The sequence below is a fragment of the Talpa occidentalis genome, unplaced genomic scaffold, assembly GCF_014898055.3.
Source record: "Talpa occidentalis isolate TD23 unplaced genomic scaffold, MPIMG_talOcc4v2.1 talOcc4.6, whole genome shotgun sequence".
NCBI classification, from domain to species: domain Eukaryota; kingdom Metazoa; phylum Chordata; class Mammalia; order Eulipotyphla; family Talpidae; genus Talpa; species Talpa occidentalis.
The window spans coordinates 63,138,980-63,211,068 of record NW_023604972.1 but is presented as its reverse complement, the minus strand read 5'-3'; the positions used below and the strand labels follow the sequence as shown (position 1 = coordinate 63,211,068).

Genomic DNA, 72,089 nt, shown 5'->3' with positions numbered 1-72,089 from the left:
TTAAATGCTATTTCTGGAGAGGGGGCAGCAAATCAGTAAAAACTGATATTTCTGTCAAGTTACTGAGTGTTTCATTTGATTGCTAGAGTCACAGGAAAATAGCTGGAGGATAGATAGGTATATTGTTCTTTGAAAAACAGATGGTGACACTCGCAAGATATTTAAGATGAAGGGAAAACAGAAACCTGAACAGTGTAACATATTTCTATAACATAGTCTACCACATTAGAAGATACAAAATAGCTATGTAACATTTGACCTTTTTAATGTATTTTCTAATAGTTATTTATCTTTATTAATAAAATGCTCACTGTATGCTCTTACTGAAATTGTTTATTTTAATATAAAATTCTGAAAGTAAATGTTATACAGCTCTTTTATTTTTATATTCACACTGAAAAATGACAGCATATAACTATTAGTACGCAGATATTTGATTTGATATCTGAATTTATGAGGATACTGATTACTTGGGAAACACAATTATATTTATTAAACAACTGCTTTTACGTAAATTTCACATTTAGTTTCATAGTAAAATACATCATTAGGAAAGCAAAGTTGAAGTCTCAACACAAATATTTTTCTTGTTTTTTTTAAAGATTTATTTATTTATGCATACAAGAGCTGGGGTAAAGGACACAGGTAGGGGGCAGCATGAGAAGATTCACCAGAGACAGAGTGGGGAACAGAACAGGCCCATTGACCAAAGTACACTGCTGAGGGGTGTTAGTAACCTACCGCCTTGGCAATGCTGCTTTCTGGCCGACAGAGGGACCTGAGGTAGTGTTCGCTTCCATCCACCGAAAGAACTACAAATCTGATGCAATCTTAACAGGAAGTTGCAAGGTCCATGGAAATGCATGCACAAGGCAAACGCTACGAAAAGTGAAAAGCGCATGTGCAAGCCACGTAAAGCGCATGCGCAGACCAAAGCGCATGTGCAAGCCAAGAAAAGTGCATGCGCAGACTTTCATATATATGTGTATATATATATGTATATATATGTATATATATATATATACATATATATATATCCCTGCCCCCTAGGTAATAAAGTGTGTGTTCCTGCCTCCAGCCAAGTGAGTAGACACATTTTTCATCCCCAGACCCTCCGCTGTGTTCCTGAGCCCCTTTGGCCTGTGGGACGGACCCACAGAGGGGAGCAGCGGTTGAGTCAGGAGAGGTCTGCTGCACCATGTGGGTTCCTCCCTGGAAGACTGGGGATCAAACTTGTGCTGCAGAAGCTGCAGACAGCTTCATAGGTTGCATCTTAACCCCTTGCACCACCAGGGAGTCCCCAACACAAACAATTTTCTAGGAAGATTTTATATTGCTATTGTAACTGGTGGCTGACCCCCGGAAGAGGTTGCTGGAGAACATCAATAGCCCCAGAGAAAATGCTAAAAAGTATCCCATTTGGGGGTAGAGCAACCCATAAGAAATATAAGGGACTGCAGAAGCAATTTGGTATTATTCAGCATTTGAGATTCAGTGTTTGAGGATTTGGTGTTTGGGATTCAGCGTTTTTGGTTCCTCAGTTATTCTGGGATCAGTGATTTCGGCTCCCACCATGCTGATCTTCCAGAAGGCTGGTGCAGCCTCTGAAGATGGAGGCCTCCAGCAGTCAACCTCAGAGAGGAAAAGTTTGGAGTCTTTGCAAGTAGCTGAGCGACTGAAACTATTCCTGGTTTTGCTTCTGTTATAGCCTAGCAGAGAAGGCAAAGAGCTGGGAGCCTTGCTGAGCTGCATGAATGTCACCATTTGTCATTTAGCTGCTACAGCTGCATGTTTGATGTCACTTGTTCAGTGATTCACTGGGACATCTCAGCAGCTCTGGGAGCATCTCCTGTTGTATCTTCTGTTGACTTCATGGGTTGGAACCTGGACAATAGTCTGGCTGCTGTGTGCTCCTGGTTTGCAGGGGCAGGAAGATGCCATCTTGGGCACATGGACTATTTTTGGGAGAGGAGCTCTATGTCCTCAGTGGTGAGAAGATGCCATCTTAATTGCCTTTTGTTTAGGACTTGAAAACACTGGACGCTGTTTCGGGTGTGGTAATCTGAGTAGTCTTGCAATTGTGTGTGTGGGTGAAGAACTCAGGCAGTGACCAGTAAACTACTTGGGTAGTATCCTTGGCCAGTTTTAGTGTCTGTTGCTGCCCTGTATCAGTTGGCTTATGAATTGGGACTACTCGGGTTCAGAGAACAAGAACAAGGGGATTTCTTTAACAAACTAGGGGAAAACAAAGTGTCATCCAGGCCAAAAGTAGCTGTTTACCTTTTATAAGTACTTATAAAATAAAATAGAAGAAGACTCAGAGAAATGGGATGATATCCCCTGCTCATGTATAAGAAGAATTAGCTTTATTAAAATCACCATTTTACAAAAGAAATACACAAGGAAAGAAATTGAAACAGTATCAATACACTCTTAAGAAAGAAAAGCCCATGACCTGATGACTTCACAAATGAAATTTACCAAATCTTCAAAGATGATCTATTTTCTACGATACTAAAAGGTTTTTAAAAAAATTGAGAGTTCAAGAATACTTCCAAACACATTCTATGAGGTCATCATGATTCTAATACCAAGGCCAAACAAAGGTAAAACAACAACAACAAAAAAATACACTATTATCCTAATGAACACAAAGGGAAATATTTTAAATAAAACCTTGGAAAAATGAATCTGAGAATGCATTAAATAATTATAAACCATGACTAATTGGGACTAATTCCAGGGAAACAAGAATGGATCATCATATATAAATTCATCAATACGATGCACCACACCAATAAAATAAATATATAAAACACATGATCATATCACAAGATCCCAGAAAGCATTTAATAAAATACAACACCCATTCGTGATAAAAACTCTTGAAAAACCAAGGATAAAGGGAACATATATCATAATAATAAATAATAGACATATCATTATATATATATATATATATATATATTATACAGACACATGCAGTAAAATCTTTTATGAGAAACCCACAGTTAATATAATTCTCAATGATGAAAAACTAAAAGATTTTCCACTAAGCTCTGGTACAAGACAAGGATGTCTTGCATTCTCACCACTACTATTCAGTATAGTACTGTTAGTCTTAGCAATTAGACAACCAAATAAATAAAATGAATCATAATTGGTAAAGAAGCAAAACTCATCATTCACAGGCAATATGCTAATGTGCATAGAAAAACCTAGAGATTCCACTGAAAAACTAATTGACAAGACAAAAAATTAATACACAAAAATCAGTCACTTTCATTTATGAAAAAATGAAACAGAACAGGAAGAAATTTTGTTTTTAAAAAAGACTCTATGAGTCAACTGTTGGGGGTGAAGGACCTTTATGAAGAAACTATAGGATACTGTTAAAGAGAAAAGAATTGACACTGTGAAATAATCACCCTATCCAAAGCAATATACAGATTCAGTGTAATCCCTTTCAAAATTTCAATGACATTCTTCAAATAAATATAACAAAAATTAGTAAAATTCATATGGAACCACAGAAGACCCAAAATAGAAAAAAACAATTCTCACTAAAAAAGGGGAAGGCTGGGGCATCCCCTGGTGGTGCAGTGGTTGAGTGCTGGGCTGTGAAGCTGCCTGCAGCCTCTGCAGCACTGGTTCAATCCCCGGCCGCGGTGAGGGTCCCACATGGCATGAAAGACCTATCCTGCCGTGCCCGCTGCTCCCCTCATCAGTGTGTTTTGTAGGTCTGCCTGTTCTGTTCACCGCTCTGCCTCTGGTGAATTCTCTCACCCCCCTGTGCTTCTGACTATACCCAGTGCTTGTATAAATATTTTTTTTTAAAAAAAGATGAATAATGAGGAAATTAAAAAAAGGGGAAGGCTGGTAGTATTACATTTCCAGATTTCAAAATATATTACAAAGCCATAATACTCAAAACAGTATAATCAAAACACACACAGATCAAAATACAATATATAGATTCAATGAAATCTTTATCAACTGCAGTGAAATGCTTTAAAGAAATAGAAATAACATTACTTAAATTTATATGGAATCACAAAATACTCTGTAACTTAAGCAATCCTGACAAAAAATGAAGGGAGATATCATAAACCAGATATCAAACTATACTGCAAAGCTATTTTTTTAAGATTTATTTATTTATGTATGCAAGAACTGGGGTATAGGTCAGAGGTGTGGGGGGTTGAGAGGATTCCCCACAGAGTGGGGAACAGAACAGTCAGATTGACTGAAATACACTGCTGAGAAGAGCAGTGGGTGAGTCAGGAAAGGTCTGATGCACCATATGGGTAGCTCCGTGGCCAGGGATCAAACTCATGCTGTGGTTGCTGTGGATTGCTTCATAGGTTCCGTCATAACTACTTGTGCCACCAGGAAGGCCCCTATAAACTATTTTAATCTAAACAAAACACTATTGTTTAAAAACAAAAAACAGAGACGAAAGTAAAAAAGTGCAGAAATAAATGTATACTTTTGTGCACAGTTAAAATCTGACAGGGAAACCAAGCAAAAAAGAATGGAAAAAAGTATTTCTTTTCAACAATTAGTGTTAGGGAATCTGGAAGGCCACATGCAAAAGGACCAAACCAGACCACCATCTTATATCATGCACAAAAATTAACTCAGAATATGTTGCAGATTTTTATATAAGCCTGAAATCCATGAGTTTTATCCCCAGCCAGGGAGCTAACACACATGCTGCAGCAGACCAATCATGTCTCACCTGCTACTCCTCTCTGCAGTGTATTTCAGTAGATCAACCTGTTCCTGACTCTGTCTCTGGTGAACCTCCTTCCCTCACCACACACACGCACACTCACACACACACACACACACACACCCCTCCTCTGGCCTATACTCAAGTTCTTGTATGTATAAATAAAATAAAATAAAATAAAATAAAATAAAATAAAATAAAATAAAATAAAATAAAATAAAAAAACGAAATTGAAGTTTTAAATAAGAAAGCAACAGAGGGGCCTCCCAGGGGGCGCAGCAGGTCGAACACTGTGCTGTAAAGCTGTCCACAGCCTCTGCAGCACCGGTTAAATTCCCAATTGGTCAGGGAGATTCCCACATGGCAAGGCAGACCTCTCCCATCTCAACCATTGCTCCCCCCAGCAGTGCTTTCAGTACTTCGGCCCGTTCTGCTCCCTGCTCTGTCTCTGGTGAATTCTCTCACCCTCCCAAATCTCTGGCCTTTATCCCAGTGCTTGAATAGATAAATAAATCTTAAAAAATAAATAATTAATTAAAAAAGGGAAAGCAACAGATTTTTTTAATTTTTTTTTTAAGATTTATTTATTTATACAAGAACCGTGGTAGAGGCCAGATGCACAGGAGGGTGAGGGGATTCACCAGAGACAGAATGGGGATCAGAACAAGCAGACTGACTGAAATACACTGCTGAGAAGAGCAGCGGGCAAGGCAGGAGAGATCTGCTGTATCATATGGGATTCTTGCTGGTCTGCTGGGATCGAAACCACGCTGCAGAGGCTGCGGACAGCCTCACAGTGCAGTGCTCAGTAGGCCCGCAACAGATAAAATTTAGGATGTTGTAGGGGCAGGATGGGCCACTGAACAGGTTATCTATGATCTAAGCAGACAGAGTAAAAGAGGAGTCCTGGACCCCTCAGTGGCTTTCTCAGGCTTTTACTGAGCTGTTACATGTAGAGCAGCAGCCAGGTTCACGGCAGGCAGGGGTGCCTGGGGGCCAGGAGGCCATTAGGCCTACAAGCCTCTGGCAAGTCTTCACTCTGGGCTTCTTTCTCTCTTCTCACTCCTGCCTCTCTCCTGCTTCTCTCCTGCCTCTGCTTCTCTCCTTTTCTAACTCAATACTCCTCCCATGGCCCACAGAAGTAAACAATACAACAATGTAACAACTGCAGGTGCCCCATCAGGCAGGTCAATCCTAATGGTGGGAGGGCAGTAAAGCCTGAAAAACTATTTACCCTACAGATGTCAAATTTTTAATAAATAAAAACAAGAACATTTTAGAAAACTATGGGGAAAGAATAAACCAAATGTAGGCATGAATTAGTGAGCTTACAAATTGGAATATGCAAATAATTCAGGTTGAATAATAGGAAAAAAATAAGGTTAAACCATGAAGAAACACTATTGAAATACATGACTTCATTGGGAAAAAACAAATGAGGACAATGGGTATGCCAGAAGAGGAAGAGAGCATAAAAGGTAACAGAGAACTTATTCAAAGAACTAATAGTGGGACATTTCCCAAGCCTGAGGAAAGAACTAGATATAAAAGTAAATATTTCTCACAGAACATCAGATTCTTATGTGCAAGGAGACCTACACCAAGACATATAATAGTAAAACTATTAAGTGTACAAGAAAAGGAAATAACATTGTTAGTGAATATGGAAAAGAACAGGTAATTGGTAAATACACTCCCATCAGGCTTTCTTCAGACAACTTGGCAGAAACATATTTCATGTACTCATCCTAGGCTGGGTAGGTATATTCCCATTTCTCACAGATGAAAAGACAATTTGGAGACTTTGGTAGATTTTGCCGTCCTCTAATACTGAGACAGGGGACCATACACACAGGCAGGCAGATAGAACAAGAGAGACTGCAACTCTGAGAAAGGCAGAACAGCTACTCCACTGCCTAGCCCCCTTTACACTGTTGAGTCCCCATAACCACACAAGTGATACATTATTGCAAATGCAAGACCTATCTGGTGTTTGCTAGATGTTCAATGGTGGAAAATACTGGATTTCAAGGTATGGGCTGCCTGTTGTGTGGAAGGTGAAAAATGGTCTTATTTTAAAACATTTTCCTAACATCTTACGAACAAGGAAAAACTTACATTGAAATACTTGAAGATAAAAACTGCCAACCAATAATGCTATAAAATGCAGGGTATTTCTAAGTATATACGAGAGAGAAATGAAGGACTTCCAAGGGGGAAAAAATAAGAAAAGAGCTGAGGTACTTTGCCAACACTAAGCCAGGCTTACAAGAAAGGAGATCTCTTATTTAAGTTAAACGAAAAACATTCCAGAAAAAATAGAACAAGAAAAAAATAAAGACAAAATGGCAGTAGTAAGACCCCATATTAAAAAAAAAAAAAAAAAATCATCCCTATATGAATGGATTATACTTTCTAATCAATAGGCCCCAAATGACTGGGTATATGGAAAAGCAAAAACACAACTATATGCAAGTTTAAAAAGACTCATTTAAGTTATGCAGAGAAATACAGACTTAAATCAGGGCTGAATACTAGTATGCCAAGAAAATAGGACATTTTAAAAAGCCAGATTTTCTATACTTATATCAGATAAACTAGAATTCCAATCAATAAAGATAGCAAGAGACAAAAAATGGCCATTATACTTATTAGTGTGTGTGCACAAATTAGTACTGAAAAATGTAAAACAAATTTTAACATGGAGACATTAAAAGCAATACAATCATGAAAACTGCTTTTATTTACGGCAATAAGCACATCATCCAGACAGAAAATAAACAAGAAAACAATGGCATTAAATGACAGATTAAGAAAGATCTCTTTAATAAATATTTATAGAGCACTGTACTCCTAAATTCCATAATACACATTTTGTTTTCAAGCAGTTTCAGAATGTCCTCAAAGAGCATCTGTATTTTGGGACACAAGACATCTCTCACTAATTTGTGAAGACTGAAATCATATCAAGCATCATTTTGGATTATAATGTTATGAAACTAGAAAACAAGATAAGAAAAGTGGAAAACCACAAGTTTGTGAATAATTATATTCAACTGGACAATTATTGGGTCAAAGAGAAAATGAAAGTTGTTATTAACAAAAACTAGGTAAATGAATATAAAGACATAGCGCACCAGAAACTATGAAAGACAGCAAAGTCAGTGCTACAGTGGAAGTTTACAGCAATAGAGTACTTCCTCGAGTAACAATAATAATCACACATAAGAAATCTAAGCACAGACCTAAAGAAAAAGGAGAAAAAACAAAACCAATGTCAGTACACAGATATAAAAAATAAAAATATAGAACAGAAATTAATGTAATTACAACAAAATTATAACCCGTAAGATCAAGAAAATCAACACTTGATTCTTTGAAATAATCACCAAAATAGACAAACTTTTCTTTTGATGCACAAAAAAATGAAGAGAAGGGCCTCCCCTGGTGGCGCAGCAGTTGAGCGCTGGGCTGTGCAGCTGCCCACAGCCTCTGCAGCGCTGGTTTGATCCCCGGCCACAGGCGAGGGTCCCACATGGCATGCAGACCTCTCCTGCCGCGCCCGCTGCTCCCTTCAGCAGTGTTTTTCTTTGTCAGTCCTTCTGTTCTGTTCCCCGCTCTGACTCTGGTGAATTCTGTTACCCTCCCACTCTTCTGACTGTACCCAGTGCTTGTATAAATAAACAAACAAACAAATAAATAAATAAACCTTTAAAAAAAAAAAAAAGAGAAAACACAAATAAGAACAGACACAGGGCCTCCCCTGGTGGCGCAGTGGTTGAGTGCTGGCCTGCGAAGCTGCCCGCAGCCTCTGCAGCTCTGGTTCGATCCCCAGCCACCAGTGAGGGTCCCACATGGCGCGCAGACATCTCCTGTTGTGCCCACTGCTCCCCTCAGCAGTGTATTTCATCACTCTGCCTGTTCTGTTCCCAGCTCTGGCTCTGGTGAATCCTCGCACCCTCCTGCGCTTCTGACTGTACCCAGTGCTTGAATTAATGAATGAATGGATGAATAAATAAACAAACAAATAAATAAATAAATCTTTAAAAAAAAAAAAGAAAAGAAAAAAAGAGCCGACACAGGGCCTCCCTGGTGGCTCAGCGGTTGAGCGCTGGCTTGCGAAACTGCCCGCAGCCTCTGCAACGCTGGTTCGATCCCCAGCTGCTCCCCGGCCACCAGAGGAGGGTCCCACATGGTGCGCAGACCTCTCCTGCCACCCGCTGCTCCCCTCAGCAGTGTACTTTGGTCCTTCTGCCTGCTCTGCTCCCTTCTCTGGCTCTGGTGAATTCTCTCACCCTCCCGCGCTTCTGACTGTACCCAGTGCTTGTATAAATAAATAAATAAATCTTAAAAAAAAAAAAAAAGGCAGACACAAAAGAACTCATTGTACATATGCAACAGAAATACAAGGGATCATGATAGAATTTGAATGGTTATATAAGATCAATTAGGACAGACTAGGAGAAATGGACTAATTCTTCAAATCACGCAACATTCTAAGATTGGATCAGAAAGAAATAAGAAATCTGAACCGTTCCATCACAGGAAAGGAAATTGAAACAGTAATTCAAAAGACTCCAAGAAACAAAAGTCCAAGATAAGATGCATTCACTAGTGAATTCTACCAACTTTTAAATAAGAAATAACTACCTTTCTGAAAATTTTCTGTAAAATTGAAAAGGAGGGGAAACCTTCAAACACATTCTGTGAAGTCAACATTACCCTGATTCTGAAACCAGGAAAAAACAATAGAATGAAAGAACACAATAAAAAAATACCTGATGAACATAGGTCCAAAAACCTCAACAAAATACTAGCAATCTTACATCAACAATGCATTAAAAGGATCATGCACCATGATTAATTGGTATTAATGCAATGGGATTTAGGGATTGATCAATGTATACAAATCATTGAAAATGATTTACAACATCAACATTGGAAAGTATGAATATCATATGGTCATTTCAAAAGAAGCAGAAAGGCCATTTGGCAAGATTCAATTTTTTTTAAAGATTTATTTATTTATGCTTACAAGAACTGGGATACAGGCCAAAGATTTGGGGGGTGAGAGACAGAGTGGAGAACAGGACAGGCAGATTGACTGAAATACACTACTGAGGGGAGAAGCAGGTGAGGCAAGAGAGGTCTTCTCTGCCATCTGGGTAGCTCCCTGACTGGCCAGGGATCAAACTCATGTTGCAGAGGCTGAAGATAGCTTCATAGTGCTGTGCTTACCCCCTTGCACCACCAGGGAGGCCCAAGATTCAATATATTTTTTAGGATAAAAATCCTCTACCAAATATGTATACCATAAGCATACCTCAGAATAACAAAGACCACATATATTGAAAACACAACCTATGCATCCTGTGTAAAAAACTGAAAGCATTGCCTCTAAGACTAGGAACAAGATAAGACATTGACTCTCAACACTACTATTCAATATAGTTTTTGAATTTTTAGACAGAGTACCTGAATAAGTAAAGGATATAAAAGTTATCCAATCAGAAAGAATGAAATTGTTTTCAGTATTAGCAGATAACATGATTATATATGTAGAAAAATCCAAATATTCCAGAAAAAAAAAAACTATTAATAATACACAAATACTAGGCCTCCCTGGTGGTGCAAGGGGTTATGAAGCAACTTATGAAGCTGTTTGTAGCCTCTGCAGTACAATTTTGATCCCCAGGACAGCCAGGGAGCAACGCATATGATGTAGCAGACCTCTCCAACTTGCCTGCTGCTCCCCTCAGCAATGTATTTCAATTAGCCTGTCTGTTCCATTCCCCACTCTGTCTCTGGTGAATCCTCTTACCACCCTCAGCTCTGGCCTGTACCCTAGCTCTTGTATGCATAAATAAATAAATATTTAAAAAATACACAAATACTGTAAAGCAGCAGGCTAGAAAATCAATATGCAGTAAAATATTTCATATATGTAGCAAATTCACAGAAACAGTTGTATCACTCAAATATGAATGAATAGAAATACAGTTGTATTTAAAATAGCATTAAACAGATTTAAATCCCTGGGAATAAATTTAACCAAAGGAATGAAAGAACTACACACTGAAAACTGTGAGGCATTGTTGAAAGAAATAGAAGAGACAAAGATGTGGAAAGGTATTCCATGCTCATGTGTTGGGAAGTTTTGCATTGTTAAAATGGCTATACACAGATTCAATGCAATCCCTATCAAAATCCCAATGGCATTATTTACAGAAAAATAGTAAAAAAATTATGAAATAAATTTCAAACTGCAAAGATTCTGAATAGTAAAAATATCTTGAGCAAAAAGGACCAAGATGTAGATATCACACTCAGATTTCACACTACAGTACAAAGCCACAGAAATTAAAACAGTTTAGGATTGGTATAAAAACAGACCCATATCAATGGATCAGAATTAAGAGCCCAGGAATAAAACCACACACATATGGAGAATTAATTTACAGCAATGGAATCATGAGCTAATAATGGAGTAAATCTCTTGAAAAAATAGCATTAGGAAAATTCGATAGCCACATGAAAAAGATGAAATTAGACACCTAGAATGAAACTAGACAAATATTTTGACACCATATCCCAAAATTAATTTAAAATGTATTAAAGACTTGCAGTTAGACCTAAACCAATAAAATACATGAAGAATATAGGTAATATGTAACTTAGCGTTTGTCTTAGATAATGTGTTTGGGTAATTACTCAAAAGGCCAGGGAAACAAAAGCAAAAATTGACAAATGACGTTATACGTAGCTATAAATTTTCTGCACAGTAAAAAAAAAAAGAAAAGAAAAAGTTACAGGGCCCCTCTGGTGGGGGGTTAAGCACCTCACTATGAAGCAATCCACCACCTCTGCAGCAGGAGTTTGATCCCTGGCCAGCCAGGGAAAAACCCACACGGTGAGGCAGACCTCTCCTGTCTCCCTCATTGTTCCCATCAACAGTGTATTTCAGCCAGTCTGCCTGTTCTGTTCCCCACTCTGGTGAATCCTCTCATCCCCTGCATCTCTAGCCTGTGCCCCAGCTCTTCTATACATAAATAAATAATTCTTTAAAAGAAAATGTTACAGAATAGGAGAAAATATTTACACAGCATTCATTGGATAAGGGTAAATATTCAAAATATATTAAGTCACATAATATTCAACAATGAAAAGTCAATTTAAAAAATAGGCAGAAAATCTGAATAGACTCTTCTGAAAAAGACATAGAGATGGCAATAACCACATAAAAATATGTTTGTCAACTCTTATTATAGGATAATATCAGTCAAAACAATATTGAGATAAGAACTCATATGTTTGAAAATTGTTATTATCCTAAAGAAATGAAATGGCAAGTATTGGAGAGAAGAAAATCAGTGTGTTTTGTTAGTAGGAATGTAAATTGTTACCACCATTAAGGAAACGAGTCTAAAGATTTCTCAAAATAATTAGAAACAGAAATTCCATAGGATCCATTTATCCTACATCAGGACATTTAAACAAAAGAAAATAAAACACTAATTTGAAGAGATATGCATACCTCATGTTTATTGCAACATTATTTATGATAGTGAAGAACTGGAAATAACTTAAGTTCCTATCAACTGATAAATGGATAAAGATGTTATATATATGCAAAGTGGAGTGCTATTTAGTAATATAAAAAAGCCGGATGGGGAAATAGCTAATACTATAAGATTTCAATCATATGTATATGAAGAAAAAACAAATTAACACATGACCTAAATAAAATAAAATAAACTGTTAAATTTTAAGACCAATTAGGGATACCAGAATGGGAGGGGGAAGCTGGGTAAATCAGGACAAAAAGGACAATTATATGGTGAAGATTAGAATTGGACTTAAAGTGGTGAACTTAATGTAACATGTCATTTAACACATTGATTTTTAATGATGCACAACTGCAACTTATGTAATGTTATAATGCAATGGTGATTTAGTGTAAGAAAAAAGAATATAGCAAAGGGAGGATGGAATCTGTGGATAATTCTTACCATATTTAAAGAAAGAACCAAACCTAGAAAAATAGGGATTTTATTTAAGGTAAGAAACTCTGAGGGAGCACTAGAACAGATCAACATGATAGAAATGCCATTCCTGACCTTAACAATTTAAAATTACACTAAATTAGTGACAGACTAAGGATTTAGATTAGTATTTTTTATACCACTAAAAGATTAATTAATAAAAACACGCAAAATCTGGAGTGGTTTTCCATAAAGTTAAATAATCAACACCCAATTCTCAGGGGATGGACTAAAGGAAAATATTTCCTTCTCTCCTTTTGTTTTCTTAAAATTAATAGCATGTGAATATGTAAAGTCAAATGAAAATGTTAATCAAAGTACATACTGTTAAAAATACTCACTGTCATAACTGGTCTACTCTCACAAAAGATGTTATTTGTGGAAAAAATTGCAAAATATATTTTTGTGCAAACTTTAATATTTTTGCAATTTGAAGATATACAGAAACTTATTATTTTATGTTTTTTTGCACTGTGTATGAAAGTACATCAAATCCTTTGCATGTATGCATTCACTCAATACACATGCATATACATCCATCCATATCTGTAAAAAACACAAATGTTATTTACAGATATAAATGTAAAATATACCAGAGTATAAAATGCAAACATTTTTAAATATTATCCTCAGTCTTCCCCAGTTTTACATCTTCACAAAGAGACTTAATCATCATTGTTAATTTAGTAGCAATCACTTAATGTATTTTTCTCTTCTAATACAGTTATATATAAATATGTATTATTGTTTTATTACTATTTAGCAATACACTAAACATAATATTCTTTTTTTAAGGTTCATTTATTTATGCATACAAGAGCTGGGGTACAGGCCAGAGATGTGGGGGTAGGGGAGTGAGAGGACCCACTAAAGACAGAGCAGGGAACAGAACAGGCAGACTGAATGAAATAGTGCTGAGGGGAGCAGCAGGCGACAGAGGAGAGGTCTGCTGCGCCATGTGGGTTGCTCCCTGGCTGGCTGGGGATCGAACTCATGCTGTACAGCCTGTGGATTTCTTCATAGTGAGGTGCTTAACCCCTTGCGCTACCAGGGAGGCCCTAAACATAATATTCTATGGCATTTTTTTAAACTGGGAACTGTAGCTAAAGACCATTGCAGGTGGTGTCCCTGGAGGGAGATGATGTGAATGAATAATCCCAGGTGAAAAATAGAAAAAGTATTGGTGGGCGTGGAAACTCTGATAGGAAATATAAGGGACTGAAGAATTAGCCCCCAGGATTCAGTGTTTTCAGGTATTCAGCATTTTCCAGGATCTTCAGCCATTCTGGGGTCAGACATTCCTGCTCCCACCACTTTGATCTTCCAGAAGGCTGTTGCAGAACTCCAAACAACCAACCTCAGAGGAGAAAAGTTCAGAGGTTTTGCAGGTAGCCAAGTAACTGAAACTCTTCCCAGCTTTGTTGTTGTTACAGCCTGGAAGGAAGGTAAAGACCTGGAGCTGGGTGCTTCACTGAGCTATGTGAGTGTGTGTGGACGTTTTGTTTGGTCATTTGGCTGCTACAGTTGCTATTTCCAATGCTGCTTGTCTGGCGCTGTACTGGCACATCTTGGCAGTTCTGTTAGCACTCCTGTTGTGTCTTCTGTTGTCTTTGAGTTGGATCCTGCTCTATTATCTGGCTCCCATGTACTCCAGGCCCTCAGTGGTGGGAAGACATCATCTTGGGAGTGTGGCCTTTTGTCTAGGATAGGAGGTCCATGTTGTCAGTGGCAGGAAGACGCCATCTCAGGTGCCTTTTGTTTAGGACCTGGAAACACTGGACACTGCTTTAGGTGTTTGTTAAATAAACATCATTATTGTTGTTCTCAGAACCTGAGGGGTCTTTCAATTGGGTGTGCGGGTGAACAACTCAGATAGTGACTGGTCAACTATTTGAGGACTGTCCTTGGCCATTTTTTGTGCCCCTTATTACCCATATCATTTTCACTTGATTATTGTAGTGATATAAATACCATTTCATTTTGTTTTATTCTCAGTATTTCAGTTTATTTTTTTTTTAAATTGTGTTGCTTTTTATAGAGGTATGTTGGTTTACAACACTTCAATTGATTTAGGGATATAGAGACACCTAATCAGATGTTTGTTGCCATACCACATCCATCATGAATTGCACCAGGGATCTTTAACCATAGTTCATTTGGTTTAGTTTTGTCAATATTTTTGTATTCTTTCTTTGCATTACACATTTGAGTACAATCATCCAGTATCTGTGTTTCTCCTTCTGATTTATTTCACTTAACATGCTCCCTTCCTGTTAGATCCATGTTATTGGAAATGGCAGCATTTTTGTCTTTTTTATTAATGACAGGGTATGCATATATTTTTTATTTTTTCTCTTTGTATTTTTCTTTTAATTTATTTTTCTTTATTTTCATAGATATATTTTCTCCCTTCAGTTATAGTTCCTGTAGTTCTCCTACTACCAGAATATCCATGACCCATCACCATAGTCCCTTGTACTCTCCGCTTCCCTGTTTTGACCTCTCTTCTTCCCCCTCCATTGCTGTTTGCCTCAAGTCTGTAGTCCGATTACAAGTGTTGTCTGTTTTTCCTGACCTTTTGTTTGGTTTTCTGATGTTCCCACTACAAGTAAAGCCATTCAACATTTTTCATTTTTCTTCTGACTTATTTCACTGAACAAAATCCCTTCCAGTTCCATATATGTTGTTGTAAGCAGCACAAGTTTATCTCTTTTTTTTTTTTTTTTGAGTGTTGAGCAGTATTCCATTGTGTATATATACCACAACTTCTTGATCAGCTCATCAATTTTGGGGGGCATATGGGTTGTCTAGCTATTTAAATAATGATGCAGAAAACATGGGAGTGAAAGTTTCCTTTCAAATTAGTGTTTTTGAGTTCATTGGATAGATTTCTAGGAGTGAAATTGCTGGATAATACATCAGATCTAAATTTAGTGTTTTGGGGAATACTCTACAGAGTTGACCAGTTTGCATTCCCACTAGCACTGTGAGAGGGTTCCTTTTTCTTCACATCCTTGCCAGCATTTGTTGTTTCTAGGCATTTTTAACTAGTGTGAGATGCAATCTCATTCTGGTTTTGATTTATTCCCTCATCTGTCCTTGGTCACTTAGCTTGTTTCCATAATTTAGCTAATTGTCAATAGTGCTCCTAGAAACATAAGGGTGCATATACTATAGCTCTTCAAACTAGTGTTTTTGTATTGTTTGGACAGATAATTGAGAGTGAAATAGCTGGATTATGTGGAAAGCCTGAATTTAATATTTTCTGAAACACCCATGCCATTTTCAATAGATGCTGGAACAGTATCCATTCCCAATAGTGAATGGGGTACCCATTTTCATTATCTCCATGCCAACACTTTTTTTTTTGTATGACTCATTCTCAGGTGGTCTCTCATTGTATTTTTTATTTGCATTGTTGATTATATGCGATGATGATGATGAGCATTTTCCATTTGCCTGTTAGTCATCTTTATGTTTTCTTTGAAAAGTAGCTGAAAAATAGATACAGAAACTAATGAAATAGAATTCAACCCAGAAATAAATCCATACGTAAGCAGTTAATTTACAACAAAGGAGTCAAAAATATACAACCGGGAGTGCGTCCCACATCGCCATTTTAGAACAGGGACATTTATTCAGTAAAGACTGCAGTCCGAGCCCAGAAGGGGAGTGGGCACCCAAGACCGGGGCAGACGGGGCATGCAGAGGAGTGCCGCATCGCCTTTATAGAACAGGGAACTTTCTTCAGTAAAGCCTGCTTGAAACCGGCAGAAGGCTCCTGGAAGAGCCAGAGGTGAGCTGGGAAGTAAGCCCAAGATGCCGGCCAGTACCAGCAACACAGTATCCCAATGCATATGGCAAATTAGAAAACAAACAGTAGGGAGTAGAAAAACCACACGCAACCCAGCAACTCCTCAGGTAAAAGGCACACCAGAAAAAGAAAACCACTCCCCAGATTGCAACGACAGTAACTTGGAAGAGCTTCTGAGCCTTCCAGAAAGAGAATTTAAAATTGCCATGATTAAAAAACTGACAGAAGTCATAAAGGAAAACAATGATAAGGGAAAAATAATCAACGATCAGAAGAATGAAATTGAGTCCCTAAAAAGGGAAGTAAAAGAAATGCAGGAGATCAAGGAATTAATGGATGTGCTAAAGAACTCTGGGAAAAGCAATGAAAGCAGAATAGATGAAATGGAAGAATGAATAAGTACTCTTGAAGACACAGAAATAAAAAGAACCAAAACAGAAAAGTAAGGGAAGCACGAAGGAAAAAGACCGAAGAAAGACTTCGGGAGCAATCTGATTACATGAGGAAAGGAATCCCAGAAGGAGAGGAGAGAGATGTAGGAACAGAGAAAATATTCAAGGAGATAATTGAAGAGAACTTCACAAACGTGAAGAAGGAGCTGAAAATTGATATACAAGAAACAAGAAGAACACCAAACTTCCATGATAAAAGGAAAAATACAGCAAGACACATAATAGTAAAGCTCCCAAGAATCCAGGACAAGGAAAAAATAATAAAGCTGACAAGAGGGAAGAATCAGATAACATTCAAAGGAAAACCAATCAGACTGACATCAGACTTCTCCAAAGAAATACTATGGGCAAGGAGAGAGTGGAGGAAATAGTCAACAGACTCCAAGAAAACAGATACCAACCAAGAATACTCAATCCCACAAAGCTCTCCTTCCTCTATGAAGAAAGAATAAGGACCTTCCCAGACAAACAGAAACTCTGGAGTTTCATTATGACTAAACCCCCACTCCAAAAAATACTACAAGGAGTCCAAGAGCCAGAAACTCAAAGGGACGAATAACAATGATAGAAGGCCAAAAAAAAAAAAGTTATTAAAAGAATAAATAAATAAAATCAAAGGAAAGACAAACACAATGGCAAATACAGATGCTAACATATCAATATTAACTCTAAATGTAAATGGACTAAACTCTTCAATAAAAAGACACAGAGTCGCAGGCTGGATTAAGAAACAAAACTGAACCTTTTGCTGTCTCCAGGAAACATATTTAACTACAAAGGATAAAAATAGACTCAAAGTTAAAGGATGGAAAACAATCCTACAAGCAAATGGTCCAAAAAAGAAAACAGAAACAGCCTTACTTATATCAGATAAAACAGATTTAAATTCAAAAAGATAAAAAGAGACCCAAGCAGTCACTACATCATGATCAAGGGGACAATACTTCAAGAAGAAATGACACTCATTAACATATATTCACCAGAAGAAGGAGCACCAAAATATATCAGACAACTATTGTCATCTCTGAAAACAGACATCAGAGAAAACACATACATAGTGGGAGACATCAACAACCACTATCAACAATGGATAGATCAACGAGACAAAAAATAAGTAAAGACACTAAAGCTCTAAATAAGGATCTAAAGTGCTTGGGCTTAACAGACATCTATAGAACACTAAACCCCAAAAAATCTGAGTACACATTTTTCTCAAGCGCACACGGATCATTCTCCAGGATCGATCACATACTGGGACACAAGACAAACATCAACAGATACACCAAGATTGAAATCATACCAACCATCTTTTCTGACCATGAAGGCATCAAACTAGAAATAAACCATAAAAGGAAGGCAAGGAACTTTCCTACCACTTGGAGATTGAAAACCACACTTCTAGAAGACCACTGGACTAATGAGGACATCAAAGAAGAAATTAAAAATTTCTTTGAACTGAATGACAAGGAGGACACCAATTTCCTAAACATATGGGATGCAGCAAAAGCAGTAATAAGAGGAAATCATATAGCAATAGAGGCCCACATCAAGAAATAAGAAAGAACTCAAAGAAACAACCTAATCTCGAAGCTCAAAGATCTAGAAAAAGAACAACAAAAAAACCCCAAAACCAGTAGAAGAAAAGAAATAATAAAATCCAAGCAGAAATAAATGAAATTGAAACTGAAAAAACAATCCAAAAGATCAATGAAACCAAGAGCTGGTTCTTTGAAAAAATCAATAAAATAGACAAACCCCTAGCCAGGCTCACAAAGGAAAAAAGGGAGAAAGCACAAATAAACAGAATCATAAATGAAAGAGGAGAAATCACAACGGACACAGCAGAAATCAAAAGAATAATCAGTAACTACTATGAACAGTTATATGGAAACAAGTTCAACAATCTAGAGGAGATGGACAAATTCCTACAACTCTACAATTACCCAAAGCTAGATAAAGAAGAAATAGAACACCTAAACAGACCAATTACAAGCAGCGAAATTGAAATGGTAATCAAAAACCTCCCCAAAAACAAAAGCCCAGGACCTGATGGATTTACAAATGAATTCTACCAAACATTCAGAGACAAATTAGTGCCTATCGTTCACAAACTCTTCAAAAAATTGAGAAGGAAGGGATAATACCAACACGTTCTATGAAGCCAACATTGCACTAATACCAAAACCGAAAAAGGACAACACAAAAAAAGAAAACTACAGGCCAATCTCCCTAATGAACACTGATGCAAAAATCCTCAATAAAATTTTAGCCATCAGAATCCAACAATGTATTCATAAGATAATTCACCATGATAAAGTAGGATTCATTCCAGGGACACAAGGATGGTTCAACATCCAAAAATCAATCAACGTTATCCAACACATCAACAAAAAGAGTTATAAAAACTATATGATAATATCAATAGATGTTGAGAAAGCTTTTGACAAAGTGCAGCACCCATTCATGATAAAAGCCCTTGAAATTTTTGGGATAAAAGGAGCATACTTCAACATAATTAAGGCCATATATGACAAGCCAACAGCCAGTATCATTCTCAATGGTGAAAAGCTAAAAGCAAGTCCATTAAGATCTGGAACAAGACAAGGATATCCACTCTCACCACTGCTTTTCAATATAATACTGGAAGTCCTAGCCAGAGCGATAAGACAAGAGAAAGACATACAAGGAATCCAAATGGGAAAAGAGGAAGTCAAATTATCACTATTTGCAGATGATATGGTAATATATATAGAGAACCCCAAAAACTCCACAGAAAAACTAATTCAACTCATCAATCAGTTCAGTAAAGTGGCAGGATACAAAATCAACATGCAAAAGTCAGTAGCCTTCGTATACACAAACAATAAATCTGAAGAAGAAGAAATAAAAAAAAATCCCTTTTATTTTCGAAACAAAAAAAATCAAATACTTGGGAATAAATCTAAAAAAAGAGGTAAAGGACCTATACAAAGAAATCTATAAAATGCTGTTAAAAGAAATAGAAGAAGACACAAAGAAATGGAAAGACATACCCTGCTCATGGATTGGAAGAATAAACATTATTAAAATGGCCATCCTACCAAAAACAATATACAGATTCAATGCTATTCCAATAAAAAATTCAATGTCATTCTTCAAAGAAATAGAACAATTATTGATGAAATTCATATGGAGCCAGCAAAAACCCCAAATAGCCAAAGATCTCCTGAAAAAAAAAAAAAAAAGAAGGGAAAGGAGGCATCACACTCCCAGACTTCAAACTATACCACAAAGCCATAATCATCAAAACTGCATGATATTGGACCAAGAACAGACACACAGACCAATGGAATCGAATAGAAAATCCAGAAATAAACCCACAGATTTATGGTCAACTAATCTTTAACAAAGGAGCAAAGAATATGCATTGGAGCAAAGAAAGTTTGTTCAGTAAATGGTGCTGGGAAAACTGGGTTGTTACATTCAAAAGAATGAAGCTTGACCACTATCTCACACCATACACAAAAATCAACTCAAAATTGATTAAAGAACTAGACATAAGACCTGAAACCATAAAATACATCAGAGGAAATTTAGGCGAAACACTACATGACATGCACATCAAAGACATCTTTACAGACACATCACCCAAAGCAGTGATAGTGAAGGCAAAGATCAACAGCTGGGACTACATCAAATTAAAGAGCTTCTGCACAGCAAAAGAGACAACAACCAAAACAAAGAGAAATCCCACCAACTGGGAGAACATTTTTGTACACAACAGTAATGATAAAGGACTGAACACAAAAATCGGCAAAGAACTGATGAAACTAAACAACAACAAAGAAAATAATCCTGTCAAAAAATGGGCAGAAGAGCTAAAAAGAAACTTCTCTGAAGAGGAAATGCAAATGGCCAACAGGCATATGAAAAAATGTTCAACATCACTTGCAATCAGGGAAATGCAAATCAAAACTACCATGAGATACCATCTTACACCAGTGAGAATGGCACATATTAAAAAAAACTAGCAACAAATTTTGGCGAGGTTGTGAAGAAAAAGGAACACTCCTGCACTGTTTGTGGGAGTGCAAACTGGTCCAACCACTATGGAGAGCTGTGTGGAGATTTCTGGACCTACTAAACATAGAGCTTCCATATGATCCAGCAATTCCACACCTGGGTATTTACCCAAAGGACACAGAAACTTCAATTCCAAAGAGCACCTGCACCCCTATGTTTATAGCAGCTCTGTTTACAATAGCTAAGCTTTGGAAACAACCCAAATGCCCAAAAATAGATGACTGGATCAAGAAGATGTGGTACATATACACCATGGAATATTACTCGGCATTCAAAAAAAGATAAACACATGCAATTTGCAGCAACATTGATGGCGCTGGAAGGGATCATGCTCAATGAAATAAGCCAGAAAGAAAAATAAAAATACCAGATTGTCTCACTCATAGCAGGAACCTAGAAAACTTAAATAAGGGACCAGGAAAAATAATAACTATAAGAAAGTGAATATCAAAATCAAACAAACAACTATGAACCAGAGACACTCTATGGGGGATGGGGTGGGGGACGGGGAGGGGAGGGATTGGGGTCAAAATAAGGGGGTCGCAATTGTATGGGGAATATAAAAATAAAATTTATAATAAAAAACAAACACAAAAAAAATATACAATGGAGAAAGGAAAATTTCTTTAGCAAACTGGGCAGACACATACAAAAGAATGAAACCAGACCACTATCCCCATCATGCACAAAATGAACCCAAAATGGATTGATGATTTGGATGTATAATCTAAAACCATAAAAATACATAAAAGAAAACATAGAAAAAACACTTCAGAATATGGGCTTCAGTGATGTCTCCAGGTGAATGAACTGCACAGGCAGGTGAAACAGAAGCCAAAATCAATAAGTGGGCCTACAACAACTTAAAAACTTAACAAAGTGAATGAACTAACATTAAGCACATCCAGCAAATTTTTTTTTTAAATAATAAATTTTATTTTTATATTCCCCATACAATTGCAACCTCTCCATTCTGATCCCAATCCCTCCCCTCACGCCCCCCACCCCCCCAAAAGTGTCTCTGTTTCATACTTTTTGTTGATTCTGATTTTCACTTTCTTATAGTTATTCATTTTCCTGGTCCCTTATTTAAGTTTTCTAGATTCCTGCTATGAGTGAAACCATCCGGTATTTTTCTTTTTCTTTTTGGCTTATTTCGCTGAGCATGATCCCTTCCAGCGCCATCCATGTTGCTGCAAATTGCATGTGTTTATCTTTTTTGAATGCTGAGTAAGATTCCATGGTGTATATGTACCACATATTCTTGATCCAGTCATCTATTTTTGGGCATTTGGACTGTTTCCAAAGCTTAGCTATTGTAAATAGAGCTGCTATAAACATAGGGGTGCAGGTGCTCTTTGGAATTGATGTTTCTGTGTCCTTTGTACAGTTGTAGGAATTTGTCCATCTCCTCTAGATTGTTGAACTTGTTTCCATATAACTGTTCATAGTAGTTACTGATTATTCTTTTGATTTTTGCTGTGTCCGTTGTGATTTCTCCTCTTTCATTTATGATCCTGTTTATTTGTGTTTTCTCCCTTTTTTCCTTTGTGAGCCTGGCTAGGGGTTTGTCTATTTTATTGATTTTTTCGAAAAACCAGCTCTTGGTTTCATTGATCTTTTGGATTGTTTTTTTTAGTTTCAATTTCATTTATTTCTGCTTTGTTTTTTATTATTTCTTTTCTTCTACTGGTTTTGGGGTTTTTTTTGTTGTTCTTTTTCTAGATCTTTGAGCTTCAAGATTAGGTTGTTTCTTTGAGTTCTTTCTTATTTCTTGATGTGAGCCTCTATTGCTATATATTTTCCTCTTATTACTGCTTTTGCTGCATCCCATACATTTAGGATATTGGTGTCCTCCTTGTCATTCAATTCAAAGAATTTTTTAATTTCTTCTTTGATCTCCTCGTTACTCCAGTGGTCTTCTAGTAGTGTGTTTTTTAATCTCCGTGAGGTAGGATAGTTCCTCGCCTTCTTTTTATGGTTTATTTCTAGTTTGATGCCTTCATGGTCAGAAAAGATGGTTGGTATGATTTCAATCTTGGTGTATCTGTTGATGTTTGTCTTGTGCCCCAGTATGTGATCGATCCTGGAGAATGATCCATGTGCACTTGAGAAAGATGTGTACTCCGTTTTTTTTTGGGTTTAGTGTTCTATAGATGTCTGTTAAGCCCAAATGCTCTAGGTCCTTATTTAGAGCTTTAGTTTCTTCACTTATTTTTTGTCTTGTTGATCTATCCATTGTTGATAGCGGTGTGTTGAAGTCTCCCACTACGTATGTGTTTTCTCTGATGTCTGTTTTCAGAGAGGACAACAGTTGTCTGATATATTTTGGTGCTCCTTCGTTTGGTGAGTATATGTTAATGAGTGTTATTTCTTCTTGAAGTATTGTCCCCTTGATCATAATGTAGTGACCATTGAGTTCTCTTTTTATTTATTTGAGTTTGAAGTCTGTTTTATCTGATATAAGTATAGCTGTTCCTGCTTTCTTTTTTGGACCATTTGCTTGTAGGATTGTTTTCCATCCTTTAACTTTGAGCCTATTTTTATCTTTTGTAGCTAAATGTGTTTCCTGGAGACAGCAAAAGGTTGGGTTTTGTTTCTTAATCCAGGCTGCAACTCTGTGTCTTTTTATTGAAGAGTTTAGTCCATTTACATTTAGAGTTAATATTGATATGTTAGCATCTGTATTTGCCATTGTGTTTGTCTTTCCTTTGATTTTATTTATTTATTCTTTTAATAACTTTTTTTTTTTTTGGTCTTCTTTCATTGTTATTCATCCCTCTGAGGTTCTCGCTTTAGGATTCCTTGTAGTATTTTTTGGTGTGGGGGTTTAGTCGTAATGAAATTCCGGAGTTTCTGTTTGTCTGGGAAGGTCCTTATTCTTTCATCATAGAGGAAGGAGAGCTTTGCGGGATTGAGTATTCTTGGTTGGCATCTGTTTTCTTGGAGTCTGTTGACTATGTCCCTCCACTCTCTCCTTGCCCTTAGTGTTTCTTCAGAGAAGTTTGATGTCAGCCTGATTGGTTTTCCTTTGAATGTTATCTGATTCTTCCCTCTTGTCAGCTTTATTATTTTTCCTTGTCCTGGATTCTTGGGAGCTTTACTATTATGTGTCTTGCTGTATTTTTCCTTTCGTCGTGGAAGTTTGGTGTTCTTCGTGCTTCTTGCATATCAATTTTCAGCTCCTTCTTCGCATTTGGGAAGTTCTCTTCAATTATCTCCTGGAATATTTTCTCTGTTCCTACATCTCTCTCCTCTCCTTCTGGAATTCCTATAACTCTTATATTTCCTTTCCTCATGGAGTCAGATAGTTCCCGAAGTCTTTCTTCATTCTTTTTCCTTCGTACTTCTCTTTCCTTTTCTGTTTTGGTTCTTTTTATTTCTGTGTCTTCAAGAATACTTATTTGTTCTTCCATTTCATCTGTTCTGCTTTCATTGCTTTCCCCAGAGTTCTTTAGTTCCTCCATTAATTCTTTGATCTCCTGCATTTCTTTTACTTCCCTCTTTAGGGACTCAATTTCATTCTTCTGACCATTTGTTCCCTCTTTAGGGACTCAATTTCCTTCTTCTGATCATTGTTTTCCTGTATGAATTCTGTCACTTTTTTAATCATGGCAATTTTAAATTCTCTTTCTGGAAGGCTCAGAAGTTCTTACAAGTTACTGTCGTTGCAATCTGGGGGGTGGTTTTCTTTTTGTGGTGTGCTTCTTTCCTGAGGAGTTGTTAGGTTGCATGTGGTTCTTCTACTCCCTACTGTCTGTTTTTAATTTGTCATATGTATTGGGACACCATGTTGCTCGGACTGGCCGGCATCCTGGGTGAACTTCTATGCTCCCCTCTGGCTCCTCCAGGAGCCATCTCTGGCTTCTGGGGGAGCTTTCTGCTGGTGTTAGGCAGTCTTTACTGAAGAAATGTCCCTGTTCTAAAATGGCAAAGCATGACACAGTCCCTGCGCACCGGGTCTCAGGCACACTCTTCTGCATGCCTGGTCTGCCCCGGACATGGGTGCCTGCTCCCTCTGTGGGCTCAGACTGCTGCTCGGAAGGGGTCTGGTGTGGGCTAACTTCCCAGCTGGCCACTGGGTCCTCCAGAAGCCTTCTGCCCTTTTCAAGAAGTCTTTTCTTAAGAAATTTCCCTGTTCTATGGGGTGTTAGTGACTTTTTTTTTCTGGTCGCTAGGTGGCGCCAGAGATCTCTCCTATTGTCCTTGGGGGGCTGTTTTTCAACCTCCCCACACCCCTGTGGGCCAGGGAACAGAGCGAGAATGGTAGGGTAAACCTCAATGGCTTTGGGGTGCTGTGTCTGCCTTGTGCCCCACCGTTGTGGAGAACCCACACTCCGAATTTCGTGCCCCCAGTCTCAGTTCCAAAGCCCTCAGTTCCAGGACGCGGGCTGTTGCCCAGTTCAGTGGCGCGGGAATGGCTCCTTTTGCACCCGCTCCCGTGCCTGGGCGCCTGGTTCCTGCTTACTCAGTGAGGGACTTTCACCTCAGTGAGGGCCTCCACGCATCTCCCCGCAAGCCTAGGTCTCAGGCGCGGGGACCTGGGCAGCCGCGATCCCGATCCGCGTTTGATTTTCAAGCGCGCCAAACGCGCCGCTTTTCTGCCCAAGCTTACTGGCTGGCCCGGGGCTGTGTGCAGATCTCCTCCGATGGTCTTTGTTGTTCTGTAATGGCGCCGGAGCCGTTTGCTCACTGCTGCGGCGAATTCTGCAGGGTTCTCCACAGCTCCCATTCACGGGGTGTGGTGGCTGCAATAGTTCCTTTCCACTCACAGTCCCGCTTGCTGCATAGTTCGTTCTTGTTGGTCGTTTTAGTTTGTTTTTTTCCTCCTCTCTGCTGGTCGGAGAGTGCCGACTCTGTGGTTGGGGGAGGGGAGCAGGGTTCTGCGCTTTCCTCCCTTCTAGTCCTCTTTTATGGCAACATTCTTCTTCGGATAGTTTGCTGGAGTCACCCGTTTATCTTCCGTGTCCCAGTTCTCACTGGGACCTGCCGCTTTTCCTCCCTATTAACTTTTTTTAATGGGAGATCTTACTCACAGCGTCTCCTTGCCACCATGTTGCTCCGCTATATCCCCACATCCAGCAAATTTTCACACAATATACATAGTACAAGAAAAAAAAAAAACTACAAAAAAACTCATACAACTCAGAAATAAGAAAACAACCATGTTTTCTATAGTATAAATGAATCAATTCAACTCTCCTTTTTGGATGTAATTCAGATTTTGCCTAATTTTTGAATCCACAAATTATTATATAATAAACAAAATTGTGTTTGAGTTTGACTTCTATTTATTCTGCATAATAATAGTAATATTTAATAATCTTTTGACTTAATGTCTGAATCATTCACCAAAGTGAGATTGCTAATGTAGTTTAAACACTTTAACAAATTTCAAAAAAAAAAAAATGGTGTTATTCTACATCTCATCAGCAGTATAGCAAAAACCAATTTCCTTCCCTCATATATACTGAATGTTAGGGGCCGCCCTGGTGGCTCAAGGTGTTAAGACTCAAAGTATGAAGCTGTCCACATGATGAGTTTGATCCCCGGCTGGCCAGGGAGCAACCCACATAGCACAGCAGAGCTCTCCTGGCTTGCCCACTGCTTCCCTCAGCAGTGTACTTCGTCAGTCTGCCTGTTCTGTTCCCCACTCTGCCTCTGGTGAATCCTCTCACCACCCAAACCTCTGGCCTGTACCCCAGCTCTTGTATGCATAAATAAATAAAACTTTTTAAAAACAGATTTTGAATGTCACCATTTAAATTTTGATGATTCTCATTGAACTAATAGATTTATCATTGTTTTTGATTCTTTACCTGTTAACTAGTGAGTCATTTTGATTACATTATTTGTGGTGTCCATTAAAAACTGAGAAAGGGGCCTTCCTTGTGGTGTAAGGGGTTAGGTACCATGAAGCAATTCACAGCATCTGCAGCATGAGTTCGATCCCCCACCTGCCTGGGAGCAGCCCATATGGCACAGTAGACCTCTTCTCTCTCGCCTGCTGCTCCCCTCAGCAGTGTATTTCAGTGGATCTGCCTGTTCTGTTCCTCACTCTGTCTCTGGTGAATCCTGTCATCCACCGTATCTCTGACCTGTACCCCAGCTCTTGTATAAATAAATAAATAAATCTTAAAAATAAAAAAATGAGGGCCTCCCATGGTGGCGCAGGTGGTTGAGCGCATTGCAGTGAAGCTGTCCACAGCCTCTGCAGTGCCATTTGATCCTGACCAGCTGGCGAGGGTCCCACATGGCACGGCAGACCTCTCCTGTCTCGCCACAGCAGTGTATTTTGTCAGTCTGCCTGTTCTGTTCCTCGCTCTGTTTCTGGTGGCATTGTTACCTTTTATATTTATAACACTATTATTGTGAAGTAACTTCAAAGAAAACACAATTTTATCAAGATACAAATCTACCTAGAGATTTTTCCATTACTAGTCTTTAAACTATTCTCCACCCCCCACTTGGGGATCTGCAAATCTCCATCTTATCTACCTCCATTTAAATTGGAAAGGCATTTTTTGTGTGATGGATGTAATCTGAGAAAATAATTGGCCATAAAACAATCTGGTTGTTCTGGGCCTCCCTGGTGGCACAAGGGGTTAATACGCAACTTATAAAGCTATCTGCAGCCTCTGCAGCACGAATTTGATCCCCTGGCTGGCCAGGAGTGACCCACATGGTGCAGCACACCTCTCCCGACTCACCTGCTGCTCCCTTCAGCAGTGTACTTCGTCAATCTGCCTGTTCTCTTTCCCACTCTGTCTCTAGAGAATCCTCTCACCCCCACAACTCTGGCCTGTACCCTAGTTCTTCAATGCATAAATAAATAAACCTTAAAAAAAAGCAAACAAAAATAACAATCTAGTTATTCAGAAGAATAGGTTCTAATATTTATGTCTGATACAAAGCTATTTTTATTCAAACATTATCATAGGTATGTGCATTTATACTATATATAACACTTCAGTATTGTATATACTATTTTCTCTCCTCTTGTATATTTTGCTGGACATTGCTGACCATAAATCATAGATGATATATTTGGTATTAGGGAGATTTGTTTACTAATACTAACAGGGTCTGATGTTAAGTGTATCTTGCATAATGTGCTACATCATTGGTTTATTTTCCTCTTTCCATTTTTTGAAGAAAACATCATCCAATAGCATTTAAATATTTTAGGGTTTTTCTCAAATCTCCTTAATATATGATATAGAAAACACACTTAATACTACTTAGAAAGTCCCCTCATTCATGCACCCCAATACAGCTCTTTTATTATTGAGTATATTAATCAGGACTATTTATAAAGTGAATAGTAAAAACAGAAAAATTTTAAAACGTAGGATTAATAGAAGTCATTCAATTTATAAAACTGAGGCAATAAAATATTTTATCCCTTAGTGCAATTATTTAGGGGAAAGTGAAAGCACAGGGTGAAGTGAAAATATACCTGAAAGATAATCTGATATCAGCTATTTGTACTTTTCCTCCTCTATTTAAAACATGACTTATTACTCTTTTGTTTTTTTTTATGGATGAAAGAAGAACCATCTCTGGAACAAATATGCCTATATTATATTTAGAACCTACATTTTGAATTTAAGTATAAAATTATATTTAAAAATACTGTGACTGGAAAATAATATCCATGTAGTATCCCTGCCTATTTTATAATATCTTATTATTGGTACATATAAAATCCTTCACAAGCTGGTCTCACAAATATTTAACCATTTCAATTTCTGTTTACTTCTGGACATATCTCCTTCCAGGCACTTTTTTATTTTAGAAATTCCCCAACACACCAATTTACAGTTCATGTGTGTTTTACTCTGTTTCAAATAACTTTTTCCATATTTACTTAGGTAACTCCTATTAAATCTTAAAAATCTAACTCAAAAAACATGTTGTTTGTGAATCTTTTGTGAACTTCCTTGTAGAAAATTAAACTGCTCTGCTCTGTCTCTTTCGCAAAATTAAGGTGAGTCCATTAGCTCCCAGGAAATTGCAAGAACTCCTACTTCTTCCCTATGCATATGTGTGCTTATATATAGGCATGATACATAGTCATGCATTCATGAAAATTCCTTGCTTTCCCACATCACTTGTGATAATGTCTAATAATTTGTCCCTCCTTTTGTTACTTGCGCTGAATCATACCTCTGGACAAAGTTTCCTTTTTGGAGTGCTTTTTGTGTGACTGATTTTTTCTTGTTCAGATTTCAGCTCAAAAGTCACCTCAAAAAGGTAATTTCTATAACACACAATTTAATTTTACTCCCAGTGCTCCTCACCCCAAACATTCTCACTATCCCTCACTGTCATTTTGCAAATTTATTTCCTTCATATAATAGCATTCCTTTTCTCTTCAGCATGGAGAAAATATTATTGAGTACACAAATAAAATACATTTTTAGGAGTGGGCTTGAAAAATCAATAGTATACATATCAAGGTGTTTATAATTCTTTTATTATAGTTAATAAATTATTTTTTATTATACGTTGTTTTTTGTATTTTGGGTGTAAGGCACACCTCCCTTTCAAGTGTTAGTGCAATAGCACATCCACCACCAAAGCACTTATGGCCCATCAATTTAGTCCATTGTGCTCCCACCCCACTTTGCTCACAACCCTCCCTCTCTCCTCCAATTGGAGAAGTCACACAAAAATGGAAAGTTATTCTCTGCTCATACTTTGGAGGAATCAATATTGTTAAAATGCCCATCCTTCTCCTCCCCAGTGGTGCAGCAGTGAGTGCAGTGCTGTGAAGCTATCTCCAGCCTCTGAAATGCCAGTTCAATTCACAGGCAGCCAGGGAGAAACACACATGGTGGGACAGACCTCTCCTGCCTTGTCTGCTGCTCCCCTCAGTAGTGTTTTTGGTCTGTCTACCTATTCTGCCCCCCGCTCTGTCTCTGGTGAATTCTCTCACCCTCCAACACCTCTGGTCTGTACCTCAGTTCTTGTATAAACAAACAAACAAACAAACAAATAAATAAATATTTTTAAAAATCCCCATTCTACCCAAAACAATTTATAGATTCAATCTCAATAAAATTTCAATGGAGTTCTTCAAATACATGATACAAATATTACTGAAATTCACAAGGAACCATAAAAGATTCTAAATAGCAAAAGCAATTTTGACTAAAAAGGGAAAGAATGGTGTCACACCTCCAGTGATAAAACTATACTATAAAGCTATAATAATTAAAACAGCATAGTACTGGAACAACAACAACAATAAAGAAACAGAAAACAAAAACAGACTACAGAAAAATATAATGGAATTGAGACCCCAGAAATAAATCCACATCTATATGGACACTTGATATCAACAAAAGAGTCAAGAGTGTACATTGGAGCAAGGAAAACATCTTCAGTAAATGATGCTTGGGAAATCGGACAGCCACATTCAAAGGAAAGGGACTAGACCATGATCTCAAAATATACACAAAATGGGTGAAAGAATTGGAGTTAAACTCTGAAACCAGGGCCTCCCTGGTGGTGCAAGGGGTTAAGCACAGCACTATGAGGCAACACGGAGCCTCTGCAGCATGAATTTGATCCCCTGCTGGCTAGGGAGCAACCCACATGGCGCAGCAGACCTCTCCTGACTTACCCGCTTAATCTGCCTTTTTCGTTCCCCACTCTGTCTCTGGTGAATCCTCTCATGCCCCACATCTCTGGCCTGTACCTCAGCTCTTATATGCATAAATAAATCTTCAAAAAAATATGAAACCATAAAATACATAGACGAGAACATAGGTAAAACACTATGTGACAAAGACAGCAAAAGAGAACATAAATAACTGGGAGAACATCAAGCTGAAAATCTTCTGCATAGTAAACTGACCATAATGAAAATTAAAAAATAACCTACTGATTGGGGGGAAATGTTTTCATGTCATATGTCTGACAAAAGACTCACATGGAAGATCTACAAAATATTTATACAACTCAAGAAAAAAATAACCCAATCAAAAATCTGCTGAAAAAATAGACATTTCTACAAGGATTACAAACCTTTGGAGAGGGCCTCCCCTGGTGGTGCAGCGGTTGAGCACCGGCGTGGGTCCCACATGGCACAACAGATCTCTCCTGCCACACCCACTGCTCCCCTCAGCAGTGTATATCTTCAGTCTGCCTGTTCTGTTCCCTACTCTGGCTCTGGTGAATTCTCTCACCCTCCCGAGCTTCTGACTTACCGAGTGCTTGTATAAATAAATAAATGAAACTTAAAAAAAAAAAATGGACAACAGGCACATGAAAATAAATGTTTATCATCACTTATCCTTAGTGAAATGTACAACAAATCTATAGTGATATACAACCTAATTTCTATGAAAATGACCTATATCAAAAAGACCAGAAACAACAGATACTGGCAAGGATGTGGAAAAAAAAAAATAAACTCTCTTTTGCTATTGTTAGGAATGTAATACTGGCCCAGCCCTTATGGAAAATACCATGGATGTTACCCAAAGAATAAAAATGGATTGATTTTCTGTGCATTCCAGCAATCCCAGTCCTAGATATTACCTAAAGAACACAAAAACACCAATTGAAAGGAAACTGGCACGCCTGTGCTCATAGCAGCATTTATAACAGTCAAAGTATGAGGAAAAAACAATGTTCCTAAACAAATGAGTAGATCAAAAAGATGTGGTACTTATACACAATTAAGTACTATTCAGCAATCAAAAAGACAAACTTGTGTCATTCATGGCAATCTTGATGGAGCTGAAAGGGATTATGTTAAGTGAAATAAGTCTGAAGGATAAAGACAAATACTGCATGGGCCTTCCCTGGTGGCACAGTGGTTGAGCACTGGGCTGCAAAGCTGCCGGCAGCCTCTGCAGTGCAGGTTCGATCCCGGCTGCCGGCGAGGGTCCCACATGGCACAAAGAACTCTCCTGCCATGCCTGCTCCTCCCCTCAGCAGTATATTTCGTCACTCTTCCTGTTCTGTTCCCCGCTCTGGCTCTGGTGAATTCTCTCACCTTCCTATGTTTCTGTCTGTGCCCAGTGCTTGTATAAATAAATAAATAAATAAATCTTAAAAAAAAAAAAAAGATGAAATACTTATTTTTTTTAAAAAAAGACAAATACTGCATGCTGTCACTCATGTTAGGAAATATTGTGACACTAATAAAAGGAATAGATTAAGTCAAATTTAAAAACTAACACTAGAAAATTAAGAGGTTTGATATAATTTGCCAGTTTTTTATCCAGAGTTACTTTGGCAATCTTTATGTAACATGTACAATTTTAATATAGATATCTTATTGCACCATTCATTAGTAACTATCGTTAGTGCTCTTAAAATATACGTACACTTCGACTAGAAATGTAGAGTGCTCACTAAATATACATTATGTTCAAACACATTTTTAAAATTTATAATCATTCAAAGTTCTATTTTATTTTCTAAATATGAGTTTCTTTAATAGCATTTACGGTAGAATATATTTTCTGATTTCACAAGTCATTTATGTCATTTTTTTTTATTTCATTCAGCGTATAATTTGGCAAGTGTTGACATAACAAAGCACCAAAAACAGGGTGGCTTAAGTTAGAGGAATTTATTATCTCACAATTCTGGATGCCCCAATGTGTTTGCAGGGTCATTCTGCCTCTGAAGACACTAGGTAATTCCTGATTCCAAACCTTTCCTCATGTTTCTTCCCTTAGTTCCTTGGTTTGTGGCAGCTTAGCTCCAACCTATGGTTTTTGCTATCTTTCCTTTGTATATGGGTCTCTATTTTTAAATTTTGTTTTTTATGAGACACTAGTATTATTTGGTTAGGGTCCACTTTATTGATCTTATCTTTATCATTTGCAAAGACTCACAGTTCAAATCAGCTCACATTCTGAGACAATTGTGTAAGGGCAATGCATGAATTTTGGAGGAACAAAATTCAACACAGCACCCCACTAATTATTTTTGCCAATTTTTCTGGTGGCATTCCTAAATATGATCATGAGTTTTAAGAAAAGTGGAAGTGTGGGCTATTCATCTAATGATAATATTCCCAGTTTTTGTCTTTCAATTATATTTAAGGACTATTAGCATACTAAATTTAACATGTGTGTATGAAATTATTATATTTTTAGCAAATACTTTTGGATATGTCCTTGCCATATAAAAAAGTAGGTAAAGGACACCTATATTACTAAGATTTCAACTTCTATCATATATTTAACCTTCTGTACTCACTCTTTTGTAAATCATTCTTCATGCTGCCAGAATAATTTGTTTAACATATGCCGCTTATTTGTTATCCCGTTACTTAAAATCCTTGAATGACCTGCTATTTCCTATATTTTCAAAACATTACTGCATAATAGTTGTCTTCAAGATGTGGCCCAGTCATTTTCCTGGCCACATTTCTTCCCAATCATATACACACCTATACTTCCTTCTAATAAAACTGCCTAGATTCTGGGAAGTTCACCATGTCTTTCTAGGCCTCAATGTCTTTGTAAACACAACCCTTGACTACATGCATAAACATTTCAAAAGTATATCCAGTATTGGCATCCTTTAGACTGAATTTTTCTCTGAATTCTGATTATTATTTAAGAATATTTACTTTACAAAAGATTCACTTTCAAGGGAAAGTGAATGCAACAATTATATGCAATTAAAAATACTTCTAACACAGAGAAGAAAATTCTGAGAGGAGTCATCATAGAAGTTGGGGTATGTAATGTAGAAGCAGCTGAATAGATTGTACAAAGCTGGTGGGTAAATAAAATCAGAGACCCAGAAATAAAGCTTAGAGAAACACTTCTAAAACCATTCTCTAATGACTGTCTAGCAATTATGAACATGCAGGAAAAAAGTACATGGATATTTTCTAAATTTTTCATATGGAAATACTTGACGATTTCTAAGTGTTATAAAAACAGTACATAGTGTTACATTTTTCATTTCACTCACATTTATTAAATTGTAACTTCTGAAAGGAATATTTGCAAACAACTTTCCTCAATTATTTATTCAGTCTCTCATTTATATTTCTATGGAGTCATGGAAATTATTATTTTTTTTTGGCTATAATCTATCACTACTACTATTATCTATTTTCTTGCTCAAATTATTCCAAGGTTTGTTACTTGAAACTCCATCAGGTGACTCCATGTCCTTTTGATAAGACTGATCTTTAAATAATTGTTTTCAACTTCTTTACTTACTGACATTGAAAGATGATTTAAGATCCTATTTTATTTTTTATTACTCTGTATATAGAATGAATTTTTCGCTTATAAGCTGTTTTGCTTAATGAGAGACTGACATTTGGAAACTAAGATCAGAATGGAAGATGTGTTTGTTGGCTATTGAGACTACACTGAAGCCAGATCATTTCAACAGACAAAAGAAATGTGTGCATATATATTTCCTATATATACACTATACTTTTGCATTTTACATATCAACATCTGTATTAGTATCCAAATATCCAACTCTAATTCAGTACCACAGTTTATCCTAGAGCCTCCTTCTTCTTTGTTACTCTTAAAGTAAAAACATGAATCACATTTTTTATAATTTATTTGCATATTTATTGAAGCCTAATGAACATATAAAGTTGTTTCGGAATTTAAGTTTTTATATATATATATATATTTTTTTTTTTTAAGATTCATTTATTTATTTATACAAGCACTGGGTACAGTCAGAAGCGCAGGAGGGTGAGAGGATTCACCAGAGCCAGAGCGGGGAACAGAACAGGCAGACTGATGAATTACACTGCTTAGGGGAGCAGCGAGCACAGCAGGAGAGGTCTGCACGCCATGTGGGCCCCTCGCCCTGCGGCCAGGGATTGAAGCAGTGCTGCAGAGGCTGCGGACAGCTTTGCAACCCAGAGCTCAACCACTGCACCACTGTGGAGGCCCTGTTTCAGAATTTAAAAATAAGTTTATAAGGCCTCCTTTCTGGCACAGAGGGTTGAGCACAGTGCTGTGAAGTTGTCTGGCTTTTAGAGTAAATATATGTTTAACTTCATGAGAATATTTCAAATTGTTTTAGCAAAGTATCTATACAATTTTTTTATTTTCATTAACAATGAAAAAATAAGTGAAGGACATTTAGGCTGAGAGAGAAAAAATCTAATAAGCCAAATCAAAGTATGCCAGGTAAATAAAGATAGATTATATATATATAGATATATAGGTCCATCTACCTATTTATATAATACTCATGGATTTGAAGTACCCATATTGTTAAAATGATAATTCCCCTCATATGATGATACATTAAGTGTAGTACTATTCAAAATCCAAGCAAGAATTTATTTCCAGAAACATGTTTATTAAGAAAAAAAAAAAAGAAACATTATAATGACAAGAAAGGACAAAGCGATTAAGAAAAAGAAAGAAAGTTTTCCCTATCTGGTTTCAAAAATTATTGTAAGGAGCCTCCCTGGTGGCCTAAGTGTTAAGTATCAGCACTATCACTACCACCACCTAAGTTGAATTCTCAGATAGGAAGCTAACTCACATGTGGTGCAGCAGACCTTTTCTGTCTTATCCACAGCTCCCCTTAGCAATGCATTGCAGTAAGTCCCCCTGTTCTGCTCTCCTCTTTGTCTCTGGTGAATTCTCTCACCTCCCATCCTCACACCTCTTGCCTACACCCTAGATCTACACAAAAATGAAAAATAAAAAAAGAACAAAAAAACAAAAATACTCTAATTCATTAAAAAACACTATTGTAAGGATAAATATAAAATGCTGGCTAAGATACTAAGCAACAAAACTTCTTCTTCCATGTATTTTTAAACTGTACATATTTATTTTACATTGTGGATTTGATTGCATTCAAATAAACTTTACTATTGCAGAAACTACAACAAATAATTTTTCAAGTATGAAGAGATAAAGAGGAAGAACAGTAGGTAGCTTTTATTCTTTTGATCAGAATATGGTAACCAGATAATTGATATACTTTATAACGCCTGAAAAAAGAATTCATATTTGAGTAAGTCATAGCTAAACCCATGTGGCACAAAAAGTTGTATTCTTTTTATTGGAAGATACAAGTATTGATAATTTTAAAAAGAATATGAAGTAGTTGTATTATAAAAATATATTTAATAATTGCAAAAATAAATTTAGTATTTCATATCTCAATGACTATAGTATATGTTTTGTAAGCTTATTCAAGAATAATTAAATGTTACTAGTATTAATATGAAATATTCTAAAATATAGAGTGATTTTTATTTTCCTTTTAAAATTTTATAGGGAATTAAAGTATTTTAAAATACCATTATTTGGGGCCTCCCCGGTGGCGCAGTGGTTGAGTGCTGGGTTGCGAAGCTGCCCGCGACCTCTGCGGCACCGGTTCGATCCCCGGCTGCTCCCCGGCCACCTGAGGAGGGTCCCACATGGCGCGCAGACCTCTCCTGCCGCCCGCTGCTCCCCTCAGCAGTGTGCTTCGGTCTTTCTGCCTGCTCTGCTCCCCGCTCTGGCTCTGGTGAATTGTCTCACCCTCCCGCGCTTCTGACTGTACCCAGTGCATGTATAAACAAAACAAACAAACAAGCAAATAAATAAATAAAACATGCCTCTATTAAAAAAAAAAAAAGAATGCTGATATTAAGAAGTAAGATCTGAATATTTAAAAAAAATACCATTATTTAACAATATAAGCAAAATTATTAATAATTATAGCAAATGAATGTCCTATGATTCAATTAAATGTGAAAAATAACAGGATGTTTTCTTTGAATATTCATATCTGACATATATTTTACCAAAACACAAGTAAACATGATTATAGTGTGCCTAATATTTTTTTTACATTTCAAAAATAGTTAGACTTACATTGGGAAAGAGGAATAACTTTTTCACACCATTGTGACAAATTGCTCAATCCTAAAAATATTTCCACTTACACAGAAATAAACCACAAAAAGAAAGCTTATAAAATTTCTAATATGTGAATACTGAAAACATACTATTTAATGCATATTGGATAAATGAGGAAATTAAAGATAAAATTACATAATACCTGCAGACAAATGAAAATGAAGAAGTGAACAACCAGAATCTATGGGCACAGTAAAAGCAAGAGGAATGCATATAGCAAACAAGAAAGTTCTCAAAAAAATAAATAATGGGGGCCTCCCTGGTGACACAAGGGGTTAAGACGCTATCTATGAAGCTATTGGCAGACTCTGCAGCACAAGTTCAGTCACAGCCAGGGAGCTATCCACATGGTGCAGCAGACCTCTCCTGACTCACCCACTGCTCCCCTCAGTGTTCTGTTCCCCACTCTGTCTCTTGTGAATCCTTTCACCCCCCCCAACTCTGGCCTGTATCCAAGTTCTTGTATGCATGAATAAATAAATATTTAAAAAATAATAATCTAACATATGCATTAAGGGACTAAAAAAGGAAAAAAGAAAAAAATTCCAAAGACAGTAGAAAGAAGCAAATAAAAATTTACACAGAAATAACTGAAATAATATCTAAAAGACAGTCTAAAACATCAATGAAACCAAAAGCTGGAAGTGTTACACCTCAATTCTACTTTCTTTGTTTTGTTTTGTCAGTATTTCTTTGTATATTTGGGGTCTTTTTTTTTGTTCCATATAAATTTCATTAATGTTTCTTCTATTTCTTTGAAGAATTTCATTCATTTTTTCTTAATTTTTTATTTTATATATGTTTTACATAATTTTTCATTTTTGCACAACATATGCATTTCCATCTTGGTTATAGACCCCATACAATTCCCACCCACCCTTGTTTTGCTCCTAGTCCCTTCTCCATCCTCCCCATAGTGTGTCTCTGGTTTATAGTTGCTTGTTGATTTTGATTTTCACTTTAATTAGGTTTTTTCCTGATCCCTTATTTAGGTTTTCAAAATTCCGTCCATGAGTGAGAATATCTGGTATTCCATTGATTTTTTTTTTTTTAATAGAGGCATGTTTTATTTATTTATTTATTTTGTTTGTTTGTTGTTTTGTTTATACATGCACTGGGTACAGTCAGAAGCACGGGAGGGTGAGAGAATTCACCAGAACCAGAGCGGGGAGCAGAGCAGGCAGAAGGACCAAAGTACACTGCTGAGGGGAGCAGCGGGCGGCAGGAGAGGTCTGCGCGCCATGTGGGACCCTCCTCCGGTGGCCGGAGAGCAGTCGGGGATCGAACCGGCGCCACAGAGGCCACGGACAGCTTCGCAACCCAGTGCTCAACCGCTGCGCCACCGGGGAGGCCCTCCATTGATATTTTGAAAGGGATTGCACTGAATCTATATATTGCTTTGGATAGGATGACCATTTTAATAAAGTTGATTCTTAAATTCATGAGCAGAATATATTTTGCTATTTCTTTGTATTTTATTATATTTCATTTAACAATGTCTTATAATGTTTTTTGTATAGTTACTTCATCTCTTTGGTTGGATTTATTCATAGATACTTTGAATTTGGTGTGATTGTAAATGAAATTATTTCTTTCTTTCTTTTATAGTTGATTTCTTGTTTATAGTGAGGCCTCTGAATTTAGTGTATTGATTATATAACTTGCCACTTCGCTGAACTTATTTATTGTTTTGGTTAGTTTTTCACTGGTATATTAAGGGTTCTCTCATGTCATTTTCAAATAATTATAGCTTAACTTATTCTTTCACAATTTGGATTACTTTTATTTCCTCCTATTGCATAGTTGCTCTAGCTAAGACTTTCAAAACTATGTTGAACAATAGTGGCAAGATCTGTACCACAGATCTTGGTGGGAAAGATTTCATTATTTGCCTGTTAGAATGTTAGCGGTAGGTTTGGTGTAGATGGATTTTATTATGTTAAGGTTTATTCCATTTATCCCCATTCTTTTGTATGTTTTCATCATGAATGGATGCTGAAACTTAAACTTTGAAATACTTTCTCAGTACCTTTTAACCCTGTGATCTTGTTTGTATCTTTCCTTTTGTTGATATGGCAAATTACATGGATTTCTGTTTAGATGTTGAAGCATTCTTTTTTTTAATATTTTTATTATTATTTTTTTATTTATACAAGTGCGAGGGTACATATCAGATGTGCGGGAGGGTTGGAGGATTCACCAGAGACAGCGTGTGGAACAGAACAGGCAGAGTGACTGAAATACACTGCTGAGGGAGCAGCAGGCGAGACAGGAGAGGTCTGCTTTGCCATGTGGGATTCTCGCCGGCTGGCCGGGATTGAACCCGTGCTGCAGAGGTTGAGGACAGCTTCACAGTGCAGCGCTCAACCACCTGCACCACCAGGGAGGCCCAGATGTTGAAGCATTCTTGTGTCCCTGATATAAATCCTACTTGGTCATGGTGTATAATTCCTCTAATTCACTGCTGGATTAATTTTACTAAGGTTTTATTGAGGACTATCATATCTGTGTTCATTAGAAATATTGATCTATAAGTATCTTTTTCATGTTGTCTTTATTCTATTTTTGTATTAGCATAATGTTGGCCACATAAAATCATTTTGGAAATATTTATTCTGTTTCAATTATTGGAAAAGTTTTAGCAGTCACATATTGTTTCATTAACGATGTTTTGGCATAATTCACTTGTGAAGTAGTCTGGTCCAGGCTTTTTGATTTTTGGGAGAGTTTTGATCCCTGTTTGATTTCCAGGCTTGTGATTGGTCTGTTCAGACTTTCCGTTTCTTCCCTATTCAGTCCTGGATGATTGCATGCTTCTAGAAATGTCTCCATCTCTCTTTTTTTTTTTTGTATTGTTTAATATATTTTATTTTATATAATTCTTACATCATTTTCATTTTTGCACAATGCAATGTATGCATTTTCATTTTGCTTATAGTCCCCATGCAATTCCACCCCCCTTATTTTGACTCTAAAGCCTCCTCTCCTTCCCCCACCTTTCCCGTAGTGTGTCTCTGGTTTATAGTTGCTTGTTGGTTTTGATTTTCACTTTATTATAATTAGTCTTTTTCCTGGTCCCTTATTTAGGTTTTCTAAATTCCTGCTATGAGTGAGACCATCCGGTATTTTTCTTTTACTTTCTGGCTTATTTCGCTGCTCCATCCATGTTGCTGCAAGCTGCATGAGTTTATCTTTTTGATTGCTGAGTAATATTCCATTGTGTATGTAGAACACATCTTCTTGATCCAGTTATCTATTTTTGGGCATTTGGGTTGTTTCCATAGATTACCTATTGTAAATAGTGATGCTATAAACATAGGGGTGCAGGTGCCTTTTTAAATTAATGTTTTGTGTCCTTTGGGTAAATACTAAGGAGTGGAATGGCTGGATCATATGAAATCTCTATCTTTAATAGGTGGAGGAATCTCCATACAGCTTTCCATAGTGGTTGGACCAGTTTGCCCTCCCATCAGCAGTGCAGGAGAGTTCCTTTTTCTCCACATCCTTGCTAGCATTTGTTATTGCTAGTTTTTTTTTTTTTTTTAATATGCACCATTCTCACTGGTATAAGATGCTATCTCATTGTGGTTTTGATTTGCATTTCCCTGATTACAAGTGATGTTGAACATTTTTTCATATGCCTGTTGGCCATTTACATTTCCTCTTTGGAGAAGTTTCTTTTTAGCTCTTCTGCCCAATTTTTGACTGGATTATTTTCTTTGTTTTTGTTGCGTCTCATCACCTCTTTGTAGATTTTTGTGATTAGTCCTTTATCATTCATGTTGTGTGCAAAAATATTCTCCCAGACAGGGGGGTTTCTCCTCATTTTGGTTATTGTCTCTTTTGCTGTGCAGAAGCTCTTTAATTTGATGTAGTCCCAGCTGTTGATCTTTGCCTTCACTATCACTGCTTTGGGTGATGTGTCTGTAAACATGTCTTTGAGGTGCATGTCATGTAGTGTTTCACCTATATTTCCTTCTATATATTTTATGATTTCAGTTCTTATGTCTAGTTCTTTAATCCATTTTGAGTTGGTTTTGTGCATCGTATGAGGTAGTAGTCAAGTTTCATTCTTTTGCATGTAGCAACCCAGTTTTTCCAGCACCATTTATTGAACAAACTTTCTTTGCTCCAGTGCATATTCTTTGCTCCTTTGTCAAGGATTAGTTGACCATAAATCTGTGGGTTTATTTCTGGGTTTTCAATTTGGTTCCATTGGTCCGTCTGTCTGTTCTTGTTTCAGTACAATGCAGTTTTGATTATTATGGCTTTGTAGTATAGTTTGAAATCTTGGAGACTGATGCCTCCATTCCCTTCTTTTTTTTTTTTTTTCAGGAGAGCTTTGGATATTTGGGGTTTTTGCTGGCTCCATATGAATTTCATCAATATTTGTTCTATTTCTTTGAAGCAAAATGCCATTGAAAATTTTATGGGAATGGCATTGAATCTGTAAATTGCTTTTGGTAGGATAGCCATTTTGATAATGTTATTTCTCCCAATCCATAAGCAGAGGATGTCTTTCCATTTCTTTGTGTCTTCTTCTATTTCTTTTAACAGTTTTTTTATAGTCTTCTTTGGATAGGTCCTTTACCTCTTTTGTTAGGTTTAATCCCAAGTATATGATTCTTTTTTGTTTCAATAATAAAAGGGATGGTTTCTTGATTTCTTCTTCAGTTTTATTGTTTGTGTATAGGAAGGCTACTGATTTTTGCAGTTGATTTTTTATCCTGTCACTTTTCAAAATTGATTGATTAGTTTAGTTAGTTTTTCTGTGGAGTTTTTGGGGTTCTCTATCTATATTATCATATCATCTGTGAATAGTTATAGTTTGACTTCTTCCTTATCTATTTGGATTCTAGTATGTCTTTCTCTTATCTTATTGCTCTGGCTAAACTTCCAGTATTATATTGAAAAGCAGTGGTGAGAGTGGACTCCTTGTTTTGTTCCAGATCTTAATGGAAATGCTTTCAGCTTTTCACCATTCAGGATGATATTGGCTGTAGGCTTGTCATATATGGCCTTATGATGTTGAGGTATGTTCCTTGTATCCCGAGAATTTCAAAGCCTTTACCATAAATGGGTGTTGTACTTTGTGAAAGCTTTCTCAGCATCTATTGATATTATCATATGGTTTTTATATTTCATTTTGTTGATGTGTTGGATTACATTGATTGATTTTCAGATGTTGAACTATCCTTGTGTCCCTGGAATAAATCCTACCTGGTCGTGGTGAATTATCTTTATATATATATATATATATATATATATATATATATATTTGTATTCACTAAGATATAGATATTCATAATGGCCTCTTATTATCCACTGATTTTTTTTGTGGTGTGTTGTAACCTTTTTCCATTTATGATACTATTTATTTGATTTTTCTCTGATGTTTATCTATTTTATTATTTTAAAGAAATAGCTTTTAGATTCATCAATCTTTAAGATTGACTTTTTAATTTCCATTTAATTTATTTATGCTCTAATTTTATTTCTTATCTTCTATTTTTTTCCTTCTTCTCTTTCTAGTCTTGAGAGTTAAATTTATTCATTTAGTGCCTCCCTGGTAGTGCAAGACATTAATACACAACATATGAAGCTATCTGCAGCCTCTGCAGCATGAATTTGATTCCCAGTCATGGAGCTATGCACATAGCACAGCACCTCTCCTGACTTTCCCGCTGCTTCCCTCAGGAGTGTGTTTCAGTTGATCTGCCCGTTCTGTTCCCCTGCTGTCTCTGGTGAATCCTCTCATCCCCCACATCTCTGTCTTCTACCCCAGTTCTTGTGTGTTGAAATACTTAAACCCTTCAAAAATTTTTTCATTTAAATTATTTAAATTTTCTGGAAGTGGACCTGCTTCCCTTTCAGTACTGCTTCTGTGATTAATTTCTGCAAGTTCATGTCCCCATTATAATATCTTAGTATTTCAGTTTCTCCCTTGGTTTCCTCACTAGCCCAATTATCTAGGCAGACCACAGTTCAATCTCTACATACTAGAGGTTTCAACATTCTATTTTGTTATTTAATTTCTAGTTTGAAACCTTTTTTGATCAGAGAAGATGCTTGGTAACATTTCAGACTTCATGAATTTGTTAATACTTTTCTTGTGACCTAATATGTGGTTGATCCTAGAGAATTTATCATGTGCATTTGAGTGTGTATTCAGCTGTTTTGAGGTACAGTCATCTATAAATAGCTATTAGACTCATGTGGTCCTCATTTAAGGCAATCATGTATTTAATTATTTTCTACTTGTTGATCTACAAATGATTACAGTTGGGCTCTGAATTCTTCTACCACATATGTATTTTTTCCTTTCCAATTTCTATTTTCAGAGTTGATGATTGTAAGGTAAATGATTGTCAGGCTTTTCTGTCCTTCCTCCATCAGTGTGGATAATGAATCCTTATGGTCCTGTATGCATGCCTGATGGCGGGCACCTAGGGTGCTGTGTGGGCATATGTAGGTGGGTTCACCTAGGCTGAAACAGGACCTAAAAGGTGGCATCACAAGGATGCCAGAGGAACAGACCAGAAGGAGAACCAGGATAGAGTAAGAGAAGCAGAAGAGAGAGAACGAGACCATGAGAGAACATGGAGAGCACAGGAAGAGTGAAGATTCGCTGGGAGCTGGGAGATCTCCTTCCTCCCAGCCTCCTGGCACCCCTGCTTGCCATATACCTGGTAAATGCAATGAAATCCTGAAAAAGCCACCAAGGGCTCCAGGACTGTCCTTTACCTGTCTGCTTGGGTCATAGATATCCTGCTCTGTCTCTTCCTGCCACTACAATGATAACACCTGAATGTATTTTGGTTCTTTTTCATTTGGTGAGTATATATTGATGTACATTATACCCCCTAATATATTTTTGCTTAATCATTATATAGCATCCATCCCTGTTGCCTTTCTTAACTGGAAATATTTTTTTTTTCTTCTAGAAGTATGGATGGCCTTGCATTCTTTTGTGTCTGTAGGGTAGGTAAAAGGTATCAGGCTTTTCTGCCTTCCTGCCGTTAGGATAGATGACGGAACCCTGTGGTCCTGAGTGCATGCCTGATGGCGGGTACCTGGAGTGGGGTGTGGGCATGCATAGGTGGATACACCTGGGCTGAGAGACTGGTTTATAAGGGTGGCGCAGCACAGTGCGGTGTGGTGGTGCTGTGTCAAGGGTGGAGGAGTGCAGTGGAGTGTACGGAGGAGTACGGCGACTACAAACAACGGCAAAGAGCATGTGGCTGCTAGAACCATTAATAAACCTACCCAGAATGGGTTGGTTGCGTTACAGTGTCCCATTAGCTTATGGATTTTGGTTTTTTTTTGAGCCTATTTACCTTTTTGTGCAGAGGAGTATCTCCTAGATACAGAAAAAGTTGAATTCAGGTTAATGATCTAACCAGTTATTTGTGTCATTCATTCAATTGGTGATTTTAGTCCAATTACAATAAGTATTGATATATGAAAATCTCTTTGGACCATTGTAGGGGTCAGGAATAGGCACAGCGCAGGTTTTCTGATCCAGCAGACCAGGTAAAGGAGGAGTCAGAGTCCTCAGTGGCCTTTACACGCCTTTTATTTAGATTTACCAGGCATATGGCAGGTAGAGGTGCTGGGAGGCCGGGAGCCTGGCAGGCCTCCCAGTCCCCAGCAAGTCTTCACTCCATCTGGGCTCTCCGGCCTTCTCTCGTGTTCTCTCTGCTTCTCTGTTCTCCTGCTTCTGTTCATTCTTGGCTTCTGCTGGCATCCCCATGACACTGCCCTTATAAACTCAGTCTCTCAGCTCAGGTGTACTCACTTCAGGTGCCCGCCATCAGGCATGTATTCAGGACCACAGGGTCCCTCATCTATCCTAATGGTGGGAGGGCAGAAAAGCCTGATAATTTTTCATTACCCTACAGCCATATTGTCCTTAATTTTGCGGTTCTATTCATTTCCTTGTTTAGATCTTCGTGTCCATTCCTCTTTTAATTTAAATACTAGATACTCCTTTAATATTCATGGAATTACAGTCCAGTGGTGTAGTGTAAATGATTGTCAGGCTTTTCTGCTCTCCCGCCATTAGAGATGATGATGGATCCCTGCAATCTTGAATGCATGTCTGATGGCGGGCACCTGGAGTAGGGTGTGGGGATACAAGGTGGGTACACCTGGGCTGAGACTGGGCTTATAAGGGCAGCATCAGAGGGACACCAGGAGAACAAGCAAGAGAATAGAACAGCCAGAAGAGAACAGAGATAACAAGAGCAGAACCAGGAGAGAACGACAGAGCCCAGAAAGAGTGAAGACTTGCTGGGGGCTGGGAGGCCTGCCAGGCTCCAGGGCCTTGGCGCCCCTGCCTGCTGTGTACCTGGTAAATCTCACTAAAGCCTGAAAAAGCCACTGAGGGCTCCAGCACTCTCCTTTACCTGTGTGCACAGGATCACAGAAAAATCCTGCCCTGTGTCTTCCTGCCTCTACAAGTGGCTACAAACTGCTTAAAATTCTGTTTGTCTGTGTAGGCCTTGACTTCTCCCTTATACCTGAAAGAGAGCTTTGCAGGATCAAGTATTCTTGGCTGGCTGTAGGGTAAGGTAAAAGGTATCAGGCTTTTCTGCCCTTCCGCCATCAGGATAGATGAGAGAGCCCTGTGATCCTGGGTGCATGCCTGATGGCGGGCACCTGAAGTGGGTACACCTGCGCTAAAAGACTGATAATATAAGGGTGGTGCAGCAGAGTGCGGTGTGGTGGTAGTGCGGTGTTAAGGGTGGAGGAGTGGAGTGTACGGAGGAGTGTTGGAGCGACTACAAACCACGGCGAAGAGCATGTGGCTGCTAGAACCGTTTATAAACCTGCTCAGAATGGGTTGGTTGCTTTACAACTGGCGTAGACGGCAGGACGGTTCGAGGCAGGACAGCTCTACGCAGACGAAACCCTTTGAAATCTGGAGAGGGATCCCTGGATGGCCGGCCACGAGCAGATGGTACCCGGTGGCCGACCTCCTCGCCCAGTGGGCACCTCCCCAGGAATGGCCAGAGGTAGATGGATCCCCGGGGCAGTTGGAACAGGCCCTGTATGAAATAGAAGAAACCCTGAGTGGATGCAGTGCCCGCGAGGCGGCAGGAGCCGTGGGATGGGTGTTTCTCACGGCTCTGCGAGAGTCCAGGCGGAAAGAGCAATCTAGGATCCAGCAAGTACTGGATGAGATGCGAGAAGAGATACGAGAAGAGATGCGGATACAGCAACAACATTTGAGGATTCTGGAGGAAGAAGTTCGGAGAAACCGACCCACCCCTCCCGAGATGCCAGACTCCGTCTCAGGAAGGAAGGAGAGGGAGGCTGGCCCTTTGCGCGAATCACAGCCGGGGGTGGCAAACCAGCCTGCGACTCCAGAGATGCCTGACCCCTGCTCAGGAGAGGAGGAGAGGGAGGCTGAACCTTTGCCTGAGTCCCAACCGGCAGTGGTAAACCAACCCGCCACCCCGGAGATGCCGGACTCCTCTGGAGAGGAGGAGGAGGCCGGGCCCATGCTCCGGGCCCGCCCGGTGGTGACTCAGAAAATGAAGCGGCAGCGACCCATGGCCCCAGGGGGTCAGGCAGCGGGACCACCACAGATGACGGAATTTACTACCTACAGACCTTACACCCAGGCGGAACTGGTGGACTTGGGCAAACAGTTCCGCCAGAAACCAGGGGAACCCTTGGCAGCCTGGCTGCTACGTTTATGGGACCTGGGGTGGATGGGATTATTTGCACGGCTCAAGAGATGGAGAGACTGGCCTCCGTGACTTCACACCCATCCTTGCGACAGAGGCTGCAGAACAGCCGGCGGTATGGCCAGGGCGACCACACCCTCCTGGAGTGGATAATGGCTGCCATACGGACAGTCTGGGCTGATGCGGGAGATGTGCCGGAGACAGTAAGCGGATGGCAGACGTACGCCGAGCTGGTGCAGGTACTTCGGGAATTGGGGATGCGGCAGGCCATGTTTAATGTGAATACGCGTGGTCCTGACGACGAGCGTTTCACAGCAGGAATGAGAGACTTGGTATTAAAGGATGCCCCCTCCTCTACATTTGGATCCCTCATGGCAGTACTAGCACCCTATGTGGGACGTCAGATACATGACGTCACCACCATGATAGCCAGCTTGGGAGAAGTTGAGAGCCGGCGCTCTCAGAAAGGAATACGGGTAGTTTCAGAAAGGTCAAAAGGAATGCCAAGGAGGGCAAGGAGGCCTCTTGGCATCACAGAACCTATAAAAGTCACCCGTAAACAAATGTGGATGGATTTAATAAGAGCAGGCGTAGATAGCACTAAAATAGACGCACAGCCCAATGCATATTTATTGGAATTATGGCAGCAGCTGCGAGAAGACCAGAGGTTCACACCCATGAGAAGGACTGCTGCTCAAGGGGAGCCTGGAAACCCCAGGCCTCAGGCACGCGCCCTGCGGCTGGAAGACCACTTGCTGCCAGCCCCGTCCTCGGGTGATGGCCTGATATCCTTTGAATAGGGTGAGGGCCAAGGAACCCGTCCACAGGGGACGGGCGGGGACCGGAGGCCACATGTGGAGCTTGCCATTCACTGGTCCCCGACTAACGTACAAAGGGTTTTAGCGCTAGTAGACACAGGAGCAGAATGTACTCTGCTCTATGGAAATCCGGAAAGATTTCATGGGTCTACTTGTTATATTGATGGCTATGGAGGCCAGAGTGTCAAGGTGACAGCAGTAAAACTATCTCTGGGGATTGGGCGATTACCCCTAAAGAGTATAAAGTGTATGTATCGCCCATCCCGGAGTACATCCTGGGGGTGGATGTACTACGTGGCTTATGGCTAGAAACCACAATCGGAGAGTTTCGCCTTAGAGTGCGCGTGGTAAAGGCAGTGGTGAGAGGACATGCTAAGCATCCGCCCCTACAACTGCCAGTCCCTAGGCGAGTGACTAATACCAAGCAATATCGGTTGCCCGGAGGCTACAAAGAAATTACAGGCACAATATCAGAGCTGGAGAAAGTGGGCATTGTGCGTACTGCCCACAGCCCCTACAATTCGCCAGTGTGGCCGGTGAAGAAGCCCGATGGCTCTTGGCGCATGACAGTAGATTATCGTGAATTGAATAAGGTAGTTCCCCCCTTGCATGCTGCAGTGCCTTCAGTGGCAGATTTGATGGATCGTCTGAGCCACGAGCTAGGAATGTACCATTTTGTAGCTGATCTGGCAAATGCTTTTTTTCCATAGATATAGCCCCAGGAAGTCAAGACCAATTCGCCTTCACCTGGGAAGGCCGGCAGTGGACATTCACTGTGCTGCCACAGGGATACCTGCACAGCCCGACTCTGTGTCATGGGCTGGTGGCAGCAGATTTGGCCCGGTGGGAAAGGCCATCTTCAGTGCGTTTATACCATTATATTGATGATATTTTATTGACAAGTGACTCTCTTACAGATCTGGAAAAGGCAGTACCTCTCTTATTAACACACCTGAAAACATGCGGCTGGGCAATCAACGAAAGCAAACTGCAGGGGCCTGGACTGTCAGTTAAGTTCCTGGGAGTTGTTTGGTCGGGTAAGACAAAGGTTATCCCTGAAGCTGTGATAGATAAAGTTCAAGCTTACCCCACTCCAACCACAGTGAAGCAGCTGCAAGCCTTTCTGGGTCTGCTGGGTTACTGGAGGGCATTTATACCTCACATGGCCCAGCTCTTACGGCCCTTGTATATGTTAATACGAAAGGGAGCCAGGTGGGATTGGTCAGCTGAGGCAGACACAGCATTTGCCACGGCCAAACGAACTATAAAGACTGCTCAGGCCTTGCAGGTTTTTGACCCAGCCCGACCCTGTGAGCTCGATGTACATGTTACTCAGGAAGGGTTCGGGTGGGGACTCTGGCAGAAATCAGAGAGGCTACGACAGCCTATTGGGTTCTGGTCCCAACTCTGGAAGGGGGCTGAGGTTAGGTACTCCTTAATTGAGAAACAGTTAGCTGCGGTATATGCAGCCTTACTAGCCACAGAAAGTATAACTGCCACAGCCCCTGTCTCAGTGAGAACCACTTACCCAATAGCTGGATGGGTACGGGACTGGACAACAAAGCCCCATAGTGGCACTGCTCAAACGCCCACTTTGGCGAAGTGGGGGGCATACTTAGAACAGCGCTGCACCCTGTCAACTAGCCCCTTAAGGGTGGAGTTGCAGGAGGTTCTTGGTCCTGTGACATATACTAGTATGGAACCAAATTCAGAAGCCTGTATAGAAGCCGAACCTGAAGCTAGTCCCTACAAGGAGGGTCGAGCACCGATTCCAGCAGAGGCCTGGTATACAGATGGCTCCAGCCGGGGCCAGCCAGCCTCTTGGACAGCGGTGGCTGTACACCCAGAAACAGACACTATCTGGTTCGAAACCGGGACGGGACAGAGCAGCCAATGGGCTGAACTGCGAGCAGTATGGATGGTGGTGGCCCATGAGCCTTCCCCTGTAGTAATCTGTACTGACAGTTGGGCTGTGTACAGGGGTCTGACACTGTGGATTTCCACATGGAATTTAAATGACTGGACAGTTATGCATCGGCCATTGTGGGGCCAGGCCCTATGGAAAGATCTATGGGATCTGGGGCATCAGAAGCAGGTGACTGTTTATCATGTCACAGGACATGCCCCATTAGCCTCACCAGGCAATGATGAGGCAGATACCCTAGCCCGGGTTCGATGGCTTGAAACTGCTCCAGGGCGGGATGTTGCGCAGTGGCTACACAGACGCTTGCTCCACGCAGGGCAGAAGACAATGTGGGCCACTGTACGTGCCTGGGGTCTACCTGTAACTTTAAAAGAAATCCAGACTGCATGTGAAACATGTGTAGTATGTTCTAGGACTTACCCCCGGAGACCTTTTGCATCTACAGGCCAGGTGTTGCGGGGGCAGGTACCCCTGACACGCTGGCAGATTGACATCATTGGACCACTACCTCGCTCCGATGGACAACAGTATGCTGTCACCTGTGTGGACACTGCTACCGGGTTATTGGCAGCTTACCCTGCTCCACATGCGGACCAAAAGGCAGTTTTGGCAGCACTGGCACGCCTATGTGCTGCATATGGACGTCCGCTGGTAGTGGAGAGCGATCAAGGGACTCATTTTACAGGAGCCCGGGTGCAGCAGTGGGCCAAGAACATGGGTGTTGAATGGAAGTTTCACACTCCCTATAATCCCAAAGCTGCAGGGATTATAGAGAGGTATAATGGCCTACTGAAGCAAGGACTAAGAGCCACTGCCCCCACTCAGACGCTGGCCGGGTGGAGCCGACGTCTCTGGGAGGTGTTGCAGACATTGAATGAGAGGAGCAGGAGAGGCGGCCTGGCTCCAGTGGAGGCATTGCTACATCGTGCCGCTGCTCCCATCCAATTACAAATAAAGACGTCAGACATCTTATTAAAACCGGGACTTGGACAGCAGGGCAACATCCTATTGCCAGCCCCAACTGGAGTGGACCCAGGGCAGACTGTGGACTGGGAATGGCCCTGGACAGTGAAGGCTCCCCACATGCGGTGGGTGGCTCTGATAGCCCCTTGGGGTCGTGGCCTGGAGGCCAATTTACAGATAAAACCATGGGTGAGTGCTCAGTGGCCGCCACGGGTGCGTGTTACCCACCCTGGAGTAACAGATCAGCAGGCAATCCTCAAGGGACATTTGTAATAACTCTGTGGCCCATTATGAGCTCTCCACTCCTGCTGCATGTAGAACCCACTGATGCCTCTTCACTGGCAAAGCGAGTGTGGTACTCACGCCCTGGAAGGCCACTGATGCCAGCAACAATATTGTCTTCGGATGCCAAATTAGCATGTATATTGCCCGATGGGAGGGATCTCCCATTGCTGGTACCAGTAACTTCTCTGTCCTTCCGCCCCTAGGAAAATTAAGTTTAGTCATTTTGTGGTGTGTTTGCTTTTGTGGTCCAGGGCTGCACTGTTTATGTTTGCTTAAAAAAATTGTACATACGTAGACTATGTGGCAGAAAACCCTGAGGGGGTGGACTGTAGGGTAAGGTAAAAGGTATCAGGCTTTTCTGCCCTTCCGCCATCAGGATAGATGAGAGAGCCCTGTGATCCTGGGTGCATGCCTGATGGCGGGCACCTGAAGTGGGTACACCTGCGCTAAAAGACTGATAATATAAGGGTGGTGCAGCAGAGTGCGGTGTGGTGGTAGTGCGGTGTTAAGGGTGGAGGAGTGGAGTGTACGGAGGAGTGTTGGAGCGACTACAAACCACGGCGAAGAGCATGTGGCTGCTAGAACCGTTTATAAACCTGCTCAGAATGGGTTGGTTGCTTTACACTGGCAGCTTTTATTGTTAATATTTTTAATATGTCATCCCATTCTCTTCTCTTCCACAGTATTTCTTCAGAGAAATATGATGTTAACATAACATCATCAACATCTAATTCTTCCCCCTTATCAGATTCATTATTCTCTTTGTTTTAAACTCTTGAAAGTTTCACTAGTATGCATTTTGTTATAGGTAGCCTTTTGTTATTTTAGCTTCTTATATTTGTATGTTAATTTCCTCCTCTAAATTTGGGAATTTGTCCTCCATTATTTCTTTAAATTCTTGTGTACTTTTTTTCCCCTTCTGTCTCTCTTCCCTCTCTGTAATATCTATGATTCTAGATTTCCATTCCTCATGAAGTCAGAAAATTCTCAAATTGTTTATTTTTTAAACCATTTTTTTTTTAATTTTGTCTACCTAGATTTTTTTTTTTCCCCATTTGGATATTCAAGGTTACTGATTCAGTCTTCCATTTGTTCTATTCCATTTCCATAGCTTTCTCCAGATTTTTTTAACCTCTGGTGATCTTTTTACTACCTCAACTTTACCATTTTCTTATTTCAAGTTTCAATTTCAAACCTCTGTTCATTTTTCATGGATCTCATTGCAGTCATTGGCTTTTCCGAGTTTTGCTACATACCTTTGATCTCACTTTCTGTGTTTTCTCCATATTATTCCATTTTTGAATTTTTTTATGTTGACAATTTTGAATTCTCTATATGATAGAGTCTTACACATATTTGTGTTTGGATACAGGAGATTTGTTCTCTTTCTGTGGTGTATTATTCCTGATGACTTACATGGTAATTTTTAATTTTTTTTCTTCACATTATTTACATTAGGGGCCACAATTTTATAATTGGGGCTATTTGTTGGCAAGGGACTTCTTCCCATATTCATCCAGAAGCTGTCTATGCAGTGGGCATGGAGGTGGTTTGTTGTATTATAAGGCAGCACTGGATCCACCTGAAATCTGAACTGGTAAATCACTGGGTAATATGTGCATCAGTTGGGACTTTGAGGGGTCTGGGGTGGTGCTGTTTTTGTTCTGAAAGCTGGTTTGTGTAATCACCACCTGGTGGACTAATATGTAACAATCTTAGGAGCATCTGAGTTCCCATTAAAGCACCATCAACATTTTCACAGAGCAAACAGAATGAGTTGAGACCTATCTTATTCTATCTGGAAAATAAGGTATTTGCTATATCATCAGAGGTTAGGAAAGATAACACATTTAGGTGAGTAGCAGGAGTAGAAGAAGGTATTCTAACCAGTGAAATATTTTGTACTTAGATGTACAGAAATTACATACTATCTGTTGATGGAGAGTATAGTGCAATAGTGATGAATTATAATAAGAATTAGGGTAAATTTATATTGGTACTACAGGGGAAAAGAAAGTGAAGTGTAGGATTTTTATATTTTATTTGTTTCCCCCAGAAAATTTCATATACATTATAGTCATTGAAAAAAAGAGAAAATGACTAGGGCCTCCCCTTGTGGCACAGGCAGTTGAGCTAAGCCCTGTAAAACTGTCTGTAGCCTCTGTAGCATGGGTTCAATCCCGGCCACCGGCGAGAATCCCACATGGTAAGGCAGACCTCCCCTGTCTCATCAGCTGCTCCCCTCAGCAGTGTGTTTTGGTCAATCTGCCTGTTTTGTTCCCCGCTCTGTTTCTAGTGAATCCTCTCACCCTCCTGCACATCTGGCCTATACCCTTGTTCTTGTATGATGAATAAATAAATCTTTATTTTTTTAAATGGAAGGTTTTTTTAAAATTTATTTATTTATGCATATAAGAGCTGGGGTACAGGCCAGGAATGTGGGGGGGTGAGAGGATTCACCAGAGACAGAGTGGGGAACAGAACAGGCAGACTGACTGAAATATACTGCTGAAGGGAGCAGTGGGCGAAGCACAGCAGACTATGTGGATTGTTCCCTGGCAGCCCGGGGATCGAATTTGTGCTATAGAGGCTGTGGGTTGCTTCAAAGTGTGGTGCTTAACCCCTTGTGCCACCAGGGAGGTCCCAATAAATAAATCTTAAAAAAAAAAAAAGACTAAATGATAATAATCTGAAAATGCTGAATTGAGCTGACACAATTTTATACAGATTTTTTTATCATATCATAATGTTTCTAAACAGACTTATTGTGATGGTAAAAATAGCACAAATTCTCCTTGATATATGAATTAGTTTAGGTTTACCAAGAAGCAAATGCCAAGGAGGGTGGTGTCTAAATGTACAAAATATTTACTGGGAACTAAAGAGAAGGCTGAGTAAAAGACTCAATGTTGTAATGTAAGTCTTTAATATGGGTAATGAGAGAAGGAAGGAGGATTGAATGGCTAAGAAGAGTTTTAAACTCCATTAAAGTTACAAAAATGTTTAGTAGGGCTCATAATTACTACTTGAGCCAAAGACATTCAAAATTGCCCTGTGTTTCTCTCGACAAGCTTAAATAAGTGCTGCTGCATGTTGGATTTTTAGTCGGGATGTGACCATAGGAAGTCCAACTTTGCAATAAATGCAATAGCATATTTAGGGGGAAGCAGATGGAGTCAACAGCCCATTATACTCTTCACAGCAGGAAGAGTGAGTAGAACATTTTCATAGTTGCCATAATATCAAATACAAATGAAATATTCTCTGAAGATCGGTAATGCAAATAGAATCAACCATTTAGAGATCACATTCCTCAAAATACAAGAATCGTAGTTTTCTTAATGTTCTTCTATGTGCAACTGTAGCTTCCTGAGGTGTAATAATAAAGAATAGAAAATAGATCTCTGCATTTCCCTGAAATGACTGGGCTATTAAAATAACAGACTTGGAGGCCTTATAACTAAGTATAACTATGTTTATATGTATAAAATGTGATGAATTCACATAAATGTTTTTCATTTTAATTTTTTATTTAGTTTTGTGTGGAAGAACTGGAGATATAGACAGAGTTGCAGGGATTGAGAGGGTTCACCAGAGACAGAGTGGGGAGCAGTACAGGCAGATTTACTAAAATACACAGCTAAGGGGGAGCAGTGGGTGAGACAGGAGAGATCTGCTGCACTATGAGGGTTAGCTCTGGCCAGGTGATAACTTGATAGTGGTGAGATTTAATTAATCCCTTGCACCACCAGGAAAGCCCCTGTCTTGAGGTAATTTTTAAAATTTCTTCTTTAATGTCCCCATAAATACAATTGTCATTCAGGATTATGCTGTTGAGTCCACCTATTAGATATTTTTTTTTTGTTTTCTTTTTGTGTTTGTTTTTAGTTTGATTCCATTGTGATCAGAGAATTTAGTTGATGTGATTTCAATTTTCATGAATTTACTGACACTTGTTTTGTAACACATCATGGTGTCTATTCTAGTGAAAAACTGTTCCCTGTGCATTTGAGAAGAATTTGTTCTCAGCTTCTATGGCAATATTTACACCTTATAAATATCTATTGAACCCATACGGTCTAACTTTTTTGTAAGGCTACTGTGTCTTTGCTGTTATTCTGCTGGCCAATTTGTTTATTGATGAATGTGGGACATTGAAGTCCCTTACTCCTATTTTTTTCATTTCTGTTTTCAAATTTGTTATTAATTGCCCTATATATGTTGATGTTCCTTCATTTGGTACCTATATATTGATATATGTTATGTCTTCCTGATATATTCCTCCATTTTTCATTATATAGTGTGCATCCGTTTTTCTTGTCACCTTTTCATCTGGATGTATATTTGCTGTGATATTTATGGTTGTACTTGCCTTTAGGGGTTTCAGTTTGCTTATAAGATTTTTTTTCCTTACCATTTTTGAAGGTAAGGAATCTTCCTTACCATTTTTGAAGCTCCATTTTGGAGCTTAGATAGGTCACCTTCAATTAGTTAATGGTGGGTATTATATTCTGATCCAACCATCCAGTCTGTACCTTTTGATTGATGAATTTAGTCTATTTATATTTAAAGTATATATTGGTATATTAAGAATTTTTATTACCATTTTGTCATTAGTTTTGTCAAAGGGAAAAACCATAAATAAAAAGCGGCTGTCCCAGTTTCTGAGTCCTTTGGTTTGCTTAAGGCCTTGGGACAGGACAAAAAACAAACTTATAAGAAGAAAAATTTTAAAAGGTATATTCACAAAGAAACTTAAAAGAGTAAACAAAAGAGAGAAACAGATACAGATAGAGAAATTACTTGTTGTCACTACATGTCATCTGTCCTAATGGTAATACCAGGATACTTGTAAGAACTTAAAAACAAACAAAAAAAGGCCTCCCCTGGTGGTGCAGCAGTTGAGCACTGGGCTGCAAAGCTGCCCGCAGGCTCTATAGCACTGGTTTGATCCCCAGCCACTGGCGAGTGTCCCACACAGGGCGCAGGCCCACACAGGGCGCAGGCCTCACCTGTCACGCCCACTGCTCCCATCAGTAGTGTATTTCTTCGGTCTGCCTGTTCTTCTCCCTGCCCTGGCTCTGGTGCTTTCTCTCACCCTCCTGCGCTTCTGACTGTACCCAGTGCTTAAATAAATAAATAAATAAATAAATAAATAAATAAATAAATAAATCTTTAAAAAAAAAAAGCAAGACAAAATCCAAAGGAGCCAGGCATATCTGTCTTCACTATTTAAAGGCCCTTTGACTTTTCAGGTCAACTTTTACTTTCCAGGACAACTCATTCAGAAAGTCATGTTAATGGTATGCTAGGAGTTGTAGTACTTACCACCTGAGCTCTCTCCTCTGAGTGGAGATGAGGTGGAGTCCATTCAGAGCATCATTTACTAGTTTGGAGTTTTTTTCTCATTGTTTAACACCTTAGTGGTTATATATATATATATATATATATATATATATATTCTTGAGATTTATTTTTATTTTATTTTATTTCAATAAGGGAGCACCTTTCAACCTTTACTGCAATGGAGTCCTAGGTTTGCAAACTCCTTCACAGGAACTTTTTTAAAGATGTTTCTTTTTTTTTTTTAAAAAGGTTTACTTATTTATGCATCTAAGAACTGGGGTTCAGGCCAAAAGTGCAGGGGATTGAGAGGAGGCATCAGAGACAGAGTGGGGAGCAGAACAGGTGGATCTACTGAAATACACTGCTGAGGGGATCTGTTGGGCAGGACAGGAGAGGTCTGCTGTGCCATGTGGGTCACCTCCCTGGCAGGGGATCAAACTCATATGGCAGTAGCTGCAGATTGCTTCTTAGTGCTGACGTTAAACCCCTGGTGCCACCTAGGAGGCCCAAAGATGTTTCTATATAAAGAAAAACTTTTATTTCTCTCTCATATCTGTAAGCAATTCAAGATTCTTAGTTGATAGTTTTACCTTTAAGTATTTTGAATGCATTATTCCATTTTTTCCTCCTTATAAGGTTTCCTCAGAGAAGGGTGATGTAAGCCTGTTAGGGGTACCATTGTATGTTATCTGTTGTTGTATTGTTCCCCCTAGCCACCTTCAAAATTCTTTCCTTATCTTGAATTCTTGTTAACATCACAACTACATGTCTTTGTGTGAGTCTCATTACATTAAAATAACTAGGTGTTCCTTAAACAAGAACAGGCCAGAGGAGCGGGAGGGTGAGAGGATTCACCAGAGACAGAGTGGGGGACAGAACAGGCAGACTGATGAAATACACTGCTGAGGGGAACAGCGGGCGTGACAGGAGAGGTCTGCTGCACCATGTGGGACCCTCGCTGGCTGGCTGGGATCAAACTGGCACTGCAGAGGCTGCAGACAGCTTCACAGAGCTGCACTCAACCGCCTGCACCAACAGGGGAGGCCTGAACCTTGTGGATTTGTATATTTAACTTTTTCCTCAGGTTTGAAAATTTTTGTTCAGTTGTTTTGCTGAATGTTTTCTATTTCCATCATTTTCTCTTCTCCTTCTGAAATATCCATTGTCTTTACATTGTCATTCCTAATGGACTCAGATATTTCTTAAAGTATTCATGTTTTCATTTCTATTTCACTTTCTTCTTCCACCCGTGTCCTTTGTGTATTAATATTAGGTCACTGATTCAATCTTCTGCATTTGTAGCTTTCTCCAGAAGTTTTTATCTCCTCTATTCATTGTTTTATTCAAGTTTCAGTTCCTAGTTTATGTTTATTAATTGCATACTTTAGGTCATTTATTTGTTTTTCTGTGTTTTCTTTTTCTCCTTCATTATTCTGCATTTTCTTCTATGACTTTGATTTCTTTATTCTAGGAATTTTGAACACTGTGTCTGATAAGAATATACATTCTTTCATATTAAGTGTCTATTGCAGTATCTTAGATATTTCCACTACTTCTAGTTTTCCAACAGGTGGCAATTTTTTTTAATGTGATTTTCAATATTTTATTTTCCTAGGCTTTGCAATTCCAGAGACCTTATCATATAGTTGTTGAGTCACTGGGTGGGGGAGGTACTTGGGTAAGTCCAGTTGCTCATGCAAATACTCTGGTTCCTATGTGCAATACACACAGTCTCTCTCCTCTTTGTGGTCCCTGACACATAAGAATATAATCTGTGCACTATCCATTGACTTCATTAGGTCAGTGCCAGTCTCAAGGAATGGGGGAAGTAGAACACAATCTAGCACACTGTCATTTTTTTTTTTTTTATTTCACTGGGAAACCATGCTGTTAGGAACACCCAAACTCTTTGTTTGTTTGTTTGTTTTTTAATATATTTATTTATGCACTGTTGAGGGGAGCAGTGGGTGAGGCAGGAGAGGTCTGCTGTGCCATGTAGGTTGCCCCCTGGCTGGCTGGGGATCAAACTCATGCTAAAGAGGCTGGGAACTGCTTCACAGCAGTGTGCTTAACCCTGTGTGCCACCAGAGAGGCCCAAGAACACCCAAACTCTTTCACAAATAATTCTGCTTAGTGAAATGTTTGTGCCTCCACAATACTCATTTCTACTGTACCCAAGGTCATTGACCAATTGGAAGTACCTCAGTGCACATTACATCTTCTAAAGCCCATACCATATACTCCAGATATTTCTATCCATGTCCTATTTAATGAAGCACAACCCTACTTAGTTAATCTTCCAGCATAATGTGTGCTTGTCTCTGATGTTTAGTAAGTGCTCTAGCTTTGGCTTTCCCTCACATGACAAGCCCCCCAGTATAGTATAGTGTTGGTCTAGATGAGCTTCAAATAATTCTCCTGTGAGAATAGCAAGTAATATACTCTAATGTCATCTTGGTTCAACCTTTCAAAATTTTTACTAATTTCAAAAATTTAATTTTGGAAATATCTGCAGTTTTTATAGCTATGTGAATATTTTACAAAGGACTAGATTTATATTGTATTAAAATATATTTTTTGCAAATATGACATGAATAAAATTAGTCTCATTTGCCCTAAAATACTTTTCTGACATTTAATCTTATAACCAAGTTACATGTCAATCATTGAAGAATATGCTAAAATTAAAAACATTTTTCACAATCTGTATATAATAAGTGACTTGCCTTTGAGACCATCATAGCCTAATGGAAGAATTTAAAAGAGAAATACAATAGCATAAAGAGTGCTTAAATGGTGAGATAAGAGGAGATTATGTAATGGTGGGTTATAAGCAAGCTTCTATCAATAGCTATATAGCTTATGTAAGGAAGAAGCATTAGAACAAATAGCAAGGAAAGAGTCCAAAACAGATGAAATCCGATATGCAAGTACACTGTGCAGAAAATCTTCTGGGAATCATACATCAGTCACTGTGACCAGAAAGAAGAAATGTAATTGTGTAAGTGAGTCTGAGGTGTTGTATCGTGTATATGCAGTTTTCCTCTTTTTATGGATAATAGAGGGTACTAGAAGAAATTTGAAGAAATGGCACAATCTCATCTACCAGTCTGATATATTTTCATATATATACACATATTGAGAGGGGTGAAAGAAGTATAGATTAAATGGGAGTAGAGGGAACATTAAAGAAACTATTATATAATTCTGAATAAAATATGATTAGAGCCTGAACTAAGGCAGTGGTGGTGTTTATAGAAAATGGTAGTATGAGAAATATCTAGGATGATGTACTGCCATTCCCCATGAATAATTACAGACAGTAGAACATAAAAAGAAAGAATCAATATACATTCTTGATTTTGGCATGGACAGTTACATAATACCACTCACAATAGAATATTAATATAGGTAGAATTCCTTATAGTACAGACAATTGGCAATGTCTTTTAAGCAGGTAAAATTATGTAAAAATAAATTCAACTAGATTCATTTATACAATAGTTTACTTATTAAACAACTATTCTAAGCCTATAGATGTTAATGTCTAAAAAGATACAGCAGCAAACAAAACTTATGAGAATATTTGACTTTTACTAGCTAGCATTAGATTTTTGAAAGTAAATAGTAAGAATAGGCAATATGACAGATATTTATGAGTACTCTGGGGAAAAAATACAGAAAGCAATGACAATTAGAAGGATGGGGGTATTTTAGTAAAGAATACAAAAGGCTGCACTGAGAAGGAGTTATTTGAGGAAGACAGGAGTGGATGAGGCAGTTCCTGTGGTGATAGTAAGAAGACATGAATGTGTGGATGTAATATACCACAGTTATTAGGATTAAGTATGAATGGGTCCACTGTTTTCCAGGAACAGAAGAATGGTGTGACTTGAGCAAAGTAATGAAAGGGGATAGTATATATGATCAAATATGTAATTGGGCCTCCCTGGCGGCACAAGGGGTTAAGCACAGCACTATGAATCAATCCTCAGCCTCTGCAGCATGAGTTTGATCCCCAGCCATCCAGGGAGCAACCCGCATGGCACAGCAGACCTCTCCTGACTTGCCCGCTGCTCCCTTCAGCAGTGTACTTCCATCAATCTTCCTGTTCTGTTTCCCACTCTGTTTCTGGTGAATCCTCTCACCCCCCGCATCTCTGGCCTGCTCCCCAGCTCTTGTATGCATAAATAAATAAATCTTAAAAAAATATGTAATCTAAGTCTAAATTATAGGGACTACATTTTTTATTTTAAATATGATGAAAAGTTGTAATGTACTGTTTCCTCTTGAACACTTAACAGAATTCTTCTTTAGATCTCAAAATTTCAATATACTTTTTAATTACATATGTCATAGATTTTGTTCATATTCTATTCTTTTATTTTCATATTCAATCAAATTAAATTAATTTGAATGAATAACTATGACTAAAAATTAAAAAAAAGTCAGCACATCTTGCCTCTGGAAGCCATCTTGACTCAGGGGCCATTTTGCCTCTGAGGGCCACTTCTGGGAAATTTAGTTTTTATTAGGAGATTTTGTTATCATTGTAATGATAAATTTTATTTCTCATTTAATAACAATTAAATTGCATTTATAATATAACCAAAACATATTTTATTTGTGGATCAAAAATAATTACTTTTTGATTAGTGGTTACCATGGGTGTTATGCCTAATTGGTATGCTTACAAAAGTCCTTTATGAGCTGGTGTCTGGTCTTCAACATTTTTTTTTTTTTTTTTTTTTCAGGTTCACATTTACTTTATTTTTTTTTTTTCATTTAAAAGTTTGTTTTTATTTATTTATTTTTTTTTATAAATTTTATTGTTATATTCCCCATACAATTGCAGCCCCCCCATTCTGACCCCAATCCCTCCCCTCCCGCCCCGCCCCCTAAAATTGTCTCTGTTCATAGTTTTTTGTTGATTTTGATTTTCACTTTCTTATAGTTATTCATTTTCCTGGTCCCTTATTTAAGTTTTCTAGATTCCTGCTATGAGTGAGACCATCCGGTATTTTTCTTTTTCTTTTTGGCTTATTTCGCTGAGCATGATCCCTTCCAGCGCCATCCATGTTGCTGCAAATTGCATGTGTTTATCTTTTTTGAATGCTGAGTAATATTCCATGGTATATATGTACCACATCTTCTTGATCCAGTCATCTATTTTTGGGCATTTGGGTTGTTTCCAAAGCTTAGCTATTGTAAACAGTGCTGCTATAAACATAGGGGTGCAGGTGTTCTTTGGAATTGATGTTTCTGTGTCCTTTGGGTAAATACCTAGGAGTGGAATTGCTGGATCATATGGAAGCTCTATGTTTAGTAGGTCCAGAAATCTCCACACAGCTCTCCACAGTGGTTGGACCAGTTTGCACTCCCACCAACAGTGCAGAAGAGTTCCTTTTTCTCCACACCCTCGCCAGCATTTGTTGTTGCTAGTTTTTTTAATATGTGCCATTCTCACTGGTGTAAGATGGTATCTCATGGTAGTTTTGATTTGCATTTCCCTGATGGCAAGTGATGTTGAACATTTTTTCATATGCCTGTTGGCCATTTGCATTACCTCTTCAGAGAAGTTTCTTTTTAGCTCTTGTGCCCATTTTTTGACTGGATTATTTTCTTTGTTGTTGCTGAGTCTCATCAGCTCTTTGCAGATTTTTGTGATCAGTCCTTTATCATTAGTGTTGGGTGCAAAAATGTTCTCCCAGTTGGTGGGGTTTCTCTTTGTTTTTGTTATTGTCTCTTTTGCTGTGCAGAAGCTCTTTAATTTGATGTAGTCCCAGCTGTTTATCTTTGCCTTCACTATCACTGCTTTGGGTGATGTGTCTGTAAAGATGTCTTTGATGTGCAAATCACGTAGTGTTTCGCCTATATTTCCTTCTATATATTTATGGTTTCAGGTCTTATGTCTAGTTCTTTAATCCATTTTGAGTTGATTTTTGTGTATGGTGTGAGGTAGTGGTCAAGCTTCATTCTTTTGCATGTAGCGACCCAGTTTTCCCAGCACCATTTATTGAACAAACTTTCTTTGCTCCAATGCATAGTCTTTGCTCCTTGTCAAAGATTAGTTGACCATAAATCTGTGGATTTATTTCTGGATTTTCTATTCGATTCCATTGGTCTGTATGTCTGTTCTTGTTCCAATACCATGCAGTTTTGATGATTATGGCTTTGTAGTATAGTTTGAAGTCTGGAAGTGTAATGCCTCCATTCCCTTCTTTTTTTTTCAGGAGAGCTTTGGCTATTCGGGGTTTTTTGTGATTCCATATGAATTTCATCAATAATTGTTCTATTTCTTTGAAGAATGACATTGAAATTTTGATTGGAATAGCATTGAATCTGTATATTGCTTTTGGAAGGATGGCCATTTTAATAATGTTTATTCTTCCAATCCACGAGCAGGGGATGTCTCTCCATTTCTTTGTGTCTTCTTCTATTTCTTTTAACAGTGTTTTTATAGTTTTCTTTGTATAGGTCCTTTATCTCTTTTGTTAGATTTATGCCCAAATATTTGATTTTTTTTGTTTCAATAACAAAAGGGATGGTTTTTTTTATTTCTTCTTCTTCAGATTTATTGTTTGTGTATAGGAAGGCTACTGACTTTTGCATGTTGATTTTGTATCCTGCCACTTTACTGAACTGATTGATGAGTTGAATTAGCTTTTCTGTGGAGTTTTTGGGGTTCTCTATGTATAATATCATATCGTCTGCAAATAGTGATAGTTTGACTTCTTCTTTTCCTATTTGGATTCCTTGATGTCTTTCTCTTGTCTTATTGCCCTGGCTAGGACTTCCAGTATTATATTGAAAAGCAGTGGTGAGAGTGGACATCCTTGTCTTGTTCCAGATCTTAATGGAATTGCTTTCAGCTTTTCACCATTGAGAATGATGCTGGCTGTTGGCTTGTCATAGATGGCCTTTATGATGTTGAGGTATGTTCCTTGTATCCCAAGAATTTCAAGGGATTTTATCATGAATGGGTGTTGCACTTTGTCGAAAGCTTTCTCAGCATCTATTGATATTATCATATGGTTTTTATATTTCTTTTTGTTGATGTGTTGGATAACGTTGATTGATTTTCGGATGTTAAACCATCCTTGTGCCCCTGGAATGAATCCTACTTGGTTGTGGTGAATTATCTTATGGATACATTGTTGGATTCTGATGGCTAAAATTTTATTGAGGATTTTTGCATCAGTGTTCATTAGGGAGATTGGCCTGTAGTTTTCCTTTTTAGTGTTGTCCTTGTTCGGTTTTGGTATTAGTGTAATGTTGGCTTCATAGAACGTGTTGGTATTGTCCCTTCCTTCTCAATTTTTTGGAAGAGTTTGTGAAGGATAGGCACTAATTCGTCTCTGAATGTTTGGTAGAATTCATTTGTAAATCCATCAGGTCCTGGGCTTTTGTTTTGGGGAGGTTTTTGATTACCATTTCAATTTCGCTAATTTGTAATTGGTCTGTTTAGGTGTTCTATTTCTTCTTTATCTAGCTTTTGGGTGATTGTAGAGTTGTAGGAATTTGTCATCTCCTCTAGATTTATTAAACTTATTTCCATATAACTGTTCATGTAGTTTACTGATTATTCTTTTGTTTCTGCTGTGTCCGTTGTGATTTCTCCTCTTCATTGATGATCCTGTTTATTTGTGCTTTCTCCCTTTTTTCCTTTGTGAGCCTGGCTAGGGGTTTGTCTATTTTATTGATTTTTTCAAAGAACCAGCTCTTGGTTTCATTGATCTTTTGGATTGTTTTTTTAGTTTCAATTTCATTTATTTCTGCTTTGGTTTTTATTATTTCTTTTCTTCTACTGGTTTGGGGTTTTTTTGTTGTTCTTTTTCTAGATCTTTGAGCTTCGAGATTAGGTTGTTTCTTTGAGTTCTTTCTTTGTTCTTGATGTGAGCTTCTATTGCTATATATTTTCCTCTTATTACTGCTTTTGCTGCATCCCATACATTTAGGATATGGTGTCCTCTTGTCGTTCATTCAAAAAATTTTTTTTAATTCTTCTTTGATCTCCTCATTAGTCCAGTGTCTTCCAGTAGTGTGGTTTTTAATCTCCATGAGGTAGGAAATTCCTTGCCTTCTTTTTATGGTTTAGTTTAGTTTGATGCCTTCATGGTCAGAAAAGATGGTTGGTATATGATTTCAATCTTGGTGTATCTGTTTGATGTTTGTCTTGTGCCCCAGTATGTGATCGATCCTGGAGAATGATCCGTGTGCGCTTGAGAAAAATGTTGTACTCCGTTTTTTTGGGGTTTAGTGTTCTATAGATGTCTGTTAAGCCCAATTGCTCTAGGTCTTATTTAAGCTTTGGTTTCTTTACTTATTTTTTTGTCTTGTTGATCTATCCATTGTTGATATGTGTGTGTTGAAGTCTCCCACTACGTATGTGTTTTCTCTGATGTCTGTTTTCAGAAAACACAACAGTTGTCTGATATATTATTGTTGCTCCTTCGTTGGTGAGTATCTGTTAATGAGTGTTATTTCTTCTTGAAGTATTTGTCCCTTGATCATAATGTAGTGACCATTGGGGTCTCTTTTTTATCTTTTGAGTTTGAAATCTGTTTTATCTGATATAAGTATAGCTGTTCCTGCTTTTCTTTTTTGGCCCATTTTTGCTTGTAGGATTGTTTTCCATCCTTTGACTTTGAGCCTATTTTTATCTTTTTTAGCTAAATTGTTTTCTGGAGACAGCAAAAGGTTGGTTTGTTTCTTAATCCAGGCTGCAACTCTGTGTCTTTTTATTGCTGAGTTTAGTCCATTTACATTTAGAGTTAATATTGATATGTTAACATCTGTATTTTGCCATTGTGTTTGTCTTTCCTTGATTTTATTTATTTATTCTTTTAATAACTTTTTTTTTTTTTTGGCCTTCTTTCATTGTTATTCGTCCCTCTGAGGTTCTGGCTTTAGGAACTCCTTGTAGTATTTTTGGAGTGGGGGTTTAGTTGCAATGAAATTCCGGAGTTTCTGTTTGTCTGGGAAGGTCCATATTCTTTCTTCAAAGAGGAAGAAGCTTTGGCGGGATAGAGTATTCTTGGTTGGCATCTGTTTTCTTGGAGTCTGTTGACTATGTCCCTCCACTCTCTCCTTGCCCGTAGTGTTCTTCGAGAAGTCTGATGTCAGCCTGATTGGCTTTTCCTTTGAATGTTATCTGTTTCTTCCCTCTTGCCAGCTTCATTATTTTTTCCTTGTCCTGGATTCTTGGGAGCTTTACTATTATGTGTCTTGCTGTATTTTTTCTTTCGTCGTGGAAGTTTGGTGTTCTTCTTGCTTCTGTATATCAATTTTCAGCTCCTTCTTCACATTTGGGAAGTTCTCTTCAATATCTCTTTGAATATTTCTCTGTTCTACTTCTCTCTCCTCTCTTCTGGTATTCCTATAACTCTTATATTCCTTTCCTCATGGAGTCAGATAGTTCCCGAAGTCTTTCTTCATTCTTTTTCCTTCGTACTTCTCTTTCCTTTTCTGTTTTGGTTTTTTTATTTCTGTGTCTTCAAGAGCACTTATTCGTTCTTTCCATTTCATCAATTTTCATTGCTTTTCATTCTTTCCCCAGAATTCTTTAGTTCTTTCCACTAATTCTTTGATCTCCTGCATTTCTTTTACTTCCCTCTTTAGGGACTCAATTTCATTCTTCTGATCGTTGATTATTTTTCCCTTATCATTGTTTCCTTTATGACTTCTGTCAGTTTTTTAATCACGGCAATTTTAAATCCTTTCTGGAAGGCTCAGAAGTTCTTCCAAGTTACTGTCGTTGCCATCTGGGGGCTGGTTTTCTTTTTGTGGTGTGCTTTTCTCTGGAGAGTTGCTAGGTTGCGTGTGGTTCTCCTCCTCCCTACTGTCTGTTCTAATTTGCCGTATGCGTTGGGACACTGTGTTGTTGGGACTGGCCGGCATCTTGGGTGGGCTTCTCTTCTCCCCCCTCTGGTTTCCCTGGAGTCATCTGTCAGTTTCAAGCAGTCTTTATTGGAGAAAGGTCCCTGTCCTAAATACGATGTGATGGGACAGACCTCACTCCCCGTGCACCTGGTCTGCCCCGGCGGTGGGTTCCTGCTCCCCTCTGGCTTGGACTGCAGGCCAGAGGGGGTCTGGCGTGGGCGAACTCCCGCTCACCTCTGGCTCCTGAGGAAGCCTTCTGCAGGTAGTCTTTACTGAAGAAATGTCCCTGTTCTAAAATGGTGATGTGGGACACACTCCCTGCGCGTCCGGTGTCAGGCACACTCTTCTGCGTGCCTGGTCTGCCCTGGCTGTGGGTGCTCGCTCTCCCTGTGGGCTCAGACTACTTGTTCGGAAGGGGCCGGGTGTGGCTAACTCCCCAGCTGGCCACTAGTTCTTCAGGAGCCTGAGCTGTCTACAAGTCGCTACGGTGGCGCAAAGATCTCTCCTAGAGCCCTTGGGAGCTGATTTTCCACGCCGTGGGACAGGGAGCAAAGCGGGGATGGTAGGGTACACCTCAACGGCTTTGGGGTGCTGTGTCTGCCTTGTGCCCCACGTCGTGGGACCCACGCCCCTAATTTCGTGCCCGGGTCTCAGTTCCAAAGCCCTCAGTTCCAGGACGCGGGTGTAGCCCAGTTCAGTGGCGCGGGAAGGGCGCCTTTTGCACCGCTCCCGTGCCTGGCGCCTGGTTCCTGCTTACTCAGGAGGGACCTTCACCTCAGTGAGGACCTCCGCGCGTCTCCCAGCAAGCCTAGGTCATCTCCCCGCAAGCCTAGGTCGCAGGCTCGGGGACCTGGGCAGCCGTGATCCTGGTCTGCACTTGCTTTTCAAGCGCGCCGAGCGCGCTGCTATCCGCACCAGCTTACCGGCAGCCCGGGCTGTGTGCGCGTCTCCCGGGGTCTTTGTTCTTCTCTAATGGCGCCCGGAGCCGTTCGCTCACCGCCGCGGCGAATCCTGCAGGGTTCTCCACAGCTCCCGTTCACGGGGTGTGGTGGCTGCAATAGTTCCTTTCCACGCACAGTCCCGCTTGCTGCGTCCGTTTTTCTCGTTGGCCGTTTTGGTTTGTTGTTTCCTCCTTCTCCGCCGGTCGAGAGTGCCGCCTCTGTGGGCGGGGGAGGGGAGCAGGGTTCTGCGCTTCCCTCCCTTCTGGTCCTCTTTTATGGCCACTTTCTTCTTTGGGCAGTTTGCTGGAGTCACCCGTTTATTTCTTCCGTGTCCCGGTCTCTCACTGGGACCTGCCGCTTTTCCTCCCTATTCACTTTTTTTTAATGGGAGATCTTACTCGCAGCGTCTCCTCGCCGCCATGTTGCTCCGCCCCTCTCTCATAAACTGGTCTTCAACATTTAACTATAAAGGTTCTATTCATTTCCTCCACATCTTTAGTGTTCAGAGTTTTGTTGTTGACTCATAATGTTCTTGTTCATGCCTCTGGTTATATATTTCTATAATCATTTTGTTCAGGGCTTTGTAAATTTTTTTCTTCTAGAACCCCATTTCTTGTAGGGCTGGTGTGGTGAGGACAAAATCCGTTATTCCATTTTTTCTGGAAAAACATTTTATTCAGCTTTATACTTGAATGATGATTTTGTAGGACGGAGTATTCTTGGTTGGCAGTCCTTGTCTTTTAGGACATTCATTCCAATCTCTTCTTGACTACAGCAAAGCTGAGGCAAAATCTAAGACTAATTTATTTTTTTTAAAGATTTATTATGCATACAAGAGCTGGGGTACAGGCCAGAGATGCGGGGGGTGAGAGGATTCACCAGAGACAGAGAGGGGAGCAGAACAGTCAGACTGACTGAAATGCACTGCTGAGGGGAGCAGCGGACAAGACAGGAGAGGTCTGCTGCGCCATGTGTGTTTGCTCCCTGGCCACCTGGGTATCGAACTTGTGCTGCAGAGGCTGCGGATTGCTTCATAGTGCATTGCTTAACCCCTTGCGCCACCAGGTAGGCCCCAGGAAAGTCTAATTTAGATGCCTTTGAAAATTTTCTTTTTTCCTAGCTTTCAATATTTTTTTTCTGTATATGAATTTTGATGATTTAACAATGATTTTCTCCTAGGTCATTTTGCATTTAAAATTTTGGGTTTCGTTCTGCTTCCTAGAGATACATGCTTAATTCTTTCTTTGGGTTTGGGAAAATTTCAGCTATTATTTCCTTAATTAGGATTTCCTTTCCCTTCTTTCTTTATCTTCTGGAATACCCAATATCCTTGTTTCTTTTAATTAGGTCTGATAGTTCTTACATAGTTTCCTCATTTTCCTATTGTTTCTCTTTTTGTAATTGAGTAAATTGTACATTTGTTACTTCTAGTTCTGAAGTTCTTTGTTCTGTCAATCTAATTCTATTTAAAACACTCTCTATATTTGTTTTAATTTTATTCAGATTTTCTTTTTGTGTTCTTTTAATATTTTCAGGCTCTTTGGTGAAGCACTCCTTTATTTCCTGGATCTTCTTTCCAAGATTCTGTACCTGCTTCTCTGCCTATGACTAACCTTCCAATAGCTCACTTTCCATTTTTAATATTGTTGTTTAAAAGTCTTTGCTTGATAGATCCTCTGTTTTTGTATCCTTTATATAAATCCCAGAAATACTTCTCCTTTTACTTTTCCCTGCTATGTTCAAATAGTCTTTGTTTCTCAGGAATATGTGTTGCCTTATTTACTGCTGTAATTGGCCAATGTAGGTTTAGTTTTGTTTGTTTCTTTTAGTTTACCTTGGTGTGAACTGGAGATAGGAGGATAATCTGGGCCTTAAATAATTGGTCTCAGTTTTGTTGGAAAGTGAGATTGGTTACCTCTGCCTCCTGTCTTCTCCACAGCAAATTCTGTTCAGTACTTCTGTTCTCCTAATTTCCTACTCATTCTCACTGCTTCTCCTTTATGCCACAGATCATAATCTATGAAGCTTGACATTCCTGGTGAGGGGAGAGGGGTAGTTATGGTCTACTAGGATCATGCTCCAGGATTTAGTTGGGCCTGGAAGGCAGGATGTTCCCAAGCAAGTAGGATGTTTGCCTCGTTGTCTGGCTATATCCATAGTCACTGACCATCACAACAGCCTCCACTGCTGCAATCTGGCATTTAAGGACCCAGGATCAAAGTTTTTCATGTTTGCTTTACACTTTCCAAGGGATTGGTACTTTCTCCCTCACCAGCCCTTCTCTCTTCTTTTGGGACCATGATGGAGCCTGGTCTGGTTCAAACTAGAGACTATTTGACCTCTTACTTCTGGGAGGAGGGTAGTGGGATATCTCTCCTTTCCCAAACCAGTTTTGAAATTCCCGTTGTCCCAGGTCAGTCCAGGTCTTACACATAGTTGCACTCCTTTTCTGAAATGATTTTCCAGGGAAATTAACAGTACCCTGAGTACTCTGTTGCACCATGCTGTGGGTAGTTGAACTCTAGCCTGTTCTTCTGGCTCAAGTATCTACTTTCCCTGCCACGTTCCCTTTCTACTCCTCATTTCCTATTCCTACAAAAACCTACCAACTTTAGTCCTCTGTAGGAAAAGTCCTAGAACTTAGCTTAGGGATTTCTATATCTTCCTTTGAGTAACTATTTTAATTGTTATGTTTAGTTTATTTAGTTAACTTGGATGACCCCACTCTCTCTTTTCTGCCATGATGTCTATGAGATTCTTTTGGACTTTTAATCTTTGTGACATCTGCATGAGGTTGGTGTGATATTATTATCTTCACTTTATAGATGAGAAACTAAAACACAAAGAGGTAAAATACTGGACATGTTTACAGAGTTCATAAGTAGCTGTGTAGGCAGACTTACTCCAGAAATTGATTTTTTGATGTACTGCCTCTCAAATCAATGCTAGGTCTACCCCAAAATGAAGATTAGTGGTAGTGTCTGTGTTACAGTTTTAGGACAGGATTCTTTATTATAAATGTTTTATTTTCTTGGTTTCTCTGTTTCTTATCTCATTTTATTTTTTTTTTTTTTACTCCATACACTTTCACTTCCATGCCCCACTTAGATTATATGTCTGATATGCAAATCTCAATCTCTATAATTGCTAGATTTTTTATTTGAAAATTTAACCTTTTCTTTTAATTATACAACTTCATCAACTATTAAATTTGGTATAGCTATTTTTGTTTCTACATTGTCATTGCACAAATGCTATATTCACCATAATTCTATATGACAATCTGAATTATTTTTGCTAAAATGGGAACTTTTTAAAGATTTATTTATTTATTTATACAAGAACCAGGGTACAGGCCAGATGTGCGGGAGGGTGAAAGGATTCACCAGAGACAGAGCAGGAACAGAACAGGCAGACTGACGAAATACACTGCAGAGGGGAGCAGCAGATGTGACAGGAGAGGTCTGCTGTGCCATGTGGGACCTTCACCGGCTGGCTGGGATTGAACTGGTGCTGCAGATGCTGCGGACAGCTTCACAGCAGGGCACTCAACAGCCTGTGCCACCAGGGGAGACCCGGGAAATATTTTAGAATATACTGATGTTCCATCTTGCCTTAAATTTCTTTCCAGTTTTATTTGGTACTAGACATGCCAGGTCTGTTTGAGTCCCTGGCCATCACTGAAATAAAGTTGTTTTTATTTTACATTTTATTTTACATTAGCCTTGAGTGACAAGTGTTTAACCATAAATATCATTTGTGCAATATTAAAAAAGGTAAATTAATTTGTGAATAAGGAAGAAATAAATAAGAGCAATAGAAAAAAATATCCTAGAACAGGAAACATGGGTTGAGGAGGTGCTTGTAACAGCTCCATTGGTATGTCATTGAGTAAGAGGAAACTCAGATATTGTTGTCCTGGAAGACAAGGAAAGGTGACATAATAAGAAGGAATGATTTCAAGGAGCAAGTAACTATGCCATTCCTGTTCCAAAGTCATATGATTATGGTAATATTGGTCTCCATTATTATAGAGACCACTCCCTGTCCCAGATAAAGGTTTTAGAAGAACTTGTAGGTATCAAAATCTTCCAATCTTCCAGTTGGCTAACATTACCTGCCAAATGTTTTGCCTATAGTCAATAGTTCTTTCCTCTGTGGTTATCTCAAAACTTTATTTTTTAAAAAGATTTATTTATTTATGCATACAAGAACTGGGGTACAGGCCAGAGGTGTGGGAGAGTGAGAGGATTCATCAGAGACAGAGTGGGGAGCAGAAACAGCAGAAGGACATAAAAACACTGCTGAGGGCAGCAGTGGGCGAGACAGGAGAGGTCTGTTGCACCATGTGGTTATCTGCCTGGCAGGCCCGGGATTGAACCTGCATAGCAGAGGCTGTGAACAGCTTCACAGCACTGCACTCAAACCCCTGTGCCATGAGGGAGGCCCTTGCTTTTGTCAAGGTATTGCTGCTCAATTGTTTTAAATTCCCTCAGGATTGCTTATATCAGGATATAGGGAATGATCAGTAAAATTTCTTTTATTGGCTGAAACCAAAGAAGAAACAAATTAAAATATGTAGATTTAAACCTTGAATTTTTTAGGTTTCAAATTCTGTAAAACATTACCTGAAACAGGTAGTTCAATGTCACTCCCTTTCCTTATAATTTAATTTAAAAATCGGTTGAAAGAAATAAAGGATTACTAGATTCATGTTACAGTGTTATAGCATTATATTCTTATAAACTCCCCATTCTTTTTCACAGAAGGAACTCATATAAAAGTAAAGGATGCCAAAAGATTTTGTGATGACACTGAAATACTGATTAACTTACAGTCTCATCTTCCTCTTTATAATTCTGTATAATTGTAATATATAAGAACCAAATATAGGGCAACTATTTAGAATATCTCCCTTAACATCTCACTCTGAAACTTAAAAATGTAAAGAACAGTGTGTGTGTGTGTGTGTGTGTGTTGTGTTTGTGAGATGACTGTATATTGTTAGCTAGGAAAATACATTGTTAAATATATTCTAATTAGTTCAAGGTGAGTGACTGTATTTTTGTTTTATTTATCCCATTCAGAGGACATCTTCACCTTGTCTTTCCCAAGAATAATTATTGTTAGTAACACTATGAAAAATAAACTAATTATAATTGGGTTCTAATTAGTATCAATGCTTAGCATATAGCTATAAAGTGTGCAGAATATATGGAAACATTTATATAATTGATATTTAT

General features: G+C 38.9%; 1 protein-coding gene across 1 annotated transcript; it reads left to right on the top strand.

Moving 5' to 3' along the window:
* Window positions 1–46,715: 46,715 nt before the first annotated feature.
* LOC129144682 (uncharacterized) lies at window positions 46,716–50,665 on the top strand. Its single transcript, XM_054687907.1, has 2 exons — window positions 46,716–46,926; window positions 48,216–50,665. Exons 1-2 carry the CDS (start codon window positions 46,899–46,901, stop codon window positions 50,663–50,665), a joined length of 2,478 nt encoding a protein of 825 aa, XP_054543882.1. The 5' UTR covers window positions 46,716–46,898.
* Window positions 50,666–72,089: the final 21,424 nt, after the last annotated feature.

What these genes read in the sequence shown, in the direction of transcription:
- LOC129144682 (XM_054687907.1), top strand. Translation starts at nt 46,899, where the DNA reads ATGGCAGACGTACGCCGAGCTGGTGCAG. An exon ending in CGTACGCCGAGCTGGTGCAG is followed by an intron (nt 46,927 to 48,215) that starts GTACTTCGGGAA and finishes TTTTTTCCATAG; the next exon opens with ATATAGCCCCAGGAAGTCAA.